Source organism: Pseudophryne corroboree, chromosome 1, assembly GCF_028390025.1.
Source record: "Pseudophryne corroboree isolate aPseCor3 chromosome 1, aPseCor3.hap2, whole genome shotgun sequence".
NCBI lineage: Eukaryota > Metazoa > Chordata > Amphibia > Anura > Myobatrachidae > Pseudophryne > Pseudophryne corroboree.
This window is the reverse complement of record NC_086444.1, coordinates 904872952-904933899: the sequence shown is the minus strand read 5'-3', so window position 1 is coordinate 904933899 and position 60948 is coordinate 904872952. Positions and strand designations below refer to the sequence as shown.

Sequence of the window (60948 nt, the reverse complement as noted above, 5' to 3'; positions counted from 1 at the left end):
GATTAGGTCTGAGGCTGCCACTAATCTGCAACTGAGATGAGCTGGAAGTTGTCTGTGCTGATGTCAGAGACCCTCCCCAGAAACGCATGGGCACACCTGCGTTTTTTCTGACACACCCAGAAAACGGCAGGTTTCCGCCCAGAAACGCGGCGTCCTGTCAGTCAAACAGCTGCTGCATTGTGTTTACGATCTCTACGTATTTTCTGTCGCTATTAACCCATGTGTGTGTGCGCAATGCGGACGCTACGCATGTGCAGTTGTTCGATAATCACTCCATTTGTGAATTCTCTAATTAGCGATCCATGCTGGATTAGGCCTTAAGGTCTGAAGAACAGTCCTGTGGGTAAAGGGCCACTGTTAATAAATACATGTCAATACAATGGGGCACATGTATTAAGCCTGAGAAGTGATAAAGGACTGATACAGAAGTGATAAGTAGAAGGTGATAACACACCAGCCAATCAGCTCCTAACTGTAACTTTTCAAACCCATAATGATTGGTTGCTGCGTTATCACCTTCCACTTATCACCTCTTTATCACTTCTCCAGGCTTAATACATCTGCCCCACAGTCACAAGTGACCAACTTTTATTGCCAATATTGAGAATTCTATGTGGCTGTATTTTATCCATTTGCCTTCGCTAACTAGGTGTCAAGTGCAGCTGTTGTTGTTTTTTTGATGCATGTATTGTTGGCAATGAGACAACTGGGACATGTAGGATGAAAGATAGATGGCAAACTGTAAATGGTGCTCTGTGTGACACTTACTGTGATTTGAATATACCCACGTCTTAGCTACTCATTTTTGCTCCTAGCAATGAAAGTGTTAATAGTCTAGAAAGTGGCTGATAAAAACAGCGAATTACAGATTACTGTACTTACCTCTGCTCTGTCAGCCCACAATTATTTTTGTACTCCTGAACCAACAAAAAACTGATGTACAATAAAGTTATACTTGTACACTAGCTTGTATCTTTAGCTGTGGATGCTATAAACATTACCCAAGAACAACACAGCCATGGAAATTAGGGCATTTAGCATCTAACTTCAAAGGCAAACTGGACATAGAGCCACCTCCAGAAGTTGTTCCAGGATTTCCTTTCAGGCTCATTGCAGACACTCTTTTCTTGGGATGTAGTCATAATGTTGATATTCACAATCTTGACGTTCATAATGTCGACACCAGAATGCCTACCTTGATGAAACTCGACATTAAGCATGTCAGCAGCTTCACAATTTTGAAATATGAAATGTCAGCAGTCTGCTTGGACCGGAGTGGGAGGGTTAAGCTACGGCATTGGAGGTTAGGGTTAAGCATTAGGGGGAGGGGATGGTTAGAGGTTAGCCATGCTTTCTCCGGGAAATCATATAGGATCCGCCAGAAGTCATTCTGACGTCACCACCAGACCCAGAATACACTGCTGGAGCCACCGCACCAAGTAAGTCACCACTAGACCACCAGGGGCTTCCGCTCGCCAAACACATCTCGTACAGAACATTACATACACAACACTCCCATAAGGCAAGGCGGTTGTGAGAAGCACCCAAGTTAACGAAAAGACAAATGCGGTCAAGTTCTGTCCGATAAGACAGATGTGTGCAAAAATGCATAAATCCACATCTGTGCATGCTCTGTATGCAAAAACTCACCAGTCTGGGCCCGTGCACAGAGATTTGTCCGACCTTTCTCTTCAAAGATGATGGCCCTGATGTCTCCAGAGCTCCCATTTGGGGGCCTGGATGGATGGAAGAGGGGGGTCCCAGACTGGTATCTTGCCTATGTCACCATGGGGTCTTAATCCGGCTCTGAATACCCATATTATATACTGATTGTTGATATTTAGAGAATTTACCCATTTTTCTATTGATGGCATTGTTTATTGTTTATTTTGCTATTGCGGAGACTCCGTGAACAAAAATTAAACTAAAAATATTATATTTATATTTCCTATTACTGGGATGTGGGTGTTTCAGAGTGTGGAGGGGGGGAAACAGCAGCCCTGGCCGTGACTAAAGCCATATGTGTCTTTACACCTGGCTATAACAAGTCGACAGTCATTAGGTCGGATATATTTACTAAAAATTTGCCATAAATCAATCTAAAATCTGCCAACATTGACAGGGTATTCCAGGGGTATACATTTAATATGCTGGCTGTCGGGATCCTGGCGTTCAGAATACAGATGCTGGAATCCCGACAGCTAGCAATGCCGGCAGCCAGAATACCGGCGATACAGGGCTGTTCCCACTCGTGGGAGTCCACGACACCCACAGTGGGAATAGAACCTGTGGCAAGCCACCGAGCCTGCTGCAGGGTGAGCACAGCGAGTCTGCAAGGGGACTCTTTGCGCTCACCCCGCTGCCGGCATACTGGCGCCGGAATACCGCTGTCGGTATGCTGACGGCCGGCATTCCGACCGCCGGTAAATCATACTGAATCCGTTCCAGGGGGCTTACGGTCATTAGGTCGACAAGACTTAGATCGACAGTCATTGGGTCGACCACTATTGGTCGACATGCACTATGTCGACATGGTCATTAGGTTGACATGAACAATGTCGACATGAGTTTTTCAAATTTTTTTCATTTTTTTAACTTTTTCATACTTTGCGATCCACGTGGCTACAATTGGGAACGGTAATCTGAGCGCAACAGTAGCGGAGCGAGGCACCTTGCCCGAAGCATGACGATATTTTTCCATGTCGACCTTGTGCATGTCGACCTAATGACCATGTCAACCTAATGCATGTCGATCAATAGTGGTCGACCTAATGACTGTCGACCTAAATCTTGTCAACCTAATGACCCATACCCTATCAGGGACAAAATTCCATATTTACTTAAAATTGATTTTTGCTCGATTTTTTTAAGTCCATAGTCTGCAGGCAGTTCCATTCTAAAGTCGCTGCACATAGATATAAAAATCGATAAAAATTTGATAAAAAATGGGCTACTAATACCTACTGGTGCCTCTGATGGTTTGCATATATCTTGGTGGGGTGCCTTTGATGGTTTGCGCACATCTCTGATGGTGGGGTGCTTGCGATGTGCATATATCTCTGATGGTGGGGTGCCTCAGATAGTTTGCATATATCTCCGATGGTGGGGTGCTTGCGCAGTGCCCCCTGAGCCGTTTGATTCATTGACGGACACTGTCACGATCGCAGCAGCGATTGTGCAAGCTGAGGATGTGCGAAAATATGAAAAAAAACAGCAGTCCTGAAAACTACTGAGACATCCACACAGGGCTGTCTTTTCGTATGGGCTCAATGGGCTCTTGCCCAAGGGCCCCAGGAGTATAAGGGCCCTAGGCTAATAGCTGAGGGTCCCCTCTTTCCAGGGGTACCAGATTTTTGAAAATCGGCCCTGGGGAACCAGAGACATCCGACTTCAAAGCAGTGGTCCCCATCCAAGCCTGTTAATTGCTCTTCCCAGCCTGATATCTCAGGGTCTGTCTGACTTAGAGTTTTTCTGAGGGTATACTCCAAAAGCTGGCACTCTACCCTTTCAGTGGACACTGGCAGCTTGTCTCTACTATGCCCAAAACCAGAGATATCAGCCTTCAAGCAGCTGGTCCCTGCTCCAGCTCCACGTGTTTAATATGCAGTTTTATATTTTTGTTGGTGGATTGCTCTGGCTCCTGAACTCTGATCCTCAAGTCCCCAGTACCTCCTGAAAGGGGGGATTCTCTAGTTTTTTTTTATCCCATTAAAGCTAAGAAATCTATTTCCAGGAACTGGAGATATCTGCAGTAAAGCAAGCTGCCCTGACCCCCGGAAAATTATGAATATTAAGCCCACTCCACTATCCACCCCTCCCGTGTATTAAACACCCCTTGCCACCCTGGAAGTCATGTACCAGGGCCCCTTCATTCAGCACAATGCCCCCTTCTACAGTTTAGTATTCTCCCTCCCATCCCATTTGTGCAGTAAAGGAGTAACTAGCAGAAATTACTGCTCCAGGTCCTACATGCTGAGCGAAAGATAGATCACCCCCTACTGCCCGCAGGACATCAAAGCTGCCGCTGATAGCACCCCCCACCCCTACCGCTGATGGGTGGGTAGGGGCCCTAGTGCATTGCTGTGCCCAGGGGCCTACACTGCTGTTAAGACGGCTCTGCATCCACCAGCCATGGCAAAGGCACAGCAACTACCTCCACATTCACGGCGCACACGCAGATCCTTCGATAATCATCAGCTCAAATAAATCAACGGCCTGCATTCAATGCCCACAAATGGTTCCTGTCAATCACTCTGCAAGAAGGTAAGCATTGCGGGCGGCATTTTTATTACTTCGGCGTATGCGCAGTGTGATGCATATGCATGCGCTATTTGCCGATAATCGCTCAATTGCAAAAACATCAGCATAGCGTCAGTCAATCCTTTCATAGGCATCATAATGAAGGTTTAGGCAACAGAATGTGTTCTAGAACTGAAAAACGTCTATAATTTATTAGTGTGTTGTTTGGTTACATTTTGTTTGATTTTACAAATCAACTGTTAGTAAATTTCTGATTCACATGGGGGGACAGCAGAAAACATCGATGTTTTTCTGGTGTTTTATTCTGGTCGATTAAGTCTCCAACATGCAATATCGACTAAATATCTGGAGCTGGAGCCTACAGTACACGGCAGCAACACATATACACACCGGCTACTACACCCATCATCAGCCAGTACGCCACCGGTACAGCGTACGGCCACGGTGACACAGTCACAGTCTATTCGCCGGTGACATCACGCACAGCTGGGGCTCCGCCTCTTGATCTCTTTTGTCCTTGTAGGCGACCGTCGTCTTTGTGACGTCTGCCCGCGCTACGCTGCGATTGGCTAATTTCAATAGTCGCGGGCTACTTGAACTAAGAACGCTGTGTTTTCTGCAGCGCGCACTGATTGTCACTGTACGGGAGATTTGAGCGGCGGTAGCACGGGCAGTATACTTGTGCAGGGCTGTGCATCGTGCTTATCCACTACCGGGCCGGGGGTCGTGCGCCCGAGCACACTCCCCTCACCCGGGTCCTTCACCGGTGTCTTTCCGCCACGCTCGCCAGGAGCAAGTGTCCGTGATGTCGCAGGCCGTGCTGCGGGATGAGAACCAGGAGAATGTGCAGCCGCGGAAGCATGTGGCCGGGCAGCCTGCCCTACAGGGAGGCCGCACCGTGCTGGGGGTGCTGCAGGAGAACCGGAGGCCCCGGGCACCGGCTAGAGGAGGCAAGCAGCAACCGCCGCCGGTAGGTACCTGACTGGGACTCTCCTGTGCATGGCTGCGGTACGGGAGTCACTGCTGCTTGGGTGGCCGCCGGTGCGGGCACAGCGCCCTCTGCGGACGGGGTAACGCCGGCCTGTGCGGGGGCGCCCTCCTCTGGCCACCGCTTCCGCCACTCCATCCCCCAATATGTGTCCGTGTAATGCGTCCTCCCCCGGTCACCTTATGCCCTCCTGGTCTAGCAGCTGTCACCCTGTCCGGGTGTCCGTGGCTGGCCTTACACCTGCCGCTCATACACCCGCTATATGCAGCATGCGGGGCCTGGCCGCCATTTCCTACAGCTGTCTGCAGTCTCTGGTTCCCATGTACATTCCAAGGCTATCCTGATGCTGTGTTCTTGTATTTAGGCTCATCCTGTGTAGCAGGCATGTGGCTGCAGTGCAGCTGGGTTACTTGCTGTGAAAATGTCTAAGATAAGTGGTTACACCAGAACTGGTCACTCTGTCAGAGTGTGCATATGACATGGAATTCTCATCTTGCCATTTGTATAACATTTTCTTATTAGGCATTGACTTACAGCCTATATCACAAATGGAAGCCTGGTATCCCTCTTCTCCCCCCCCCCCCCACCTCATGTTTTACAGCAGGTGGATGATATCTTGATGGTGGTCTTTATGTGGGTAATTCCTTTGTGGGGTACAGTGTCTGCCGCTCCAGGTTTTCCCCAGACCAGTCATTGGAGGAATGGGGAATTGCCCTGACAATCTGCTGGTGTATCTGTCCTATAAGAGGGATATGCATTTATCTTTGTAACTAGCTGTTCAACTAGTATGCAATAGAGCTTCCCTCCCAAAACTTGCTTAATATGCCTTTACATACTGTGATAAGCTGAGTATTTCTCTGTAAGAAATGCCTAACATTGCTTTTACCTTCTAGGTTCTGACGGCACATAATCCACTGGGCATTAACAATGAGAACTATGGCAGCATCCCAACTGGAAAAGCTGTGGGGAAACAGTCTGCTTTTACAATTCATGTTGATGAGCCAGACTGTGCAAGTCACAGGAGGCAACATGCCCCCAAAAAGCCTGCAATTGATGAGCACCTTAAACAGCTTAATGCAGTTGTCATTTCACTTGGACAGAGACAGCCACTGGCAGCTATAGATATTCCAGTGAATGCAAGTTTTGGTAAGCAAATAATTAAAATATATTTAAATTGCCTCCTGCATGCTACAAGTACATTAAAGGGGTTTAAATTCTAAAACACATCTGTACTGCTACAGCTGCCATCCCATGTTGTCTCTGAAAGCAGTACACACAGTATGCTGATACCAAACTGACTATTAAGGACCAGATTCGATTATCTGTACTACCACTCATTGGGGCAGATTCAATTGTTTTGGACGTTTAAAAATCCCATCTGAACGGGACTGTTTAGATGCCCAAACAATTGTCGCTTTTTGATTGTTTGGGTGCCCAGTTTCAACACATCTGTTTATTTTCTCGCACTTCAGGAGGCTGTGTGGAGAATGTGTCCTCTGAGGCTGCTGGGCACCCAAACAGAACAACTGACTTGCTGCATGCCCTCTAGTGACTGCTGCAGAGAGAACCTTTGAATCTGCCTCATTTAGGTAGTTACTGTAGCTGCATTCTACTTGCATCTTGTGTTGCTGCAATTTTTGCCTTAAATGTTTCCACTTTACCTCCATGTCCAGATCAAAGAACAGTTAAGTGCCTGTCAGACCGACACTTTATCTGACAGATTTGCAGCCATAAGATACAATATCTTGCAGCATATTCCTATGGTATTGTGTGGCTACATGGTAACTGGGTTCTCTAACCCCCGTGCCTGAGAACACATCTCCCTTTTCCCAAATGTTGGCTGCGGTAGTACGTAAACTTCAGTTTAAAAGTATGGCCACAGCAATGAGAAGGCTTAATTGGTACACATTAAAATATCAAGTAAATTAAAGCTTGGTCCACCTTCAAATTAGTTAATTGATCCCTGTCCTAACAATTTCCACTTTGTTATACTGTCCTCTTACTGTTGCTGGCTTTCACTGCCACCACTCTACAAAGAGCAGCTGGAGGGCACCGTATAGACCACCCCTGTTTTAGGGCAGTACCTCTAAGCTCTGCCTTCAGAAGGACATGGTAAGATAGTAATGTGTTTAGTACAATAAGACACTTACCTGCTAATACACTTATGTTTAAGTAGGGAAAGCCCTTATCTAGGCTGACCTGTGAAAAGGGCAAAAGATCTTTAAAATGTAATCTGGCACTGAGAAATCACCCTAGGCCTACCAGACCTTGCTGCAGAATAAAGCATGCAAAAAGATGCTATAGCTAGATGACCTTTTTACCCTCCTATACATTATAGGCACTCCTAAAAAGACCCGTCGGGCCATTTCGCAGATCAATAAAGAAAATCCAGTTATGTATGAGTTTCTGAATGGCATGGCACATCTCGTAGCATGCTGACCCCATAGCATATATTTGCATAGCTGTCTTCTATATTTAAGATTCCCCAATGGATATGTCAATTGTGGATGAAGAGGAAAAGCCAGTCCGTAGTAATGAAGCTCTGGACTATGCGGAGGAGATTCACACGTACCTCAGAGAAATGGAGGTAACACTTCAAAGTTTAGCTACTCAAATGGCCTAAAATGTCTCTAGGATCCTTATGGCAATGTACATAGAGCAGATGGAATAGGTGGTCTATTCAATTGTGTTGAAGGTTATAGCGACTACTGATCAGTCTGTCTAGCTGTACTAACTGTGCTGCCACCTAAGTAACTTCTGGTAACTCTGACGTAATGCTCTTAATTCTTGCTACAAAAGCATCAGTCACACATGCTGTAAATACTGCATGCAGCAAACATGTTACCGTTGTGTCTAGATATTAATGTGCCAGCTGTAAGTGTCCCAAGAAGAAATGATCCCTCATACTGCCAAAGGTCACATTGCATAGAGTTGTATATAAACAAGACTTGAACATACTATGGGGTATATTCAATTAAAGTCAGATCTATTCCAACATGTATTTGTCGGAATGGATCTGACAACCCCTGTTCAGTCCAATCTTAATTCGACTGTCTGTCCGACATCATGTTGATGTCAGGCTGGGATGGTCAAAAAGGGGGCCAAAAACGACACAAGCACGTGGATCGGCAGCTATTCTGCCGATCGACGTGCTTTTCGACAAGTCTAATTCATTGACTTGTCGAAAAATTTAGGAACCTATTGAATAGGTTGAATCAGGATTTGACCTTAAAGTCTCAAACTGCTGTCTTTTCAACAGACGGTAGTTTTCGACTTCAATTGAATATACCCCTAAGTAGCAATGTAATGTAAAACGACTGTCAACGCTCCTTGCCTAGAAAAGATTGATTTTGAATGAGACTGGTGAGATCTATTTTTATTTTTTTATTTCCCCCCCACAGATAAAGTGCAAACCAAAGGCTGGCTATATGCAAAAACAGCCTGACATAACAAGTAACATGCGTGCAATACTTGTTGACTGGCTAGTAGAAGTGGGTGAAGAGTACAAATTGCAAAATGAGACTCTGTATTTGGCTGTAAACTATATTGACAGATTTCTGTCTTCAATGTCTGTTCTCCGTGGAAAGCTTCAACTGGTTGGCACTGCTGCTATGCTCTTGGCCTCGTAAGTAATTTAAGTCCTCCTTTTGTTTATCTGCAGTAAGACTTATGTTCTGACAGCTATGATTTGTACTTTAGGAAGTTTGAAGAAATCTACCCACCAGAAGTTGCAGAATTTGTTTACATAACTGATGACACTTACAACAAGAAACAAGTCCTTAAAATGGAACACTTAGTGCTCAAAGTCTTATCTTTTGACCTTGCTGCACCAACAATCCTACAATACCTCAATCAATACTTCTGGCATCATCCTGTGACCCCTAAAATGGAAAGTTTGTGCATGGTAAGTCTTGCAGCTACAGCATGCTGAATGAAGCATGGGTGTCCTTTGCTCTAGCACTAACAGGTTTTATCCACTGTGCTTATGAATTTAAAAATATGCCTTCAGTTTACAAAGACTCAATGTATTTCATGATTTGTGTTGACTGCATGGGCTTTAACTTGAGTCTTATCCAATAAGATTCCCAGCATTTTGTAAGTGCTAACAAGCACTAAAATGAGAATATTGGACCAAGGGGTCTATGCTTTAGAGAGAAGTGGATGGAGACCAAGAACCAACCAGCTCCTGTAACATGGCAGTTAAGAGCTGATTGGCTGGTACTCTATCTCCATCCACTTTCTCTCCAGGGCTTGGTAGATAGGGGAGGCAATCATGAGACTGCCTGTCGGGATCCTGGCAGTCACAGTGCCAATGCCAGAATCCTAACAGGTGGGGAAATGCTGCTGGAATACTGGCACCACAGGCTTGTCTACAGCTGGGTGTCCATGACACAACAGGAGAATATAACCTGTAGTGAGCGCAGGGAGCCGCTGTACCTGCAACGCAGTGAGCCCGCAAGGGACTTTCTAGCGCTCACCCCACTGCCGGCGTACTGGTGGCTGGTATCTCGCTGTTGGGATCATGACAGCCAGGATGCTGGCCGCCGGTAAAATGTGTTTTGTAAATGGATTCCCTAAACTTGTAAGTTCCATATTTTTTATTCCCCCCTTATATTATAAGATTAGTTCAAATACTACTTTTGCAGTTTGTTATTGCTGATGAGCTTCTATATTTGCAGTATCTTGGAGAACTCTTCTTAATCGATGCACATCCCTTCCTACAATATCTGCCATCAATCATTGCTGGATCATCTTTTGTCATTGCAAACTACATCATTAATGAGGAAACATGGGTATGTCCTAATTGCCTAATATAAGTCTTCCTCCTTTGCTAAAATAAAAATGTCATACATTTGTCACAACAATGTCTTTGCCTCCAGTGTGGCTATAACCAGTGAGTCTTGAGGAACTTGCAAAATGTCTCAAAACATCTTACCACTCTGAATACCTTGCATTGCTGCCCAATATAATATTGAGCCACAGTTAATGGTTGGTGTACTAGGTATTGATGACTAAACAAGTAACCTCCTAGGGGTGGCCACTGCAAGATATTAAACTTTCCAGCAAATGAACAATCTGAGTGGAACATTTGTGTGATGTCGGTCTATACTGCCTGCTCGCATCTCGTATTGTAATGATGACGCTGGTAACACAAGGGGAGGATGTGTTTATAGCTGAACTTGGCTAAGTGCCAGTATTCTACGCTAATACTTCACCCATTTGGCACTTAACTTTACACTACAGACAACCTACAATTAATTCTCTATTGGCTTTTGCGGTGTAACTATACAAAATGTTCAGTAGCTAATTAATACCAAATGTGTTTCACGGACTTCTATATCTTGCAGCCGGATTCATTGGCCCAGTTCACAGGATACTCCTTGGAAAGCCTTAAACCTTGCATATTGGATCTTCATCAGACCTACTTCTCAGCAGCAACTCACCAGCAGCAGGCTGTGCGTGAGAAATACAAGACTGTAAAGTGAGTCATTCCTTTCCTAATATTACACTGTAGCTAGTCACTAAGGGGCATATTCATTATCCTTAATTTCTGCAGCGTACACTGTGTTCCACATGGAATATATCAGGGTGTAGTGTTGAATCTTGATTCAGAGGCACCAAAAGGCTAAAGCTTTGACTGTTCCCAGGATGCATTGCATGGCCTCTATAACCCTGCCTCCGGACAGGAGCTCAGTTTGTAAGTTGGTGTCTGCAGAGCAGGTCACTTAACAGGGATGGGGCTGTGCTAGGCAGCCCTGAAAAGAGCTTTTATTAGAAGATTCTTCAAGGGCTGCAGCATATGTGCTGGCTGGGTTCCTGGGTACTTGCGGCAGAGGTGCTCTGGTTTCCAGGTACACACCGCTGGCGCTCGCCAGGATCTTGTGGCTGCTTCTTTGGGAGGAGGTAAGAGCATCCCCCAGGTGGGACCTGCTGAAATCATGTTGCAGTCTTAGGAGACTGACCACGATGCTGGCGTGGACACTGGCCGTGCAGGGACCCCACTATAGCTCCCAGGGCAGGGAGCACAGGTCAGATTTGACAAATAATTTTAACAAGGCTCCACAGAGAACCAGCATAGGGGATAAGGCGCTTGACCTCCCCCAGCTCCAGGCGCCATCTACTGCTGGTGTTCCCACCCTGGAGCTGCTTCTCACTCTCCCTCGCTCCCTGACAGTTTTTGGTGCCATCTTTACACAAGTAGCTGCGGCTAATCTCCAGGACTGCAGGGCAATGTCTCTTCTGTAAATCTGCCTGCCTTATCAGTGCTGTGCATTTACAGTGACATAAGTATGCTACATGTCATTTTAGACAGTGTTAAGAACAATTGTACTTCTACATGAATATTATAAGTATTCTCAGATATACATCCAGTATCTGCTGTGCATTGATCTAGAGAGATCTCTATTGAGGTACACTGGGCTCCACAAGGATTAACATCGGGAGTGTAGAGTAGGATCTTGATCTGAGGCACCAACAGGCTGAAAGCTTTGACTGTTCCCAAGATGCACAGCGCCGCCTCCTCTATAACCCTGCCTCCGTGCACAGGTGCTCAGTTTGTAAGTTGGTGCCATGCAGTAAGCAGGCATACAACAGGAGGGCTGCCTTTTGCAGGCCATAGAAATAGCTTTATTTGAAGAAAAGAAGATTGACTTTTCAAAGGCTGCAGTGTGTAGTCTTTAAAGTCAGACTTTCTTTGCTGCAGCTTCATCACCCCCAGCGGCGCTGTATACTCCCGCACCCTGGTTGACGGGGTAACTACAGCGGAGGCTCCAGTGTCTTTCCACAGTCACACACACGCCGCTGCCCTCCAGGATCGCGGGGCCGCAAGTACGGGGGAGGTAAGGGTTCTCTTTGGCCGCACTTTACCACGATCTGTTGCGGCTGTGGGTGGCGTGCTGGCGTGGACACTGTTATTGGGCAGCCGCTCCACTAGCCACCAGGGCACAGGTGTGGGGTTTTTTACTCTATTCAAGCCCTGTTTTCAGAGCCCGCAGCCCCCAGTGGGGATGCCAGCAGGGGGAGAAGGCATAACCTGTAGCCCCAGTGCGCTATTTCTGTGTATGTTCCCGCCCTGGAGCTGCACATATCTCCCTCCACTCCCTGTCAGCAGCCATCACAAACGGAGCGGAGCTGTTCCTGGAACTGCTAGGGCAAATCCTCTGTAAAGCCACCTGATTGCCAGTGCTGTGCATATTACAGGACACTTAAGTATTCTACCTGTCGCTAGGACAGTGTTAAGAGTGCATACATTCAGGGTTGTGTGGTACAAACGCCCTGTGATATAACAGCACAGTAGATACTGGATGTATATCTATTGACACATATAGCCATACTGAATATTACTTTGTATTGCTAGTCCAGTGCAGTTTTATGGTGCATAATTTCTGCATGGTACACTTGTGACTGTGTGTACGTAGCTGCTTCGTGGCTGCCTTATCGGGTATTTCACTCGATGTGCTATTCCTATATTCCATAACCTGTGGGGGCTAAGTGTATCAGGTTTTATGTATAATATAGGATCTCCCCCCAACCAGATATACTTGTGTATTTTTCCTTGTGATTTATAGTCGCCCTATATATCTCTTGAACTCCTGGTTTGTACTGATTTTCACACTTCACTGGGAGTTCTTGCTAGGTATATCGCTGCTAAGAATTGTACCAGGTTGCACATTATTATGTCCGCTACACGAGGCAACGGAGCTGGGGCTTCTCCCACATTGCGCGCTGGCGATGCTGCAGATGTGTTGGAGGAAAATATGGCAGCTGAGAGTTCATATTCAGGGGGTTCCTTACCCCCCCCCCCAGTGGGTTTGTAGCACTGGGGGCATCAAATGACCCACCTTGGGCTACCTTTTAAACATGCTTGTAACTAGTTTTGGGACCACCTGTGCCAATGCAGCAGTTTGTGGTCCCTGCTATTAATCCACCGTGGGCAGATCAAATCTCCACTCGGTTATGGCAATTGAACCGGTCATTGACTAAATCTAAGTCGTCTTCTAAACTGGCCTTTACCTCCTCCCAATCCACTGCTATCCCAGACACATCCTCTGAGGAGGATGGTGCATAAACTGATCCAACAGACACTGACTCAGATGTTTCTGATGGGGAAGGGAAGTCATTGGTGGATGTCCCGGATTTGATTGAGGCAATTAGGCTCATTCTTCAGGTGTCTGATAATCCCTGAGGCTGTCTCTAAAAAGCCAGATTTAAACATAAGAAGGTGGTTAAACAAGTTTCGCCTCATTCTCAACACCTGGCTGACATACGTCAGGAATTCGGGAACAAAATTCACACCAAATAAGAGGCTGTTGGCTCACTATCCTCTCTCCGCTGAGCTATGTATAAATTGGGGGGGGGAACTCATCCACCTGTAGATTATCATGTGGCACGCATGGTGGTTTCCTCTGCTCTGCCAGTAACTACCGTCTCCTATCTGAAGGAACCGACAGACGTGTGGAGGGTTGTTTGAAAGCCATTTACACCCTCACAGGGGCTATGCATAGGCCAATTATTGCAGCGACATGGGCTGTTGAGGCGTGGGCTCAGGAGCTTGAGGCGAAGCTGGCTTCTAATGCTTCTGAGCATGCTCTACAATCTCTCGTATATTACCACGGCTTCTCTATACCTTGAGGCTGCCTCCGATGCAGGGGTGCTAGCGGCGAAGGCTGCTACTATGTCTGTCTTGGCCAGACTGTTGAGATCGTGGTCGGTGGATATGGATTCCAAGAAAACCCTGGAGGTGCTTCCTTTCAAGGGAGACCTTTTCTTTGGAGAAGACCTCAATAAAATTGTGGCTGATCTGGCTACTGCTAAAACAGCTTGCCTACCTAGTACGGCTCCTTCCGCACAGAAGGCTAAAAGTACTTTCCCTCTGCCCTTTTTGTCCTCCAGGAAAAGCAAAAGGTCGGGCGTACCCAAAGCAAGCTCATGCTTCCAGACTTGCAAAGGCCAGACCAAAGTGAGCCTGGGCTGCCCGTCAGCCTGCTTCTAAAACTGACAAGCCTGCCGCATGACTGGGTGGGCCTCCCTCTGGGGGATCCCAGGGTGGGGGGGGGCTAACTTCTAGGTTTTGCCCAAGAATGGTTGAAGACCACTTCAGATACCTGGGTAAGGTAAGTCGTCACTCAAGGTTACGCCGTACCTTTCAAGACAGATGTTCCTCCTGGACCCGGCAAAAGCAAACACTCTGCACTCGGTGGTACATTCCCTCCTGACTACAGGAGTGGTAGTACAGGTGCATCTAGCTCAGAGGCAAGGGGTACTATTCACCGCTGTTTCTAGTCCTGAAACCGAATGAGTCCTCACGGCCCATTCTCAATCTGAAGTCCTTGAACAAGCCTGTGCGGGTCTCCAAGTTTCGTATGGAAACTCTGCACTCTATTCTGGCCTTGGAGCTTGGGGATTATATGGTCTCCATGGACACAGGATGCCTACCTGCATATTCCAGTTGCAGTGTCATCCGTATCTGAGGTTCGCGGTGGGCAACCGTCATTACCAATTTCTCTGACGTCCTAGTGGATGCTGGGGACTCCGAAAGGACCATGGGGAATAGCGGCTCTGCAGGAGACTGGGCACAAAAGTAAAAGCTTTAGGACTACCTGGTGTGCATTGGCTCCTCCCCCTATGACCCTCCTCCAAGCCTCAGTTAGATTTTTGTGCCTGAACGAGAAGGGTGCTCACTAGGTGGCTCTCCTGAGCTGCTTAGTAAAAAAGTTTAAGTATAGGTTTTTTATTTTCAGTGAATCCTGCTGGCAACAGGTTCACTGCACCGAGGGACTAAGGGGAGAAGAAGCGAACTCACCTGCGTGCAGAGTGGATTGGGCTTCTTAGGCTACTGGACATTAGCTCCAGAGGGACGATCACAGGCCCAGCCATGGATGGGTCCCAGAGCCACGCCGCCGGCCCCCTTACAGAGCCAGAAGATTGAAGAGGTCCGGAAAATCGGCGGCAGAAGACGTCCTGTCTTCAATAAGGTAGCGCACAGCACCGCAGCTGTGCGCCATTGCTCTCAGCACACTTCACACTCCAGTCACTGAGGGTGCAGGGCGCTGGGGGGGGGCGCCCTGAGACGCAATAAAAACACCTTGGCAAAAAATACATATAGCTCCTGGGCTATATGGATGCATTTAACCCCTGCCAATTTTTCCTTAAAAAAGCGGGAGAAAGGCCGCCAAGGGGGCGGCGCCTATCTCCTCAGCACACTGGCGCCATTTTTCCTCACAGCTCCGTTGGAGGGAAGCTCCCTGACTCTCCCCTGCAGTCCTGCGCTACAGAAACGGGGTAAAACAAGAGAGGGGGGGCACTAATTGGCAGATAAATCTATACAGCAGCTATATAAGGGAAAAACACTTATATAAGGTCATCCGTGTGTGTGTGTGTGTGTGTGTGTATGTATGTATGTGTGTGTGTATGTATATGTGTGTATGTGTATATATGTATGTGTGTGTATATATATATATATATATATATATATATATATATATATATATATATATATATATATATATATATATATATATATATATATATATATATATATATATATATTTCATTCGCGCGCTCTGGTGTGTGTGTGTGCTGGCAAACTCTCCCTCCCCAAAGGGCTAGTGGGGTCCTGTCCTCTATCAGAGCATTCCCTGTGTGTGTGCTATGTCGGTACGTTGTGTCGACATGTATGAGGAGGAAAATGGTATGGAGGTGGAGCAATTGCCTGTAATAGTGATGTCACCCCCTAGGGAGTCGACACCTGACTGGATGGTCTTATGGAAGGAATTACGTGATAGTGTCAGCATCAGCACTTTACAAAAGACTGTTGACGACATGAGACAGCCGGCAAATCAGTTATTACCTGTACAGGCGTCTCAAACACCGTCAGCGGCTCTAAAGCGCCCGTTACCTCAGATGGTCGACACAGACCCAGACACTGACACTGACTCCAGTGTCGACGGTGAGGAAACGAACGTATTTTCCAGTAGGGCCACACGTTACATGATCACGGCAATGAAGGAGGTTTTGAACATTTCTGATACTACAAGTACCACAAAAAAGGGTATTATGTGGGGTGTGAAAACTACCCGTAGTTTTTCCTGAATCGGATGAATTAAATGAGGTGTGTGATGAAGCGTGGGTTTCCCCCGATAAAAAACTGCTAATTTCTAAAAAATTATTGGCATTATACCCTTTCCCGCCAGAGGTTAGGGCACGTTGGGAAACACCCCCTAGGGTAGATAAGGCGCTCACACGCTTATCAAATCAAGTGGCGTTACCGTCTCCTGATACGGCCGCCCTCAAGGAACCAGCTGATAGGAAGCTGGAAAATATCCTAAAAAGTATATACACACATACTGGTATTATACTGCGACCAGCAATCGCCTCAGCCTGGATGTGCAGTGCTGGGGTGGCTTGGTCGGATTCCCTGACTGAAAATATTGATACCCTGGATAGGGACAGTATATTATTGACTATAGAGCATTTAAAGGATGCATTTCTATATATGCGAGATGCACAGAGGGATATTTGCACTCTGGCATCAAGAGTAAGTGCGCTGTCCATTTCTGCCAGAAGAGGGTTATGGACGCGACAGTGGTCGGGTGATGCGGATTCCAAACGGCATATGGAAGTATTGCCGTATAAAGGGGAGGAGTTATTTGTGGTCGGTCTATCGGACCTGGTGGCAACAGCTGGGAAATCCACCTTTTTACCCCAGGTCACCTCTCAGCAGAAAAAGACACCGTCTTTTCAGGCTCAGTCCTTTCGTCCCCATAAGGGCAAGCGGGCAAAAGGCCACTCATATCTGCCCCGGGGCAGAGGAAGGGGAAAGACTGCAGCAGGCAGCCTCTTCCCAGGAACAGAAGCCCTCCCCCGCCTCTGCCAAGTCCTCAGCATGACGCTGGGGCCTTACAAGCGGACTCGGGCACGGTGGGGGCCCGTCTCAAGAATTTCAGTGGGCTCACTCGCAAGTGGACCCCTGGATCCTGCAGGTAGTATCTCTGGGGTACAAATTGGAATTCGAGACGTCTCCCCCTCGCCGGTTCCTGAAGTCTGCTTTACCAACGTCTCCCTCCGACAGGGAGGCGGTATTGGAAGCCATTCACAAGCTGTATTCCCAGCAGGTGATGATCAAGGTACCCCTCCTACAACAGGGAAAGGGGTATTATTCCACGCTGTTTGTGGTACCGAAGCCGGACGGCTCGGTGAGGCCTATTTTAAATCTGAAATCCTTGAACACTTACATACAAAGGTTCAAATTCAAGATGGAGTCACTCAGAGCAGTGATAGTGAACCTGGAAGAAGGGGACTATATGGTGTCTCTGGACATCAAGGATGCTTACCTCCATGTCCCAATTTGCCCTTCTCACCAAGGGTACCTCAGGTTTGTGTTACAGAACTGTCACTATCAGTTTCAGACGCTGCCGTTTGGATTGTCCACGGCACCCCGGGTCTTTACCAAGGTAATGGCCGAAATGATGATTCTTCTTCGAAGAAAAGGCGTATTAATTATCCCTTACTTGGACGATCTCCTGATAAGGGCAAGGTCCAGAGAACAGTTAGAGGTCGGAGTAGCACTATCTCAAGTAGTACTACGACAGCACGGGTGGATTCTAAATATTCCAAAATAGCAGCTGATTCCAACGACACGTCTGCTGTTCCTAGGGATGATTCTGGACACAGTCCAGAAAAAGGTGTTTCTCCCGGAGGAGAAAGCCAGGGAGTTATCCGACCTAGTCAGGAACCTCCTAAAACCAGGCCAAGTGTCAGTGCATCAATGCACAAGGGTCCTGGGGAAAAATGGTGGCTTCTTACGAAGCAATTCCATTCGGCAGATTCCACGCAAGAACTTTCCAGTGGGATCTGCTGGACAAATGGTCCGGATCGCATCTTCAAATGCATCAGCGGATAACCCTGTCTCCAAGGACAAGGGTGTCTCTCCTGTGGTGGTTACAGAGTGCTCATCTTCTAGAGGGCCGCAGATTCGGCATTCAGGACTGGGTCCTGGTGACCACGGATGCCAGCCTGAGAGGCTGGGGAGCAGTCACACAGGGAAAAAATTTCCAGCGCTTGTGGTCAAGCATGGAAACGTCACTTCACATAAATATCCTGGAACTAAGGGCCATTTACAATGCCCTAAGTCAGGCAAGGCCTCTGCTTCAGGGTCAGCCGGTGTTGATCCAGTTGGACAACATCATGGCAGTCGCCCAGGTAAACAGACAGGGCGGCACAAGAAGCAGGAGGGCAATGACGGAAGTTGCAAGGATTCTTCGCTGGGTGGAAAATCATGTGATAGCACTGTCAGCAGTGTTCATTCCGGGAGTGGACAACTGGGAAGCAGACTTCCTCAGCAGACACGACCTCCACCCGGGAGAGTGGGGACTTCACCCAGAAGTCTTCCACATGATTGTGAACCGTTGGGAAAAACCAAAGGTGGACATGATGGTGTCCCGCCTCAACAAAAAACTGGACAGATATTGCGCCAGGTCAAGGGACCCTCAGGCAATAGCTGTGGACACTCTGGTAACACCGTGGGTGTACCAGTCAGTGTATGTGTTCCCTCCTCTGCCTCTCATACCCAAGGTACTGAGAATCATAAGAAGGAGAGGAGTAAGGACTATACTCGTGGCTCCGGATTGGCCAAGAAGGACTTGGTACCCGGAACTTCAAGAGATGCTCACGGAAGACCCGTGGCCTCTACCTCTAAGAAAGGACCTGCTCCAGCAGGGACCCTGTCTGTTCCAAGACTTACCGCGGCTGCGTTTGACGGCATGGCGGTTGAACGCCGGATCCTGAAGGAAAAAGGCATTCCGGATGATGTCATCCCTACCCTGATCAAAGCCAGGAAGGATGTAACTGTGCAACATTATCACCGTATTTGGCGTAAATATGTTGCGTGGTGTGAGGCCAGGAAGGCCCCTACAGAGGAATTTCAACTGGGTCGTTTCCTGCAAACAGGACTGTCTATGGGCCTAAAATTAGGGTCCATTAAGGTTCAAATTTTGGCCCTGTCGATATTCTTCCAAAAAGAACTAGCTTCAGTTCCTGAAGTTCAGACGTTTGTCAAGGGGGTACTGCATATACAGCCTCCTTTTGTGCCTCCAGTGGCACCTTGGGATCTCAATGTAGTTTTGGGTTTCCTAAAATCACATTGGTTTGAACCACTCACCACTGTGGACTTAAAATATCTCACATGGATAGTGGTAATGCTGTTAGCCCTGGCTTCAGCCAGGCGTGTCTCAGAATTGGCGGCTTTATCCTATAAAAGCCCTTACCTAATTTTTCATACGGACAGGGCAGAATTGAGGACTCGTCCTCAATTTCTCCCTAAGGTGGTTTCAGCGTTTCACTTAAACCAGCCTATTGTGGTACCTGCGGCTACTAGGGACTTGGAGGATTCCAAGTTGCTGGACGTAGTCAGGGCCCTGAAAATATGTTTCCAGGACGGCTGGAGTCAGAAAATCTGACTCTCTGTTTATCCTGTATGCACCCAACAAGCTGGGTGCTCCTGCTTCTAAGCAGACTATTGCTCGTTGGATTTGTAGTACAATTCAACTTGCACATTCTGTGGCAGGCCTGCCACAGGCAAAATCTGTAAAAGCCCATTCCACACGAAAAGTGGGCTCATCTTGGGCGGCTGCCCGAGGGGTCTCGGCTTTACAACTTTGCCGAGCAGCTACTAGGTCAGGGGCAAACGCGTTTGCTAAATTCTACAAATTTGATACCCTGGCTGAGGAGGACCTGGAGTTCTCTCATTCGGTGCTGCAGAGTCATCCGCACTCTCCCGCCCGTTTGGGAGCTTTGGTATAATCCCCATGGTCCTTACGGAGTCCCAGCATCCACTAGGACGTCAGAGAAAATAAGATTTTACTTACCGATAAATCGATTGTCTGCAATACTTGTACATAGTTATTGTTACAAAAATCGGGTTATTATTGTTGTGAGCCATCTTTTCAGAGGCTCCTCTGTTATCATGCTGTTAACTGGGTTCAGATCACAGGTTGTACAGTGTGATTGGTGTGGCTGGTATGAGTCTTACCCGGGATTCAAAATCCTTCCTTATTGTGTACGCTCGTCCGGGCACAGTATCCTAACTGAGGCTTGGAGGAGGGTCATAGGGGGAGGAGCCAGTGCACACCAGGTAGTCCTAAAGCTTTTACTTTTGTGCCCAGTCTCCTGCGGAGCCGCTATTCCCCATGGTCCTTTCGGAGTCCCCAGCATCCACTACGGACTATGAGAAATAGAATTATCGGTAAGTAAATTCTTATTTTCAGGCGTTACCCTTTGGTTTGACAATAGCTCCCCGAGTTTTCACCAAAGTAAATGGCAGTCATGACTGCATCACTTCGTCTAGGTACAGTAGTATCCTGACCCCTTGACGGTGATTTGATCCTGGCAAATTTCCTAGAAATTCTCCTGTGTCTAGATCTGACTGTCCAGGTCATGACAGCCCCCAGGTGGCTTGTCAACTGGAAGAAATCATCCCTAGTTCCTGCTTGGAGCATCGTACACCTGGGAGTGTTATTGGACACTCGCAACCAGCCGTTGTTCTTGTCTCAGGAGAAAGTCCTGAAACTTCAGGACATGATCCGATGCTTCCTATCTCGTCCGCAAGTGTCGATTCATTTGGCAATGCAAGTGCTAGGTTTCATGGTATCTGCTTTCGACATGGAGTATGCTAAATTCCATTCTCGCCCTCTACAGAAGTTGATTCTGTCCAAGTGGGACGGCCTGCCTCACCGGATCAGATCTCGCATGATCTCCCTATCTCTGGAGGGCTGCCTGTCACTGAGCTGGTGGCTTCAGGACCAACGATTGAGCAGGGGCCGTCCCTTCTGGATATCCAACTGGGTCCTGTTGACGATGGATGCCAGTCTGATGTTGGGGAGCGGTGTTGTAACAAATCTTGGTCCACTGACCCTGGAGAGAAGGAGTCCTTACTCCCAATAAACATCCTGGAACTGCAGGCAGTGTTCAATGCATTGACATAGGCCCAGCATCTCATACAGAACAGACCTGTTCAAGTACAATCGGACAACGCCACCACAGTGGCGTACATCAATCAAGGTGGCACTCTAAGCTGAATGGCAATGAGGGAAGTATCAAGGATTCTTCAGTGGGCAGAACGCCATCTGCCAGCCATATCAGCAGTGTTCATTCCGGGCGTTCTGAACTGGGAAGCGGACTACCTCAGTCGTCTGGACGTACACGCCGGAGAATGGAGCCTACATCCAGAAGTATTTCAACTACTCGTGGACAAGTGGGGCCTTCCAGATGTGGACCTGATGGCGTCTTGACACAATCACAAGCGTCTGGTCTTCGGAGCAAGGACATGGGATCCTCAAGCAGTGTTCATGGATTCTGACAAGCCCATGGAACTTTCGGCTGCCGTATGTGTTCCCTCCGGTGTCACTCCTGCCCAGAGTAATAAGGAAGTTCAAACAAGGAGGAAACCTACTTCTGGTCACTCCAGCATGGTCCAGGTTCTCCAATCTACAGGGCCTCTCATTGGATCGTCCCCTTCTACTTCCACAACGACTGGACCTCCTCGTTCAGGTCCCTTGTGTTTACCAGGACTTTGCCTGCCTGGCTTTGACACCAGGGCTCTTGAACTGTCCTGAGGGCCAAGGGTTTTTCTGAGGTGGTTGTTCAAACTATGTTGAAGGCCTGTAAGCTGGCTTCTGCTTGGATCTACCATAGGGTCTGGAATGCTGACTTTACTTGGTGTGCGTCTCACAATCATGATAACTTTAGTATCTCTGCCTTGTCAGTTTGGTTTCCGAGAAAGATTGCTACCCTACCTTATGTCCATACATTCACTCAGGGTGTGTTGTGGATTCAGCCTCATGTGCCACCTGTGGCCCCTTGGGATCTGTCAGTGGTTTTGGAGGCCTTGCAAGAGTCTCCGTTTGAACCTCTTGCGTCTGCTGACCTTAAGTGGCTTTCCCTTAAGGTGCTATTTTTGCTGGCTATTGCTGCAGCTAAAAGGGTCTCGGACTTTGGTGCCTTATCCTGTAAGTCTCACCATTTTGATTTTTTTTTTCAGTGACCGGGCGGTTCTTCGAATGCGGCTAGGTTATTTTCCCAAGGTGGGGTCTTCCTTCCACCTTAACCAGGAGATTGTGGTTCCGGCCTCTAATTCTCCTGCGTTCACTACCAAAGAGTGGTCTTTGGATGTGGTACGGGCCGTCCCTTACCACATCTTTGGATGTGGTACGGGCCGTCCCTCTGTATCTATGTGTAGAGAACTTCCTCATTTGGTAATCCGATTCTCTTTTCGTGATTTGGTTTTCACAAACATGGCTGGCCTGCTTCCAAGCAGACACTGGCCAGATGGATTAGAATGGTGATTGCACATGCTTATGTACAGGCTGGTCGTCCGGTTCCTGCTACAATCAAAGCCCATTCTATTCAGTCGTTTGGACCTTCTTGGGCAGCCCACCATTGTGCGACCTTTGAACAATTGTGCAAGGCGGCTACGTGGTCCTCGGAACAGGTTCATTAGGTTCATGCCTTCGATACTTCCGCCTCCCAGGATGCTTCCTTTTGGACGCTGGGTTCTTGTGCCCGCTACAGTGCATCCCCTCCCATAAGGAACCGCTTTAGGACATCCCCAATGTTAATCCTTGTGGATCCCAGTGTACCCTGCAGCAGAAAACGAGATTTATGGTAAGAACTTACCGTTAAATCTTTCTGCAAGGTACACTGGGCTCCACAAGGCACCCACCCTGACACACTTCGCTTCTTTGGGTTGGTATGGAATAGCCGCTGCCCCCCACTCCTGTGTGTGTGTGTGTGTGTGTGTGTGTGTGTGGTTTAATTGGCTACGAGCGATTGTAGTCTCTGGTACCTGCTACTGCATTGGGCTTGTTAACGAAACTGAGCTCCTGCACACAGAGGCAGGGTTATAGAGGAGGAGGTGGTGCTGTGTATCTTGGGAACAGTCAAAGCTTTGAGCCTGTTAATGCCTCGGATCAAGCTCCTACTCTACACCACAATGTTAATCCTTGTGGAGCCCAGTGTACCTTGCAGAAAGATTTAACAATGTAAGTTCTTACCATAAATCTAGATATAGATATCTAATCTATATAGATATACTAGTCCAGTGCAGTTTTATTATCTAACTTCTGCATTGTAACTGTGTGCCTGTAGCAGCTGTGTGGATTTCCATTAAGTGTATTGCACTTAATGCTATCACTATTCTGTATCCTGGGGAGCTAGGTGTGTCAGTGTATGTATATTTTATATACAGTTTGTGTGTGTGTGGTTTTTTTTTACGGTCTTTCAGTCACCTCCATAACGCTTTTATTCTGTTTGTCTTGTATTTACTGTCGCATAGATCAGGGGGTTATTTGCAGGTATTTGTTTTTGTCTGGCTATATTGTACTGTAACGCTCTGAGGCTACATTCCCTATGTCTGCCACACTGGGAAATCCGTGGACACCTCTGCATCATGCAGTGCTTGCACCAAGGATTTACCCGAGGGGGAAGTTTTAGCTGTCAGCCATGTGGTCAATCGGGAACCACGTTGGGCAATGTTCTCAAGTATGCTGAATACACTTGTGATACATTTTACACCCCCCTGTGGGGCCTCCTGTGCCCATTGCATCCACGTTGTCCCTGTAGTTAATCCACCCTGGGCAGACACTGTCTTCCCAGATACAATTAAATCAATCTTTGGTTAGACAAGTCTACCCCACACCCCTCTGGGTTCAAGGGGTCATCTAAGCGGGCTGCTTCCTCCTCACAATCAACTAATATTTCAGGTAATTCTGGTGAGGATGGGGAATATACTGATAGTCGCTTCTCGTAAGGAACCTACAACTCTGGTTGATCCTGACCTAGTGGATGCTATTAAGCGGATTCCACAAATTGATGAGGTAGATCCCACTACTTCGTTTAAGAAAACCGATAAGTTCAAACGTTAGAAGGTTACTAAAGTACTTACCACATTCTGACCATTTAATCGACATGCATCAGGAATCCTGGTCGTTTCCCAGGAAAAATGTTTTTGTCTAAAAAAAAAAAGCTAGCTCGTTACTCTCTTCCTGCAGAGTTAAGTAACAAGTGGGAAACTCTGCTGCCGGTGGGCTCTCATATTGCCCTTCTTGTGGTGTCATCTACTCTGCCTGTCGCCTCACTGAAGGAACCGACTGATAAATGTGTGTGGAGGGATGCCTGTAGTGGATTTACTACCTTACCGATGCTGTACATAGACCCACTAGATGGACTGCTAAAGGAATTGAAGCATGGGCTCAGGCATTAGAGGATGAGCTGCTTCAGGATATTTCTAACACGACCAGACAATCTCTCATATTACTACTGCCTCCCACTATATTCAGGCGGTGTCCCCTGAGGCAGGAGTAATGGCGGCCAAGGTGTCTACTACGTCTATACTGGCTCGCCAAATTCTGTGGACCTAGACTCCAGAAATACCTTGGAGGTGCTCCCTTTTAACTGAGACCTCCTATTTGGGGAGGATCTGAATAAGATTGTGACTGACTTGGCGATTTGCTAAGACTGCTTTTCTCCCAAGTACTAATCCTTCTGTGCCGAAGGCAGAGTACCACTTTTTTTTTTTTTTTCCCCTCCAGGGAAAGCAAAGGGTCAGGCGTACCCGCGACAAGCTCGTACTTCCAAAACCATTAAGCCTAAACATTCCTGGGCCACCTGTCGGCCTGCTTCCAAACTAGACAACCCTGCTACATGACAGAAGTCTGTCTCCCACCCTGGGATCTTCCAGGGGGAGGCCTGCCCTATGGCTTGCTCAGGTGTGTTACAGACCACTTCAGACGCCTGGGTAAAGGAAGTCGTTGCTCACGGATATGTCATCTTTTAAGAGACATTCTCTACCCCCCCCTCGCCATTTCTACACCGACTTATCTCTTAGGATACGTTGAAAGTGTGAACTTCAAGGAGGAGATTTGCATTCCCCACCACGGCAAGCGTACAGAGCCAGAAGTGAGTGGTGAGTAGGTGACCGGTGTCCCAGTTAGCGGGTCGCCGGCTGTAATGGCGGCACAAGGGGTAGGAGTGCAGCGCTGACAGGCAGTGGCTACAGAGGCTTACAGGGTGCTGTGTTCCATTGTGAGGGGTGAGCTGAAGCCACAACACATGCCCACACTGGCAGCAATTCTACAGGGGTTTTAACCCACTGTAGAATAGAAATTACCTCAGCCAGTATAAATGGACCACACACCATTAAGGCAGTGGGGCCTCACTATGAGCAGATCCAGCAGCTCACCAGCGCCGCTTTCCCTCTGAAGCTATCCACAGGCAGACTGGCAGGGAAGCGCAGCTCCTCCACAGGGGGTCATAGCAGGGGGGGGGGGGGGGGGTTGGGAGGGGGCAGTACTTGGTATACTAAACCCCTCATTTAGTATACCCAGCTGCGTCGTACTTAGTTTGCGACCCAGCTAAACTTGTACTTTAGCTGTAGGAGCACTGTGTGGCTGTCTCTTTTATATGGTCTCCCTAGAGGGCTCTGTGTGAGTTAACTGTGTTACCTTAATTTCCTGTGTGTATTCTTTCACATTTACAGTGTGAGTGTATCATGCACAGCAGAGGTGGTTTTTCTCAATCTGGGGGATCACTGCCGTGTACTCAGGTTAGTATACATTCTCAGGCTAGTGGATCTGAACCAGTATGGTTAGATTCATTAAAGTATGATTTCAAATATTTCTAATTATCCCAAAATGAGAAGGAGACGCAATACTTATCTGATGACCTGGTGAGTAGAGAATCTGTGGTCATTCCAGCGTCTCAGACCCCTACCATTTGTCCACAGAAGCGTACTCTGGCCCAAATCATGCAGGCTGATACTGATTATTATGTATCTGACCCGGAGGAGGGCGAGGTGGACTCGGGAGGGGAAGATGCAGCTTTGTCACAGGGTATACAGGCCCTGATAGAAGCTATTAGATGTCCTGCACATCCCTGATAAGGTATCAGAGGATGAGGTGGAATCTTATTTTAATGTGAGAAGGAAATCCTCTACTACTTTCCCTGCATCTAAGGAATTTCCTTATTTGAAGCAACTTGGGTAAGTCCTAATAAGATTCAGGTCCCAAAACAGTTACTTTGATCCTTCCCGTTTCTTCAGGATGACCCGAAAAATGGGAAAACCCACCGGTAGTTGACGCATCTATTTCTAGGCTATGTAAGCTAGTTTTACCTGTCCCTGGGGTCAGCTTCCTTGAAGGATGCTGCAGACCGCCAGATTGAGACCACTCTCAAATCTCTGTACACTGCTGCAGGGGTGGTCCAGAGACCCACTATAGCTTGTGCATGGATCTCTAGGGCCATTGCTAAATGGTCAGGTAATCTAATTGACTGTTTAGATTCCTTATCCGGGGGGGAGATAATTTTACTCCTACAGCATATACAGGATTCTGCTAATTTTATGGTGGAGGCCGTAAAGGAAATTGGTTTATTCAATGCACACACCACTGCCATGGCAGTGTCTGTACGCAGGGGCTTGAGGCTACACCAGTGGACTGCAGATTCCACTCTCCTAAGCCTTCAGCATGACTGTGGACCGCACTGCTTGGAAGGCAGGTGGGAGCCTATTTAAGATTCTTTAGTCACATATGGGCAATGTCATGCCAGGATCCCTGGGTCAAAGAGCTTGTAGCCCAGGGCTGCAGACTAGAGTTTCAGGGACTCCCACCTCAGATTCTTCAGATCAGGCTTACCAGCTTCTCAAGAAGCAAGTATGACTTTTCAGGAAGCAATTCAGAAACTGGTATGGACTCTGGTCATTGTTACAGTTCCGCTTCAGCTGCAAAACCAGGGTTGATGTTCCAAACTGTTTGTAGTTCTGAAACCGGACGGTTCAGTAAGGCCCATTTTAAATCTCATGTCGCTGAAACCGTACTTACAGGTGTTCAAGATGCAGTGTTCTCAGGTTTGGAGGAGGGGGAATTCTTGGTGTCTCTGGATATCAAGGATGCGTACCTTCATATTCCGATTTGGTCGCCTCATCAGGCTTATCTAAGGTTTGCATTACAGGACTCACTACCAGTTCCAGGCCCTGCCATTTGGCCTCTCTATGGCACCGAGAGTGTTCACCAAGATAATGGCAGATATTTCTCTTTTGCAAACAGGGAGTGAACATAATACCATACCTGGACGATCTGCTGCTAAAAGCACCATCCAGGGAGAGGTTGTTTAACATTGCCCCCTCAACATGGGTGGATTTTGAACCTACCAAAATCTCATCTGGAACTAACACTGAGGCTTCCGTTCCCGAGGATGATATTGGATACGGAGGCGCAGAAGGTGTTTCTTCCGTTGGAAAAAGCATTGGTGATCCAGTCGATGGTGCAGGATGTGCCAAGACCGACCCGGACATCGGTGCATTTATGCATTCGTCTTCTAGGAAAGATGGTAGCAGCTTGCAAGGCGCTGCAGTACGGAAGGTTTCACACAAGGCCCTTCTAGCTGGATCTGTTGGACAAATGGTCCACATCGCATCTTCACATGCACCAGAAAGCCAGGATTTGTCTTCTGTGGTGGCTTCAGACTTCTCATCTGGCTGGAGGTTTGGGATTCAAAATTGGATTCTGCTAACCACAGACTCAAGCCCCAGAGGTTTGGGAACAGTTCCATGGAAAATGGTCAAGTCAGGAAGCCATTCTTCCAATCAACATTCTGGAGATGAGGGCCATATACAACACCCTTCTACAGGCATCGCATCGTAAAGATCAAACCATTCAGGTTCAGTCTGACAATGTGATGGCAGTAATGTACATAAACAGACAAGGCGGAACGAAGAGAAGGGCAGCAATGTCGGAGGTAACAAGGAGTCTCCTCTAGGAAGAAAGACATGCTGTGGCATTGTCCCTGATCTTCATTCCGGGAGTAGAGAACTAGGAAGCAGACTTCCTTAGCAGACACAGCCTTCACCCAGAGGTGTTCGGGTGCTTGACACGTCAGTGGGGCATGCCACAAATTGACATGATGGTCTTGTCTCAAGAAGTTAAAGCGGTATTGTTCAAGGTCAATGGACCCGCAAGCAGTGGTGGTGGACGCTCTGGTGACTCCATGGGTCTACCAGATTGTGTATGCATACGCGCTGAGAAAATACAATAGATAGAAAATCAAACTTTTTGTGTCTGTCTGTTCTTATGGAAGATGGTTCTTCCTAGATTCCAACCATTTAATCCTTCCACTCACATTTAGTGCGGTACATGGAAAAAATGGAACAATACAATGGTGTAGTATATCAAACTGTTTTACACTTACACTTCACCCAAGTGATTTGGGGTTTATGGTATTAGGGCTAGATTCGCGATGGACCTCCCCTGTCTCCTTAAGATAGTAGGTGTGAACAATGAGTCCATTAAGTGGGGCTGTGCTGTTTCCTTCCTCGTATTAAGCTTGGACTCAATGTATTAAATTCCGAAATGCAGTAGACTGAGCATACCCCACATCACAATGACTACTGGTGTTCAAGATATATGTTTCTTTTGGAGGTTTTTAGGAATAACCACATACCCCAACTTACCGTTCAGAACATGTTCTTAATCACGTAAAGGTATCTTTCGGTATCCATAAGACCAAATGATGTCTAAACTTATACAGTTTATTACATAAAGCAGTATCCAAACATTTAAAAAAAAAAAAAAAAAAAAAAAAAAAAAAAAATTCCAAAAGGAATGTATAGTAACAAAAAATAGGAGCAGTAATGCACGATCTCACCAAAAGGACCACTGGTGTAGAACACCTGATCAGTCGGGTTCTGGAATTCCTTCTTAGCCAGGGGTCCAAACTGGGAGACTGTCACAAGTTACAGATGCTCCTCTCTGCTGCCAGTGCATTTTAATCTCTAAAAACATATGTCAAGGCTTGCAGAGTGGGAGCCCATGTGCTGATATTTAGAACAATATGCACCATAATACGGGAAGTAAGGTCACACCAGATTAGTCTCGCGTTCACAGCATAGATATTTTTTTCAAACATGCAACCCGGCTGAGGGTGTTAATATAATCCCCCGGAGAGAAGTGTCTAATACGGAGTCTCATATCTTTAGAAACTGTTAGTTGGGTGGTAAAACCACACTGCCGGAAACAGAAGTGCGGCGCGGTGACCTGCATGCGTTCCACTCAACTTCCGTAAGTATAGATCATATGACAGGGCAGAAGTGCATAGCAGTGAACCACATGCGTTCTACCCTATGTCCGGCGGTGTATGCTGGATATGTTACCAGACCAGGTACTGTTTTATTTTTAGTTGGAACGCATTTGCGTTCCACCGGTAAACAACCAGGAAATTTAGTCTTATTTCTGCTTCTATATGGAGCAAATTGGCGTTCCACTGATCAAAACAAGTATATGGTTATAATAAAATGGCATGGAATGTTTTCACACACCTTCCACAGGGTGAGGGTTTGAACCCCCTAAATCATCCTTCAGCCAAGTTGCATATTACATAAATCAAACAGACACATTGAATAAAATAAAAACAAACTCCACTATGGTACATCTTCCTTGAACTATATATAATCGGTGTTCTTCCTTATTTGGAACCAGGCTTGTAGATTTTCACATATCTAAATGTCCATTGAGATCTTAATAGTAACTCAACAGAATATTCGTAGCTAAAAGAAATTGAAAATCAATAAATTGAAAACCCTGATGGTATAGTTTTTCCACTACTCCCACTGGTCCCAAGGATTCTCAGAAGAAAAGGTTCAAGCAATTGTCATTGCTCCGGACTGGCCAAGAAGGGCCTAGTATGCAGATCTACTGGAGATGCTCCTAGAGGACTCGTGGCCTCTACCTCTGCGAGGACCTTCTCCAGCAGGGGCCATTCGTCTATCAAGACTTACCACGGCTACGTTTGCCGTCATGGAGGTTGAGCGTCAAATTGTAGCCTGGAAAGGGCTCCCAGGTAGGGTTGTTCCAAGCCAGAAACGTCTAAACGTTACCACCGTATTTGTGTGTGTGTGGGGTGGGGGGGGTGGATGAGGAGGAGAGATATGTCTCCGTGTGAGTACAGGAATTTTCCTACGGTGGAATTTCAACTGGGACTTTTTTTTTCTGCAGTCAGGTGTGGATGTGGGCCTACATTTGGGCTCCATAAGTCCAGATTTCGGCCTTATCCATTTTCTTCCAGGAACAATTGGCTTCTCTCCCTGAGGGTCAGACCATTTTGAAGGGGGTTCTGCACATCCAACCACCCTTTGTGCCTCCCACGGCACCTTTTGGGATCTCAACGTGGTATTGCAGTTCCTGCAATTGGAATGGTTTGAGCCATTACAGGATGTTGATGTCAAGTCATGCTGCTGGCCTTGGCTTCTGCGAGGCATGTGTCAGAGCTGGGGTCGTTGTCTCACAAAGGCCCCTATTTGATTTTTCCTGAAGATGGGGCTGAACTCAACTTCTTCCAAAGGAGGGGGTCTGTGTTTCATATCAACTAACCTACTGTGGTTCCGGTGGTCACCGACACCTCTGCTACTTCAAAGTCCTTGGATATTGTGAGGGCTTTGAAGATTTTATGTGAAGAGGACCGCTCGTCGCAGAAAATCTGACTTGCTGTTTGTTCTCTATGATCCCAATAAAATTGGGTGTCCTGCTTCAAAGAGGACAATTGTACACTTGATCAGGCTCTCTATCCAGCGTGCTTATTCCACGGCAGGTTTGTGGTGTCCAAAATCTGTACAGGCCCACTCTACTAGATCGGTGGGTTCTTTTTGGGCGGCTCTGCCGAGCAGCTACTTGGTCAGGTTCTAACACGTTTGCTAAGTTCTACAAGTTTGATACTTTGACCAAACTGAAGGTCCTCAGAGGACAATCTGTTCTGCAGGAACCTCCGCACTCTCCCACCTGGTTTGGGAGCTTTGGTACATCCCCCATGGTACTAATGTGGACCCCAGTATCCTCTAGGACATAAGAGAATATAGGATTTTAATTACCTACTGGTAAAGCACTTTCTTGTAGTTGGTAGAGGATACTGGGCGTCCGCCCAGTGCTTCGTTTCTTCCTGCACTATTAATTGGTGAAGTATTATTGGTTCAGCGGTTGCTGTTCCTGGTTTAAAGTTTGGTTAGCTTGGCTTTCCTCTTTGAGAGGCTATTAAAGGATAGCGGTGAGATTACAAACCAGCACAAAGTATGTCCGTCTCCTCGGGCACAGTTTCCGAGACTGAGTCGTAGGAGGGGCATATAGAGGAGGCAGCCCTCACTATCAATCTTAAAGTGCCCATGGCTCCTAGTGGACCTGTCTATACCCCATGGTACTAATGTGGTACCAGTATCCTCTACAGACTACGGGAAAAGGATTTATCGGTAGGTAATCCTATTTTATGGTAGTTACCATAGTTAAATCTTTCTGTGGGGTACACTGGGTTCCACAGGGCGCCCACCCTGATGCAATTAGCTTCTTTGGGTTTGTATGGCATTAGCCGCTGGTCCCTTCTCCTGATGTGAGAATGTGGTTCTATGTGACTAACATCTGCCTTCTCTTTTAAATGCTACTGCATTGAGCTGGTTAATGAAACTGAGCTCCAGTGTCCTGAGGTGGGGTTATAGAGAAGGCCCATGCAATGCATCCTGGGAACAGTCAAAGCTTTAGCCTGTTTGTGCCTCTGGATCAAGATCCAACTCTACACCCTGATGTATTCCCTGTGGAACAGTGTACCTCGCAGAAAGATATAACTATATGGTAAGTCTACAATCTCATTTTGTCACATTCTACACTTCCCAGGGAGTGTAGAAATTGTGAAAGTGGGGGAGATGTGTGGGGACACTGACAATAGGCTGTGGGAGAAGAGGGGAGCAATCACTGGGCAGACCCTACAGGGAGGATGCAGACAAAGGGGTGAAAATGTGGGGAGGGAGAGCAGGTAGTGGAGCTGCTCTCCCTCCCCCATGATGAATATGCTCCCTAAAACTTTACATTTTTAAAATTCACCAGTTACAGTAATGGGCATTTAAAGATGCTTCAGTTTGATTACCTCACATGGGGTAAGTTTCTATCCAACAGGACTATAGACAATGCAAGTTGGAATTGTAAATGTGTTCTCCATGTAGACCCAGCAGCACAAATCTGCAAATTGGTGGCTTCATCCATCTGCATTCAGTTTCCATTAGTGGAGATGGTACTTGGTCATGGCTAGTTAGGTGTACACTTCATATGGGATTACTTGCGTCTTGCATGGTTATTCAAAACATTTGACTTGGTGACACGAGGGCTGAAGACCTGATGAGATTATTTTGCCACATGGATAACTACAGAACTCCCAAGTTTAAAGCGCTTGTGATATTTTATTTTTTATGGACAATCAAAAGAATGAGTGCTTTAGTCTGGGAATTTAGATGGCGAGAGAGGTGGTTTTTTTTTTTTAATTATTTTTATTGTACAACTTGAGGCACATTTGATTTTGTTTTGCCCTGCTTCTGGGACAATGAGATGTTAATGCGCGCCCCCCCCCTGTTTTATCCCTACAGGTATCATGGTGTATCAACAATTGATCCTCCTGAGTCACTGTCTATATTTTCATAACAAAGATGGACTTTTCTAATGTATATTGAAGAAAGCACATGATGTACAGTTATATTTTACTACAATGGAAGACTTTGTTTTTGTAACTCAATCGGGTATCCATAAACTGATCTAAACGACAGAATTATGAAGCAAAGTTAGTTTTTATGTTCTTACATTTTGTAAATTTTATGTATTTGTAATCTTGTTTTTAGATTTCTTATCAGAGCTCTTTTATAAAGCTGTTTGCAGACTGCACTAACAAAGCAGTTAGCATTTGTTTAACTAAATTCATCACTGTTTCTGACAATAAATGTTAACTAAACAGCAAAATTGTGTAGAATTTTCTTTTAATAGTCCATAAATGCCATACCACCTTGGGTGAAAATATCTTAACAGTAGTACTCTGCTGACTCCAAATGCTTCCTGCTTAATAGAGGGAAACTGACCAATGCCATTCACCTTCAGAAAGTAATTTTCTGAGTACACTGACTTTTCTTAGTATTGCACTATATAACTGACAATTCTGCTTTTTGGCTATTTTGAGTGTGTAATAGCTGTCCTGCCATATCTCTGCCTCCCTGTATGTAACCACTTGCCTGGCATGGTCAAATCAGATGCAACTGCACCAGGCTGGACTTCCCTGACATGGTCAGCCTGGCAGCATCTCCCCACCCACTTTGTGGAGGGAGGGGGCAGGGGTTAAACTCCTTTCCCCAGCAACTGCTAATGTCTGCAGCCGCTGGGGGAAATGTAAAGGGGAAAAAACCTCTCCTCCTGAAGAGCTCAAGGGACTGCAGAGAATTTGAAGTCTCTGGTCCATCGCTGTTCCGACAATCTGTGGTGGTGTGGGGTTTTTTTGGACAATTTTAACGGTTAACCTTTTATATAATTCTAAACTTTTCTAAAGCCATTTTTGGTGAAAATGTTAGTTAAGTGGTTAAACATTAAGCCAAATGGCGACTAGCATTTTGCAGGCCCCGGCTCCTCGGTATACAAATTCAAAGGAGGAACTACATTGAATGAAAAATGCTGCAAGATATCCTCTAAAACCTGGCTCAACAACCTGAGTTACAGTACTCTTGGCTAATTTGTGTGGCTATAAGGGTTAATGATTAAGTATGGCAAAAAAGGAACTGACTGAATGTAAATTATTTGAATAGATGTAACAAAGATTGCAATATTCTACAATGAAGGTGCTTTTACGGCTGAATAGTAAATGGATTAGCACTGAAGGGTTGTAAGAACTATACCTAGGCCTGATTTTGTTGCATGAACACTGCATACTTTTAGGTGCTGAAGCATTTCCTTTAACAATGAAATGTAATACCCATTGTCTGATTAAAAAGCCAGATTACACATGGGCTTTTGTACACAGAAGCAACTGGTCTTAGATCCTTTCCAGGCAAGCAGCTGGACTTGGCTTAACAGTTTTCTTATATAGCGCAGCAAATTCCATTGCACTTTACAACTAGATTAGACAATGATGAGACAACTGGAGGTTTGGGATTCAAAATTGGATTCTGCTAACCAGACGCAAGCCTCAGAGGTTGGGGAGCAGTCACCCAGGGGGACGTCAAGTCGGGAAGCCATTCTTCCAATCAACATTCTGGAGATGAGGGCCATATACAACGCCCTTCTACAGGCATCGCATCGTCAAGATCAAACCATTCAGGTTCAGTCTGACAATGTGATGGCAGTAATGTACATAAACCGACAAGGCGGAAAGAAGAGCAGGGCAGCAATGTCTGAGGTAACGAGTCTCCTCTGGGAAGAAAGACATGCTGTGGCATTGCCTCCAGTCTTCATTCTGGGAGTAGATAACTGGGAAGCAGACTTCCTCATACACGGCTTTCACCCAGAGGTGTTCGGGTGCTTGACACGTCAGTGGGGCATGCCACAAATCGACATGATGGTGTCTCTTCTCAAGAAGTTAAAGCAGTATTGTTCAAGGTCAATGGACCCGCAAGCAGTGGTGGTGGACGCTCTGGTGACTCCATGGGTCTACCAGATTGTGTGTGCATGCATACGCGCTGAGAAAATACAATAGATAGAAAATCAAACTTTTTGTGCCTGATTGTTCTTATGGAAGATGGTTCTTCCTAGATTCCAACCATTTAATCCTTCCACTCACATTTAGTGCGGTACATGGAAAAAATGGAACAATACAATTGTGTAGTATATCAAACTGTTTTACACTTACACTTTACCCAAGTGATTTGGGGTTTATGGTATTAGGGCTAGATTCGCGATGGACCTCCCCCGTCTCCTTAAGATAGTAGGTGTGAACAATGAGTCCATTAAGTGGGGCTGTGCTGTTTCCTTCCTCGTATTAAGCTTGGACTCAATGTATTAAATTCCGAAATGCAGTAGACTGAGCATACCCCACAACACAATGACTACTGGTGTTCAAGATATATAAAGGTTTCTTTTGGAGGTTTTTAGGAATAACCGCATACCCCAACTTACCGTTCAGAACGTGTTCTTAATCACAAAAGTATCTTTCGGTATCCACAAGACCAAATGATGTCTAAACTTATACAGTTTATTCCATAAAAAAGCAGTTTCCAAACATATTTAAAAAAAAATCCAACTATGGATCAGGCCAGAAAGGTGGTCATGTCAAAGCATTACCACCGAATTTGGAAGAAATATATTTCTTGGTGTGAGTAGAAAATATTCTACTGTGGAATTTCAACTTGGCAGTTTCCTGCTGTTCTTGCAGGCAGGCGTGGATATAGGCGTACGATTAGGCTCCATCAAAGTTCAAATATCTGCCTTGTCCATATTCTTCCAGAAGCAGTTGGCTGTGATTCTGGAAGTACAGACGTTCTTAAAAAGGTGTCATTCGCATTCAACCACCCTTTGTCCCTCCCACTGCTCTGTGGGATCTCAACTTGGTCCTTTCTCCAGTCGGACTGATTTGAACCTTTACACAGGGTGGATTTGAAATATCTTACTTGGAAGAGTGCCATGTTGCTGGCATTGGCCTCTGCGAGATGTGTGTTGGAATTGGGGGCCTTATCCTTTAAGAGCCCTTACTTGATATTCCACAAGGATAGGGCGGAGCTTAGGATTCGCACACAATTTTTGCCGAAACTGGTGTCAGATATCACCGAAACCACTATCTGTTGATTTATGTGAAAAGCAGACACGCTGGTTGCTCCAAAGTTCCTGGACGTGGTTCGGGCTTTGAGGATTTATGCAAGAGGACAGCTCGTCACAAAAAGACTGACTCGCTGTTTGTCCTTTACGACGCTACCAAGATTGGATGTCCTGCTTCCAAGCAGTTCATTGCTTATTCTTCGGAAGCATTGTCACTGCCGAGTTCTATTTATGCCCACTCCACTAGGTCGGTGGGTTCTTCCTGGGCGGCTGCCTGTGGTGTCTCAGCCTTACAGTTGTGCCGAGCAGCTACTTGCTCTGGTTCGAACACGTTTGTGTAGTTCTATAAGTTCAATACCTTGGCCGGTGAGGACCTTCAGTTTAGTCAATCGGTTTTGCAGGGATCTCGGCACTCTCCAACCTGTTCTGGGAGCTTTGGGACTTCCCCATGGTACTAATACCATCCCAATATCCCCTAGGATGTTAGAGAAAATAATAGGATTTTAATACCTACCGGTAAATCCTTTACTCCTAGTCCGTAGAGGATTCTGGGGACTCTATACCCCCCTGGTCCTTTTAGACGGGATCCACAGGAGACGTGGGCACACTAAAAGACTTTGACTGGGTGTGAGCTGGCCCCTCCCTCTATGCCCCTCCTCCAGACCTCCGTTATAGGAACTGTGCCCAGGGGAGACGGACATTTCGAGGAAAAGGATTTTTGTTAAACTAAGGGTGAGATACATACCAGCTCACACCACAAACACACCGTACAACTGGATTAGCAGGAATACCAGATAACAGTATGAACTAAAAACAGCAACAAGCTGAACATAACCGATACACAACCTTTGTGTAACCGAAACTAACAATACAACTGCAAGTAACTGTACACACTGGGATGGGCGCCCAGCATCATCTACGGACTAGGAGAAAAGGATTTACCGGTAGGTATTAAAATCCTATTTTCTCTTACGTCCTAGAGGATGCTGGGGACTCCAAAAGGACCATGTGGTCTATACTAAAGCTCGAGACCGGGCGGGAGAGTGCAGACTCTGCAGCACCGATTGAGCAAACGTGAGGTCCTCCTCAGCCAGGGTATCAAACTTCTAGAACCTAGCAAAAGTGTTTGAACCCGACCACGTAGCTGCTCGGCAAAGTTGAAGTGCCGAGACCCCTCGGGCAGCCGCCCAAGACGAGCCCACCTTCCAGGTAGAATGGGCCTTTACTGACTTCGGCAATGGCAACGCAGCCGAAGAGTGAACATGCTGAATCGTATTACAAATCCAGCGTGCAATAGTCTGCTTGGAAGCAGGATTTCCAATCTTGTTGGAAGCATACAGAACAAACAGTGTTTCCGTTTTCCTAACGAGCTGTTCTGGCGACATAAATTTTGAAAGCTCTTACGACATCAAGAGACTTTGGAACTGCGACAGCCTCTGTAGCCACAGGTAACACAATAGGTTGATTTATGTGAAACGAAGAAACCACCTTCGGCAGAAATTGACGAGTCCTCAATTCCGCTCTATCCACATGAAAAATCAAATATGGGCTCTTGTGAGACAAAGCCGCCAATTCTGACACTCGTTTGGCAGACACAAAGGCCAAAAGCATGACCACTTTCCAAGTGAAACTTTAACTCAACCTTTCGCAAAGGTTCAAACCAGTGAGACATAAGAAACTGTAACACCACTTCAAGATCCCACGGTGGCACAAACGGAGGATGGATATGCAGCACTCCCTTCACGAAAGTCTGAACCTCAGGAAGGGCGACCAATTCTTTTTGAAAGAAAATAGATAAAGCCGAAATCTGCACTTTGATGGAACCCAATTTCAGGCCTGCATCCATGCCTGCCTGCAAAAAATGGAGGAAACGACCCAAGTGAAACTTCTCCGCAGGAGTTGCTTTGGTTTCACACCACGACACATATCTCCAAATACGGTGATAATGTTTTGCTGTGACCTCCTTTCTAGCCTTAAGGAGAGTGGGGATGACTTCCCCGGGAATACCTTTCCGAGCTAGGATTTTGCGTTCAACCTCCACGCTGTCAAATGCAGCCGCGGTAAGTCCGGAAACACGCATGGCCCCTGCAGTAACAGGTCCTCTCTTAGAGGAAGCGGCCAAGGATCTTCGAGTAATTCCTGAAGATCCGGATACCAGGCCCTCCGTGGCCAATCTGTAACTGAGTATTGCCTGAACCCTTGTTCGTCCTATAATTTTCAACACTCTTGGAATGAGAGGAAACACATACACCGACTGAAACACCCACGGAGTTACCACGGCGTCCACTGCACTGGCTTGGGGGTCCCTCGACCTGGAACAATACCTCAGAAGCTTCTTGTTGAGGCGAGACGCCATCATGTCTATGAGGAATTCCCCAACGCCTTGTCACTTCTGCAAATACCTCTTGATGAAGGGCCCACTCTCCTGGATGGAGATCGTGTCTGCTGAGGAAATCTACTTCCCAGTTGTCCACGCCCGGAAAGGAAGACTGCTGACAGAGCGCTCACGTGCTGTTCCGCCCAGCGGAGAACTCTTGTGGCCTCCGCCATTGCTGCCCTGCTGTTTGTTCCGCCCTGGTTTACGTACGCCACCGCTGTTATGTTGTCCGACTGGATCAGGACAGGGAGACCTTGAAGGTTTTTCGCTTGCAGGAGGCCGTTGTAAATGGCTCTTAACTCGAACATTTATGTGGAGACCAGATTCCTGGCTTGACCATTTTCCCTGGAAACTTCTTCCTTGTGTGACTGCACCCTAGCCTCGGAGACTTGCATCTGTGGTCAGTAGGACCCAATCCTGGATTCCGAATAGGTGTCCCTCTAGAAGGTGAGAACCTTGCAGCCACCACAGTAGAGAAATTCTGGTCCTGGAAGATAGACTTATTTTCCGGTGCATGTGCAGATGATACCTGGACCATTTGTTCAACAGATCCCACTGAAACACCTGGGCATGAAACCTGCCAAACGGAATGGTTTTGTAAGCCGCAACAATCTTCCTTAGCACTCGAGTGCATTGATGAATCGACACTCTTGCCGGTCTCAGAATCTCCTTGACCGTGGTCTTGATTTCGAGCTTTTTCCGCCGGAAGAAACACCCTCCGTAGTTCCGTGTCTAGAATCATGCCCAAGAAGGGCAGCCGAGTTGTCGGAATCAAGTGAGACTTTGGCAAATTTAGAATCCAACCATGATGTTGCAGAACAGCCAGGGAGAGTTCCACATTTCTTAGCAACTGCTCTTTTGATCTCGCCTTTATCAGGAGATCGTCCAAGTACGGGATAATTGTGACCCCCTGCTTGCGTAGGAGTACCATCATTTCCGCTATCACCTTGGTGAAGACCCTCGGGGCCGTGGAAAGCCCAAATGGCAACGTCTGAAATTGGGAATGACAATCCTGCACCGCAAATATTAGAAAGGCCTGATGAGTAGGATATATCGGGACGTGTAAGTAGGCATCCTTTGTCGACTGACACCATAAAATCCCCCCCCCCCCTTCTAGGCTGGAGATCACAGCTTGAAGAGATTCCATCTTGAACTTGAAAGTTTTTAAGTATGGATTGAGGGATTTTAGATTCGGAATCGGTCTGACCGAGCGAGGAGGAGGAGCCCCAGCTTCATGCGGTGGACGTGGTAGAGGCGGGGGAGGACTTTTGGTCCTGGGCGCCAGACACAGCAGGCGACTTTTTTTCCCCTTCCTCTACCCTTTGAAGCGAGGAAGGACGAGCCCTTTCCTTTTTTGTATTAGGCCAAAAGGACTGCACTGATAATGGGGCGCCTTTTTCTGTTGTGTGGGAACAAAAGGAAGAAAAGATGACTTACCCGCAGTAGCGGTAGACACCAGGTCAGCAAGGCCGTCACCAAACAAGACACTACCTTTAAAAGGGAGAGCTTCCATAACTTTCTTGGAGTCGGTATCAGCATTCCATTGATTAATCCACAGCGCCCTCTTGGCTGAGACCGCCAAGGCATTGGCCCTTGATCCCAAGAGGCCAATATCCCTCGCCGCATCCTTTAGGTAATCTGCAGTGTCCTTGATATAACCAAGAGTCAAAAGAATGTTATCCTTATCAAGGGTATCCATGTCAGAAGCTAAATTATCAGCCCACTTAGCAATAGCACTACTCACCGACGCCACAGCAGGCCTGAGTAGTGCACCAGTAGTAACGAAAATGGCTTTCAATGTCGTCTCCTGCTTGCGATCGGCCGGGTCCTTGAGGGCAGCCGTGTCGGGAGACGGAAGCGCCACCTTTTTGGACAGTCGGGACAGAGCCTTGTCCACACTGGGAGACGACTCCCATTTCTCCCTGTCGTCAGAAGGGAAAGGATATGCCATAAAAATTCTCTTGGGAATCTGCCACCTTTTGTCAGGTGACTCCCAAGCCTTTTCACAAAGAGCGTTCAGTTCATGAGAGGGGGGAAAAGTCACCTCAGGCTTTTTTCCCTTATACAAACAAACCCTCTTATCTGGAACAGGAGGCTCTTCAGAAATATGTAAAACATCTTTAATAGCCACAATCTTGTATTGAATACTCTTAACCACTTTTGGATGTAAACTGGCCTCATTGAAGTTGCCACTGGAATCTGGAGTCTGTGTCGGTATCTGCCATCTGGGTAAATTAACGTTTTTGTGACCCTGAGGGGGTCTGTACCTGAGACAAAGTGTCCTCCATGGATTTTCTCCATGTTTGTGTCTGAGAATCAGATTTATCTAGTCTCTTAGACAATAATGCCATGTTTGCATTCAATGTACTCAACATATTTACCCAATCAGCAGTCGGCTGAGCCGACAGTCATTCCCAAATCTTTCTCCGCGCCCCCAGTAACTTCCTCCGGGGAGGAACACTCAGCCTCACATGTCGACACGCAGTACCGACACACTCACATCGGCCAAAAGGGGACAGACCCACAGGGAAGCCTGTAGAGAGAACACAGAGGGAGTATGCCAGGTCACACCCCAGCGCCCATATACTTCTAAATAAATAATATATGGTGGCTGTGCTGTAAATAATAAGATTTTACTTACCGATAAATCTATTTCTCGTAGTCCGTAGTGGATGCTGGGACTCCGTAAGGACCATGGGGATATAGCGGCTCCGCAGGAGACAGGGCACAAAATAAAAGCTTAAGGATCAGGTGGTGTGCACTGGCTCCTCCCCCTATGACCCTCCTCCAAGCCTCAGTTAGGATACTGTGCCCGGACGAGCGTACATAATAAGGAAGGATATTGAATCCCGGGTAAGACTCATACCAGCCACACCGTACAACTTGTGATCTGAACCCAGTTAACAGTATGATAAACGCAAAGGAGCCTCTGAAAAGATGGCTCACAACAATAATAACCCGAATTTTTTGTAACAATAACTATATACAAGTATTGCAGACAATCCGCACTAGGGATGGGCGCCCAGCATCCACTACGGACTACGAGAAATAGATTTATCGGTAAGTAAAATCTTATTTTCTCTGACGTCCTAGTGGATGCTGGGACTCCGTAAGGACCATGGGGATTATACCAAAGCTCCCAAACGGGCGGGAGAGTGCGGATGACTCTGCAGCACCGAATGAGAGAACTCCAGGTCCTCCTCAGCCAGGGTATCAAATTTGTAGAATTTAGCAAACGTGTTTGCCCCTGACCAAGTAGCTGCTCGGCAAAGTTGTAAAGCCGAGACCCCTCGGGCAGCCGCCCAAGATGAGCCCACCTTCCTTGTGGAATGGGCTTTTACTGATTTTGGCTGTGGCAATCCTGCCACAGAATGTGCAAGCTGAATTGTACTACAAATCCAACGAGCAATCGTCTGCTTAGAAGCAGGAGCACCCAGCTTGTTGGGTGCATACAGGATAAACAGCGAGTCAGATTTTCTGACTCCAGCCGTCCTGGAAACATATATTTTCAAGGCCCTGACAACGTCAAGCAACTTAGGGTCCTCTAAGTCCCTGGTAGCCGCAGGTACCACAATAGGTTGGTTCATGTGAAATGCAGAAACCACCTTAGGTAGAAATTGAGGACGAGTCCTCAATTCCGCCCTGTCAGAATGAAATATCAAGTAAGGGCTTTTATATGATAAAGCCGCCAATTCTGACACACGCCTGGCTGAAGCCAAGGCTAACAGCATCGACACCTTCCATGTGAGATATTTTAAGTCCACAGTGGAAAGTGGTTCAAACCAATGTGACTTTAGAAAACTCAACACCACATTGAGATCCCAAGGTGCCACTGGAGGCACAAAAGGAGGCTGTATGTGCAGCACCCCTTTTACAAATGTCTGAACTTCAGGTACTGAAGCCAGTTCTTTCTGGAAGAAAATCGACAGGGCCGAAATTTGAACCTTAATGGACCCTAATTTTAGGCCCATAGACAGTCCTGTTTGCAGGAAATGAAGGAAACGACCCAGTTGAAATTCCTCTGTAGGGGCCTTCTTGGCCTCACACCACGCAACATATTTACGCCAAATGCGGTGATGTTTTGCGGTTACGTCCTTCCTGGCTTTGACCAGAGTAGGGATGACTTCTTCTGGAATGCCTTTTTCCCTCAGGATCCGGCGTTCAACCGCCATGCCGTCAAACGCAGCCGCGGTAAGTCTTGGAACAGACAAGGCCCCTGCAGTAGCAGGTCCTTTCTTAGAGGTAGAGGCCACGGTTCGTCCGTGAGCATCTCTTGAAGTTCCGGGTACCAAGTCCGTCTTGGCCAATCCGGAACCACGAGTATAGTTCTTACTCCTCTCCTTCTTATGATTCTCAGTACTTTTGGTATGAGAGGCAGAGGAGGGAACACATACACTGACTGGTACACCCACGGCGTTACCAGAGCGTCCACTGCTATTGCCTGAGGGTCCCTTGACCTGGCGCAATATCTGTCCAGTTTTTTGTTTAGACGTGACGCCATCATGTCCACCTTTGGTTTTTCCCAACGGTTTACAATCAGGTGGAAGACTTCTGGGTGAAGTCCCCACTCTCCCGGGTGAAGGTCGTGTCCGCTGAGGAAGTCTGCTTCCCAGTTGTCCACTCCCGGAATGAATACTGCTGACAGTGCTATCACATGATTTTCCGCCCAGCGAAGAATCCTTGCAGCTTCTGCCATTGCCCTCCTGCTTCTCGTGCCGCCCTGTCTGTTTACGTGGGCGACTGACGTGATGTTGTCCGATTGGATCAACACCGCCTGACCCTGAAGCAGAGGTTTTGCTTGACTTAGGGCATTGTAAATGGCCCTTAGTTCCAGAATGTTTGTTTATATGAAGAGACGTTTCCAAGCTTGACCACAGGCCCTGGAAATTCCTTCCCTGTGTGACTGCTCCCCAGCCTCTCAGGCTGGCATCCGTGGTTACCAGGATCCAATCCTGAATGCCAAATCTGCGGCCCTCTAGTAGATGAGCACTCTGCAGCCACCACAGGAGAGACACCCTTGTCCTTGGCGACAGGGTTATCCGCTGATGCATCTGCAGATGCGATCCGGACCATTTGTCCAGTAGATCCCACTGAAATGTTCTTGCATGGAATCTTCCGAATGGAATCGCTTCGTAAGAAGCCACCATTTTCCCCAGGACCCTCGTGCACTGAGACCTGTCCTGGTTTTAGGAGGTTCCTGACTAGCTCGGATAACTCCCTGGCCTTCTCCTCCGGGAGAAACACCTTCTTCTGGACTGTGTCCAGAATCATTCCTAGGAACAGTAGACGTGTCGTTGGAATCAGCTGCGATTTTGGAATATTTAGAATCCACCCGTGCTGACGTAACACTACCTGAGATAGTGCTACTCCGACTTCTAACTGTTCCCTGGATCTTGCCCTTATCAGGAGATCGTCCAAGTAAGGGATAATTGAAATGCCTTTTCTTCGTAGAAGAATCATCATTTCGGCCATTACCTTGGTAAAGACCCGAGGTGCCGTGGACAATCCAAACGGCAGCGTCTGAAACTGATAATGACAGTTTAGTACTACAAACCTGAGGTACCCTTGGTGAGAAGGGTATATCGGGACGTGGAGATAAGCATCTTTGATGTCCAGAGACACCATATAGTCCCCTTCTTCCAGGTTCGCTATCACTGCTCTGAGTGCCTCGGGGGGGGGGGGGGGGGGGGGGGGTGTGTTTGTGTGCGCGAGCGAGCATGGAGCGCTGCACCTCCGTTACTGAAGTCTTTTGTTCTTCTAATACTCACCCGGGTACTTACTTCTGGCTTCTGTGAGGGGGGTGACTGCGTGGCTCCGGGAAAAAGCAGCTAGGCGCACCATGTGATCGAACCCTCTGGAGTTAATGGTGTCCAGTAGCCTAAGAAGCAGAGCCCTTATCTCAGAAGAAGTAGGTCTGACTTCTCTCCCCTCAGTACAACGAAGCAGGGAGCCTGCACCCAGCAGGTCTCCCTGAAAATAAAAAAGCCTAATATTAAGTCTTTCCAGAGAAACTCAGTAGAGTTCCCCTAGTGTGTGTCCAGTCTCTCCTGGGCACAGAATCCAACTGAGATCTGGAGGAGGGGCATAGAGGGAGGAGCCAGCTCACACCCAGTCAGTCTTTTAGTGTGCCCATGTCTCCTGCGGATCCCATCTATACCCCCATGGTCCTTTTGGAGTCCCCAGCATCCTCTAGGACGTAAGAGAAAGGAATTTAATACCTACCAGTAATTCCTTTTCTCGTAGTCCATAGGGGATACTGGGCGCCCGCCTCAGTGCTGTGTGTTCCTGCTTACATTGTTGTAAGTTCCTTGGTTGGGTCTGCTGTTTGCTGTCCCTGTTCTGGTTCGCTTTGCTATCCTTTGTTATTGTTGTGTGTTGGTACGTTGCTTAACTGCTATTCTTGTCTATTTTCCATCTTTCAAAGTATGTCCATGTCCTTGGGCACAGTTTTCCTAGACTGAATCTGCAGGAGGGGCATAGAGGGGAGGAGCCAGCACACACTGAAGATTTCTTAAAGTGCCAGGCTCCAATGGAACCAATCTATACCCCATAGTACTAATACTATCCCTAAATCCCCTACGAGAAAAGGAATTACCAGTAGATATTAAAATTCCTATTTTTTTTAATGGTTAAATTATCAAGCAACAAATGTAAGCTTTGAGTGACAAAAAAACTTGTTAACTCATTCAACTGAGCTCTATCTAGAGAAGGGCAATGAGCTCCTTTGCCAGGAAAACATATAAAGTGGATATTTTGGATCTAGCGGTAGAGCAAATGTTTACATTGCTCAAGCCTGCTTCTCCCATAGACTTTACATAGGAACTTTGATGCTTTGCAATGCCTGAACCATTGCATCAACCCCTTTTTTTTTTTTTTTTTACTTTGACACACACACTGTACATGGTAAGAACTCTATTTTGATACCTCAACCATATTTTTACGTTCAGCTGTTCTCAAAATAGGTGTCACAGTCAAAAAAAGAAAATCTCAGAATTAATAGGTACCGCATAGGCTTCACTGCTGCCTAGTAGAAAGCTCTCTGGTATGATGCATGATTTACTTCATGCTGCATTTTAGAAGGGTTCTGAATAAATGACTGACACTCATGCAGATATTAGTATTGGTCACCATATCCCTTGTAAGGTTTTTTTTTTTTCTATGTTCCTATAAACAGCCCTATAATGGAATTACCCCTCCTTTGATAGCCATCTCTACTTACTCAACATTTGATTACTGTTGCATAAAGCCTCATGAACTAGATGAGGCAATGCACTGTAGAAGCAGATTCCCCTTATTCATTGCTTAGCGCGCACACCAATGTTTTATAGATCCTTCTAAACAGGGAAGAGCAGTACAGGTTTCTGGCTGCTGACACATGCAGTGCTATATACCAGTGGTTCTCGAACTCTGTTCTCTGGCCCCTACACAGTTCACGTTTTCCAAGTCACCTAACAGGTTCACAGGTATATTTATTACTCATGGACACAAAAAAGTAAAAAAGTTCTACAGCTGGAGTTAATTATTTTACTTGTGATTCTGCAAGACTTAGAACACACGATTTGTTTAGGGTGCTGAGGACCAAGTTTATTATAGACCAGTGGTTCCCAAACTCAGTACCCAAGGCAGTTAGGGACCCTTGAGGACTAAGGGGCAGATGTATTAAGCCTGGAGAAGTGATTGGCTGGTGCGTTATCACCTTCCACTTATCACTTCTCTAGGCTTAGTACATCTGCCCCAATGTTTTGGAACTTCTGCTATAGCCAAAAGGATTGACCCTCCAATCCAGTCACAGGATTGCATTAAAAGCAAGATTCTGGGGGCGTGGCCACGGCGGCAAAAAGCTAGGAAGCAGGAGCTCCCCAGACCGAAATCCTGTTCCTATCCTTGGGCCCCTTCTGAGGCCGCTCCCCGCCTGCTCTCCCCTTCGGTCGCTCTGGGGAAGCGGCGGGCGTCACCCGTGGGCCTCCGTCTGTGCTTTTAGCCCGTGCCGGCTGCCGCCCCAACTTCCGGCCTAGGCCGCCAGCACATCCCCGGCCTCTATTAGTGGAGCGCCGCAGTGCTGCCTCGGGCGCGAACCCGCAGTGAAATACCTCACTTGCAGCTGCCTAGGGAGAGCGGGACTCCCCCCCCCCCCCCTCCCGCTGACAGTGACGGGTAGGGTCAGCCTCATTAAAAATGATAGTTTTGCCCAAACTATTGTACGTCCTTTCGCAATCCCCTGTGTACATCTTCCCGGCCTTCTTTAGGAAATTGAATAGTATATTAACGTCCCTGATCTGGGCCAATAAAAGGCCTCGAATAAAGCTGCTTACACTCACTAGACTTAAAGCGGATGGTGGTCTGGCACTGCCCCACTTTCAATTATATTTCTCTATCGTCCTAGTGGATGCTGGGGTTCCTGAAAGGACCATGGGGAATAGCGGCTCCGCAGGAGACGGGGCACAAAAAGTAAAGCTTTCCGATCAGGTGGTGTGCACTGGCTCCTCCCCCTATGACCCTCCTCCAAGCCTCAGTTAGATTTTGTGCCCGGCCGAGAAGGGTACAATCTAGGTGGCTCTCCTAAAGAGCTGCTTAGAGAAAGTTTAGCTTAGGTTTTTTATTTTACAGTGAGTCCTGCTGGCAACAGGATCACTGCAACGAGGGACTTAGGGGAGAAGAAGTGAACTCACCTGCGTGCAGGATGGATTGGCTTCTTGGCTACTGGACATCAGCTCCAGAGGGACGATCACAGGTACAGCCTGGATGGTCACCGGAGCCTCGCCGCCGGCCCCCTTGCAGATGCTGAAACATGAAGAGGTCCAGAATCGGCGGCAGAAGACTCCTCAGTCTTCTAAAGGTAGCGCACAGCACTGCAGCTGTGCGCCATTTTCCTCTCAGCACACTTCACACGGCAGTCACTGAGGGTGCAGGGCGCTGGGAGGGGAGCGCCCTGGGAGGCAAATGAAAACCTATTTGGCTAAAAAATACCTCACATATAGCCTCCGGGGGCTATATGGAGATATTTAACCCCTGCCAGAATACACTAAAGAGCGGGAGACGAGCCCGCCGAAAAAGGGGCGGGGCCTATCTCCTCAGCACACAGCGCCATTTTCCTTACACAGCTCCGCTGGTCAGGACGGCTCCCAGGTCTCTACCCTGCACTGCACTACAGAAACAGGGTAAAACAAGAGAGGGGGGGCAAAATAGTGGCAAAAATTATATTATAAAAGCAGCTATACAGGGAGCACTTATTATAAGGCTATCCCTGTCATATATAGCGCTTTTGGTGTGTGCTGGCAAACTCTCCCTCTGTCTCCCCAAAGGGCTAGTGGGGTCCTGTCTTCGTTAAGAGCATTCCCTGTGTGTCTGCTGTGTGTCGGTACGTGTGTGTCGACATGTATGAGGACGATATTGGTGTGGAGGCGGAGCAATTGCCAAATATGGGGATGTCACCTCCTAGGGGGTCGACACCAGAATGGATGCCTTTATTTATGGAATTACGGGATAGTGTCAACACGCTAAAGCAGTCGTTTGACGACATGAGACGGCCGGACAATCAGTTAGTGCCTGTCCAGGCGCCTCAAACACCGTCAGGGGCTGTAAAACGCCCTTTGCCTCAGTCGGTCGACACAGACCCAGACACAGGCACTGATTCCAGTGGCGACGGTGACGAATCAACCGTATTTTCCAGTAGGGCCACACGTTATATGATTTTGGCAATGAAGGAGGCGTTACATTTAGCTGATACTACAGGTACCACTAAACAGGGTATTATGTGGGGTGTGAAAAAACTACCTATAGTTTTTCCTGAATCAGAAGAACTAAATGATGTATGTGATGAAGCGTGGGTTGCCCCCGATAAAAAGATGCTAATTTCAAAGAAGTTATTGGCTTTATACCCTTTCCCGCCAGAGGTTAGGGCGCGCTGGGAAACACCTCCTAGGGTGGACAAGGCGCTCACACGCTTATCTAAACAAGTGGCGTTACCCTCTCCTGAGACGGCCGCACTTAAAGATCCAGCAGATAGGAGGATGGAAAATATCCAAAAAAGTATATACACACATACAGGTGTTATACTACGACCAGCTATAGCGACAGCCTGGATGTGCAGTGCTGGAGTAGCTTGGTCAGAGTCCCTGATTGAAAATATTGATACCCTGGATAGGGACAATGTTTTACTGTCTTTAGAGCAAATAAAGGATGCATTTCTTTATATGCGTGATGCACAGAGGGATATCTGCACACTGGCATCACGGGTAAGTGCTATGTCCATTTCGGCCAGAAGAAGTTTATGGACGCGACAGTGGTCAGGCGATGCGGACTCAAAACGGCATATGGAAGTTTTGCCGTATAAAGGGGAGGAGTTATTTGGAGTCGGTCTATCAGATTTGGTGGCCACGGCTACAGCCGGGAAATCCACCTTTTTACCTCAAGCTACTCCCCAACAGAAAAAGACACCGACTTTTCAACGCAGCCCTTTCGTTCCTTTAAAAACAAGAGAGCAAAGGGATATTCATATCTGCCACGAGGCAGAGGAAGGGGGAAGAGACACCAACAGGCAGCTCCTTCCCAGGAACAGAAGCCCTCCCCCGCTTCTACAAAAGCCTCAGCATGACGCTGGGGCTTCTCAAGCGGACTCGGGGGCGGTGGGCGGTCGTCTCAAGAATTTCAGCGTGCAGTGGGCTCACTCGCAGGTAGATCCCTGGATCCTGCAGATAATATCTCAGGGGTACAGGTTGGAACTAGAGACAGATCCGCCTCGCCGTTTCCTGAAGTCTGCTTTACCAACGTCCCCCTCCGAAAGGGAGACGGTTTTGGAAGCCATTCACAAGCTGTACTCTCAGCAGGTGATAGTCAAGGTACCTCTTCTACAACAAGGAAAGGGGTATTATTCCACTCTATTTGTGGTACCGAAGCCGGACGGCTCGGTAAGACCTATTCTAAATCTGAAGTCCTTGAACCTGTACATAAAGAAGTTCAAGTTCAAAATGGAGTCACTCAGAGCAGTGATAGCGAACCTGGAAGAAGGGGACTTTATGGTGTCCTTGGACATCAAGGATGCGTACCTCCACGTTCCAATTTACCCCTCACACCAGGGGTACCTCAGGTTCGTTGTACAAAACTGTCACTATCAGTTTCAGACGCTGCCGTTCGGATTGTCCACGGCACCTCGGGTCTTTACAAAGGTAATGGCCGAGATGATGATTCTTCTTCGAAGAAAAGGCGTATTAATTATCCCATACTTGGACGATCTCCTAATAAGGGCAAGGTCCAGAGAACAGCTAGAGATGGGATTAGCACTGTCTCAAGAAGTGCTAAAACAGCACGGCTGGATTCTGAATATTCCAAAATCCCAGTTAATGCCGACAACTCGTCTGCTGTTCCTAGGGATGATTCTGGACACGGTTCAGAAAAAGGTTTTTCTCCCGGAGGAAAAAGCCAAGGAGTTATCCGAGCTTGTCAGGAACCTCCTAAAACCAGGAAAGGTGTCTGTACATCAATGCACAAGAGTCCTGGGAAAAATGGTGGCTTCTTACGAAGCAATTCCATTCGGCAGATTCCATGCACGAATTTTCCAGAGGGATCTGTTGGACAAATGGTCAGGGTCGCATCTTCAGATGCACCAGCGGATAACCCTGTCTCCAAGGACAAGGGTATCTCTTCTGTGGTGGTTGCAGAGTGCTCATCTATTGGAGGGCCGCAGATTCGGCATACAGGATTGGATCCTGGTGACCACGGACGCTAGCCTGAGAGGCTGGGGAGCAGTCGCACAAGGAAGAAACTTCCAGGGAGTGTGGACGAGCCTGGAAACGTCTCTTCACATAAACATTCTGGAACTAAGAGCAATCTACAATGCTCTAAGCCAGGCAGAACCTCTGCTTCAAGGAAAACCGGTGTTGATCCAGTCGGACAACATCACGGCAGTCGCCCATGTAAACAGACAGGGCGGCACAAGAAGCAGGAGTGCAATGGCAGAAGCTGCAAGGATTCTTCGCTGGGCAGAGAATCATGTGATAGCACTGTCAGCAGTGTTCATCCCGGGAGTGGACAACTGGGAAGCAGACTTCCTCAGCAGACACGACCTTCACCCGGGAGAGTGGGGACTTCATCCGGAAGTCTTCCACATGCTGGTAACCCGTTGGGAAAGACCAATGGTGGACATGATGGCGTCTCGCCTCAACAAAAAACTGGACAGGTATTGCGCCAGGTCAAGAGATCCGCAGGCAATAGCTGTGGACGCGCTGGTAACGCCTTGGGTGTACCAGTCGGTGTATGTGTTTCCTCCTCTGCCTCTCATACCAAAAGTATTGAGAATTATACGGCAAAGAGGCGTAAGAACGATACTAGTGGTTCCGGATTGGCCAAGAAGGACTTGGTACCCGGAACTTCAAGAGATGATCACGGAAGATCCGTGGCCTCTACCTCTAAGGAGGGACTTGCTTCAGCAGGGTCCCTGTCTGTTTCAAGACTTACCGCGGCTGCGTTTGACGGCATGGCGGTTGAACGCCGGATCCTAAAGGAAAAAGGCATGCCGGAAGAAGTCATTCCTACTTTGATTAAAGCAAGGAAGGAAGTAACCGTGCAACACTATCACCGCATTTGGCGAAGATATGTTGCGTGGTGCGAGGATCGGAGTGCTCCGACGGAGGAATTTCAACTGGGTCGATTCCTACATTTCCTGCAATCAGGATTGTCTATGGGTCTCAAATTGGGATCTATTAAGGTTCAAATTTCGGCCCTGTCGATTTTCTTTCAAAAAGAATTGGCTTCAGTTCCTGAAGTCCAGACTTTTGTTAAGGGAGTGCTGCATATACAGCCTCCTGTGGTGCCTCCAGTGGCACCGTGGGATCTCAATGTGGTTTTGGAATTTCTAAAATCTCATTGGTTTGAACCACTAAAAAAGGTGGATTTAAAATATCTCACATGGAAAGTGACCATGTTACTAGCCCTGGCTTCGGCCAGGAGAGTGTCAGAACTGGCAGCTTTATCTTACAAAAGCCCATATCTGATTTTCCATTCGGACAGGGCAGAACTGCGGACTCGTCCGCATTTTCTCCCTAAGGTGGTGTCAGCATTTCATCTGAACCAGCCTATTGTAGTGCCTGCGGCTACAAGTGACTTGGAGGACTCCAAGTTACTGGACGTTGTCAGAGCATTAAAAATATATATTGCAAGGACAGCTGGAGTCAGAAAATCTGACTCGTTGTTTATATTGTATGCACCCAACAAGATGGGTGCTCCTGCGTCTAAGCAGACGATTGCTCGTTGGATCTGTAGCACAATCCAACTTGCACATTCTGTGGCAGGCCTGCCACAGCCTAAATCTGTAAAGGCCCACTCCACAAGGAAGGTGGGCTCATCTTGGGCGGCTGCCCGAGGGGTCTCGGCATTACAACTTTGCCGAGCAGCTACGTGGTCAGGGGAGAACACGTTTGTAAAATTTTACAAATTTGATACTCTGGCTAAGGAGGACCTGGAGTTCTCTCATTCGGTGCTGCAGAGTCATCCGCACTCTCCCGCCCGTTTGGGAGCTTTGGTATAATCCCCATGGTCCTTTCAGGAACCCCAGCATCCACTAGGACGATAGAGAAAATAAGAATTTACTTACCGATAATTCTATTTCTCGGAGTCCGTAGTGGATGCTGGGCGCCCATCCCAAGTGCGGATTATCTGCAATAATTGTACATAGTTATTGTTAACTAATGCGGGTTATTGTTTAGGAAGCCATCTTTCAGAGGCTCCTCTGTTATCATACTGTTAACTGGGTTTGATCACAAGTTGTACGGTGTGATTGGTGTGGCTGGTATGAGTCTTACCCGGGATTCAAAATTCCTCCCTTATTGTGTACGCTCGTCCGGGCACAGTACCTAACTGAGGCTTGGAGGAGGGTCATAGGGGGAGGAGCCAGTGCACACCACCTGATCGGAAAGCTTTACTTTTTGTGCCCCGTCTCCTGCGGAGCCGCTATTCCCCATGGTCCTTTCAGGAACCCCAGCATCCACTACGGACTCCGAGAAATAGAATTATCGGTAAGTAAATTCTTATTTATTATGCGGCCTAGCTGTCTCATATTGGCACGTGGCTCCAGAGAGGGGACGATGGTGGTTTATACTGGGCCTCTCTCAGATGTTACTACCCAGACCTTTCCCCGGCGCAGATTTTGGTGGGGAGGAATGCTTCCCGGTTCTCTCCCCCTATTGTTTTTCAGGCCATGAAGATCTGGCTGGCTTTGAAGGGTCTGCTCGGGTATGATGGTATGGACTCGGATACTCCCCTCTGGCACTCTGCTTCGTTCCCTGAGCTGGGGTCTCTGGAGAAGGGGGTGGTGTGGGCACCGTACTCCATAGTTTCCATATCCCAGCTTTATAGCAATGAAGTCATTTCAGCAATTAAAGGAGGAATTTGGTCTACCAGGCTCATACTTGTATAGATTTCTACAACTCCGACACGCCTTGCAATCACAGTTCGGGGAATCCCCCCCGGTGCTCCTCCCCTTCCCCATAAAGACCTTTTTAAAGTCACTGGGACGAATTAAGGTGGTGATCTCCTTCACTTACTCGTACCTCCTTAAAACAATTCACGCAGACCCGCTCTCGAGTCTTCGTGAACGCTGGGAGTGTGATTTGGGCCCCATAGACGTGGGAGACTGGGAGGTTGCACTGGGAAGCTCGAGTTCGGTCACTAAGTCACTACGGTTCCAACAAATACAACTCTTCATTCTACACAGAACATATATGATGCCAAACAGGCTGGCCAGGTTTGGGGCTGGCAGTGATGCTTGTCCTAAATGCGGGGCCGCTGAAGGATCCTTCTGGCACCTTGTGTGGGAATGTCCCTCCGTGCAGGCGTTCTGGGCTGGGCTGGGGTTGGGTTGATTCTGGAACACACCAGGATATCAGGAGGCATGCTGACTCAGATTCTGTATTTTGGGATTGGGGGGGGGGGGGGGATAGATTCCGGGTTTAGGGGGGAGGAAATGTATGCTCGCAATATCTGCGCCCTTGCCAAGGTGTATATTGCTCGAACGTAGATGGCTTCACATTCCCCTACGATGTTAGCATTCAGGGCCCTGGTGAACGACACTACATTAAAGAATCGCGCTATATATATATATATATATATATATATATATATATTTCTCTATCGTCCTAGTGGATGCTGGGGTTCCTGAAAGGACCATGGGGAATAGCGGCTCCGCAGGAGACAGGGCACAAAAAGTAAAGCTTTACGATCAGGTGGTGTGTACTGGCTCCTCCCCCTATGACCCTCCTCCAAGCCTCAGTTAGATTTTTGTGCCCGGCCGAGAAGGGTGCAATCTAGGTGGCTCTCCTAAAGAGCTGCTTAGAAAAGTTTAGCTTAGGTTTTTTATTTTACAGTGAGTCCTGCTGGCAACAGGATCACTGCAACGAGGGACTTAGGGGAGAAGAAGTGAACTCACCTGCGTGCAGGATGGATTGGCTTCTTGGCTACTGGACATCAGCTCCAGAGGGACGATCACAGGTACAGCCTGGATGGTCACCGGAGCCTTGCCGCCGGCCCCCTTGCAGATGCTGAAGTAAGAAGAGGTCCAGAATCGGCGGCAGAAGACTCCTCAGTCTTCTAAAGGTAGCGCACAGCACTGCAGCTGTGCGCCATTTTCCTCTCAGCACACTTCACACGGCAGTCACTGAGGGTGCAGGGCGCTGGGAGGGGGGCGCCCTGGGAGGCAAATGAAAACCTATTTTGGCTAAAAATACCTCACATATAGCCTCCGGAGGCTATATGGAGATATTTAACCCCTGCCAGAATCCGTTAAGAGCGGGAGACGAGGCCGCCGAAAAAGGGGCGGGGCCTATCTCCTCAGCACACAGCGCCATTTTCCCTCACAGAAAGGCTGGAGGGAAGGCTCCCAGGCTCTCCCCTGCACTGCACTACAGAAACAGGGTTAAAACAGAGAGGGGGGGCACTAATTTGGCGTTAGAAATATATAATAAAGATGCTATAAGGGAAAACACTTATATAAGGTTGTCCCTATATAATTATAGCGTTTTTGGTGTGTGCTGGCAAACTCTCCCTCTGTCTCTCCAAAGGGCTAGTGGGTCCTGTCCTCTATCAGAGCATTCCCTGTGTGTGTGCTGTGTGTCGGTACGTGTGTGTCGACATGTATGAGGACGATGTTGGTGAGGAGGCGGAGCAATTGCCTGTAATGGTGATGTCACTCTCTAGGGAGTCGACACCGGAATGGATGGCTTATTTAGGGAATTACGTGATAATGTCAACACGCTGCAAGGTCGGTTGACGACATGAGACGGCCGACAAACAATTAGTACCGGTCCAGACGTCTCAAAAACACCGTCAGGGGTTTTAAAACAGGGACACTGAATCCAGTGTCGACGGTGAATAAACAAACGTATTCCTTATTAGGGCCACACGTTAAAGGCAATGAAGGAGGTGTTACATATTTCTGATACTACAAGTACCACAAAAGAGGGTATTATGTGGGATGTGAAAAAACTACCGTAGTTTTTCCTGAATCAGATAAATTAAATAAAGTGTGTGATGATGCGTGGGTTCCCCCCGATAGAAAATTAGGGGCGGTATTACCCTTTCCCGCCAGAAGTTAGGGCGCGTTGGGAAACACCCCTTAGGGTGGCTAAGGCGCTCACACGCTTATCAAAACAAGTGGCGGTACCGTCTATAGATAGGGCCGTCCTCAAGGACCAGCTGACAGGAGGCTGGAAAATATCATAAAAAGTATATACACACATACTGGTGTTATACTGCGACCAGCGATCGCCTCAGCCTGGATGTGCAGAGCTGGGGTGGCTTGGTCGGATTCCCTGACTAAAAATATTGATACCCTTGACAGGGACAGTATTTTATTGACTATAGAGCATTTAAAGGATGCATTTCTATATATGCGAGATGCACAGAGGGATATTTGCACTCTGGCATCAAGAGTAAATGCGATGTCCATATCTGCCAGAAGATGTTATGGACACGACAGTGGTCAGGTGATGCAGATTCCAAACGGCACAAAGGTGTATTGCCGTATAAAGGAAGAGGAGTTATTTGGGGTCGGTCCATCGGACCTGGTGGCCACGGCAACTGCTGGAAAATCCACCGTTTTTACCCTAAGTCACATCTCTGCAGAAAAAGACACCGTCTTTTCAGCCTCAGTCCTTTCGTCCCTATAAGATCATATCTGCCCAGGGATAGAGGAAAGGGAAGAAGACTGCAGCAGGCAGCCCATTCCCAGGAACAGAAGCGTTCCACCGCTTCTGACAAGTTCTCAGCATGGCGCTGAGACCGTACAGGACCCCTGGATCCTACAAGTAGTATCCCAGGGGTACAGATTGGAATGTCGAGACGTTTCCCCTTCGCAGGCTCCTGAAGTCTGCTTTACCAAGGTCTCCCTCCGACAAGGAGGCAGTATGGGAAAAAATTCACAAGCTGTATTCCCAGCAGGTGATAATTAAATTACCTCTCCTACTACAAGAAAAGGGGTATTATTCCACACTATATTGTGGTACTGAAGCCAGAAGGCTAGGTGAGACTTATTCTAAAAAATTTTTGAACACTTACAAAGGTTCAAATCAAGATGGAGTCACTCAGAGCAGTGATAACGAACCAGGAAGAAGGGGACTATATAGTGTCCCGGGACATCAGGGATGCTTACCTCTATGTCCCAAATTTGCCCTTCTCACTAAGGGTACCTCAGGTTCGTGGTGCAGAACTGTCACTATCAGTTTCAGACGCTGCCGTTTGGATTGTCCACGGCACCCCGGGTCTTTACCAAGGTAATGGCCGAAATGATGATTCTTCTTCGAAGAAAAGGCGTCTTAATTATCCCTTACTTGGACGATCTCCTGATAAGGGCATAGTCCAGGGAACAGTTGGAGGTCGGAGTAGCACTATCTCGGATACTGCTACAACAGCACGGGTGGATTCTAAATATTCCAAAATCGCAGCTGATCCCGACGACACGTCTGCTGTGCCTAGGGATGATTCTGGACACAGTCCAAAAAAAAAAAAAAAGGTGTTTCTCCCGGAAGAGAAAGCCAGGGAGTTATCCGAGCTAGTCAGGAACCTCCTAAAAACAGTGCATCATTGCACAAGGGTCCTGGTAAAAATGGTGGCTTCCTACGAAGCAATTCCATTCGGCAGATTTCACGCAAGAACTTTTCAGTGGGATCTGCTGGACAAATGGTCCGGATCGCATCTTCAGATGCATCAGCGGATAACCCTATATCCAAGGACAAGGGTGTCTCTCCTGTGGTGGTTATAGAGTGCTCATCTTCTAGAGGGCCGCAGATTCGGCATTCAGGATTGGATGCTGGTGACCACGGAGCCCAGCCCGAGAGGCTGGGGAGCAGTCACACAAGGAAAAAATTTCCAGGGAGTGTGATCAAGTCTGGAGACTTTTCTCCACATAAATATACTGGAGCTAAGGGTAAATTTATAATGCTCTAAGCTTAGCAAGACCTCTGTTTCAAGGTCAGCCGGTATTGATCCAGTGGGAAAAACATCACGGCAGTCGCCCACGTAAACAGACAGGGCGACACAAGAAGCAGGAGGGCAATGGCAAAAACTGCAAGGACTTTTCGCTGGGCGGAAAATCATGTGATAGCACTGTCAGCAGTGTTTCATCCCGGGAATGGAAACTGGGAAGCAGACTTCCTCAGCAGGCACGACCTCCACCCGGGAGAGTGGAAACTTCATCGGGAAGTTTTTTCCACATGATTGTAAACCGTTGGGAAATACCAAAGGTGGACATGATGGCGTCCCGTCTGAACAAAAAACGGGACAGGTATTGCGCCAGGTCAAGAGACCCTCAGGCAATAGCTGTGGACGTTCTGGTAACACCGTGGGTGTACCAGTCGGTGTATGTGTTCCCTCCTCTGCTTCTCATACCTAAGGTGCTGAGAATTATAAGACGTAGAGGAGTAAGAACTATACTCATGGCTCCGGATTGGCCAAGAAGGACTTGGTACCCGGAACTTCAAGAGATGCTTACAGAGGTCTTATGGCCTCTGCTGCTAAGAAGGGATTTGCTTCAGCAAGTACCATGTCTGTTCCAAGACTTACCGCAACTGCGTTTGTCGGCATGGCGGTGGAACGCCGGATCCTAAGGGAAAAAGGCATTCCGGAAGAGGTCATTCCTACCCTGGTCAAAGCCAGAAAGGAGGTGACCGCACAACATTATCACCACATGTGGCGAAAATATGTTGCGTGGTGTGAGGCCAGGATGGCCCCACAAAGAAATTTCAACTCGGTCGTTTCCTGCATTTCCTGCAAACAGGAGTGTCTATGGGCCGCAAATTGGGGTCCATTAAGGTTCAAATTTCGGCCCTGTCGATTTTCTTCCAGAAAGAATTGGCTTCAGTTCCTGAAGTCCAGAAGTTTGTCAAGGGAGTATTGCATATACAACCCCCTTTTGTGCCTCCAGTGGCACTGTGGGATCTCAACGTAGTTCTGGGATTCCTCAAATCACATTGGTTTAAAACCAGTCAAATCTGTGGATTTGAAGCATCTCACATGAAAAGTGACCATGCTCTTGGCCCTGGCCTGGACCAGGCGAGTGTCAAATTGGTGGTTTTTTCTCAAAAAAGCCCATATCTGTTTGTCCATTCGGACAGGGCAGAGCTGCGGACTCGTCCCCAGTTCTCTCCCTAAGGTGGTGTCAGTGTTTCACCTGAACCAGCTTATTGTGGTGCCTTGCACCTACTAGGGACTTGGAGGACTCCAAGTTGCTAGATGTTGTCAGGGCCCTGAAAATATGTTCCAGGACGGCTGGAGTCAGGAAAACTGACTTGCTGTTATCCTGTATGCACCCAACAAACTGGGTGCTCTTGCTTCTAAGCAGACTATTGCTAGTTGGATGTGTAATACAATTCAGCTTGCACATTCTGTGGCAGGCCTGCCACAGCCAAAATATGTAAATGCCCATTCCACAAGGACGGTGGGCTCATCTTGGGCGGCTGCCCGAGGGGTCTCGGCTTTACAACTTTGCCGAGCGGTTATTTAGTCAGGGGCAAACACGTTTGTAAAATCCTACAAATTTGATACCCTGGCTAAGGAGGACCTGGAGTTCTCTCATTCGGTGCTGCAGAGTCATCCGCACTCTCCCGCCCGTTTGGGAGCTTTGGTATTATCCCCATGGTCCTTTCAGGAACCCCAGCATCCACTAGGACGATAGAGAAAATAAGAATTTACTTACCGATAATTCTATTTCTCGGAGTCCGTAGTGGATGCTGGGCGCCCATCCCAAGTGCGGATTGTCTGCAATACTTGTACATAGTTACAAAAATCGGGTTATTATTGTTGTGAGCCATCTTTTCAGAGGCTCCGCTGTTATCATACTGTTAACTGGGTTCAGATCACAGGTTGTACAGTGTGATTGGTGTGGCTGGTATGAGTCTTACCCGGGATTCAAAATCCTTCCTTATTGTGTACGCTCGTCCGGGCACAGTACCTAACTGAGGCTTGGAGGAGGGTCATAGGGGGAGGAGCCAGTACACACCACCTGATCGTAAAGCTTTACTTTTTGTGCCCTGTCTCCTGCGGAGCCGCTATTCCCCATGGTCCTTTCAGGAACCCCAGCATCCACTACGGACTCCGAGAAATAGAATTATCGGTAAGTAAATTCTTATTATATATATATATATATATATATATATATATATATATATATATATATATATATATATATATATATATATAAATGCCCTTTCCAAATATGAGAAAATATGGTCCCCTTACATTAACTCTGTATACTCCTCCCTTGCCCTTACGATATGGGGTGCACCGCACCCTAGTGGCGGTGCGTTCTTCGTGCCTTGTGATGCCGAGCCGATATATTTTATCTTATAAATTATATTGCTGATGCACCTCACCTCGCATAGTTGTGTCGATTTAGGAGTTCCCCCCCCCCCCCCCAAATTTTTTTTCCTTTCTCTTTGTTGTGCAGGAATTGTTTAATGTCTTTTCTGCTTTTATTTTTGTTTGGTTTTATTTTGGGGTATTGTAGGCCATACTTAGGCCTACCAGTTGGGTTGCAATTAAATTTATTCGGGGAGAAAATTGAAAATGTTGTTTGATGAAGAAGATATGATTACAGAGGTCAGATAACACTTTCATTGCAGGTCTGGTGGAAATTACACTTATATTTATCAGGCATGGTTACTGTACACGTTTGCTGATCGGGAAGATAAAGTGTTAAGTATACTGCATAATGCCGACTGTGTTTCCCATTTCTCTATCGTCCTAGTGGATGCTGGGGTTCCTGAAAGGACCATGGGGAATAGCGGCTCCGCAGGAGACAGGGCACAAAATGTAAAGCTTTTCCGATCAGGTGGTGTGCACTGGCTCCTCCCCCTATGACCCTCCTCCAGACTCCAGTTAGATTTTTGTGCCCGGCCGAGAAGGGTGCAATCTAGGTGGCTCTCCTAAAGAGCTGCTTAGAGAAAGTTTAGCTAGGTTTTTTATGTTACAGTGATTCCTGCTGGCAACAGGATCACTGCAGCGAGGGACTGAGGGGAGAAGGAGTCAACTCACCTGCGTGCAGGATGGATTGGCTTCTTGGCTACTGGACATCAAGCTCCAGAGGGACGATCACAGGTACAGCCTGGATGGTCACCGGAGCCGCGCCGCCGGCCCCCTTGCAGATGCTGAAGACAGAAGAGGTCCAGAATCGGCGGCTGAAGACTCCTGCAGTCTTCTAAAGGTAGCGCACAGCACTGCAGCTGTGCGCCATTTTCCTCTCAGCACACTTCACACGGCAGTCACTGAGGGTGCAGGGCGCTGGGAGGGGGGCGCCCTGGGAGGCAAATGAGTACCTATAAAGGCTAAAAATACCTCACATATAGCCCTAGAGGCTATATGGAGATATTTAACCCCTGCCTGATTTCTCAAAATAGCGGGAGACGAGCCCGCCGGAAAAGGGGCGGGGCCTATCTCCTCAGCACACGGCGCCATTTCCTCTCACAGCTCCGCTGGTCAGGACGGCTCCCAGGTCTCTCCCCTGCACTGCACTACAGAAACAGGGTAAAACAGAGAGGGGGGGCAAATTTATGGCGATATTTTTATATAACAAAGCAGCTATAGGGGAGCACTTATTATAAGGCTATCCCTGATATATATATAGCGCTTTTGGTGTGTGCTGGCAAACTCTCCCTCTGTCTCCCCAAAGGGCTAGTGGGTCCTGTCTTCATTAGGAGCATTCCCTGTGTGTCTGCTGTGTGTCGGTACGTGTGTGTCGACATGTATGAGGACGATATTGGTGTGGAGGCGGAGCAATTGCCAAATATGGGGATGTCACCTCCTAGGGGGTCGACACCAGAATGGATGCCTTTATTTATGGAACTACGGGATAGTGTCAACACGCTAAAGCAGTCGTTTGACGACATGAGACGGCCGGACAATCAATTAGTGCCTGTCCAGGCGACTCAAACACCGTCAGGGGCTGTGAAACGCCCTTTGCCTCAGTCGGTCGACACAGACCCAGACACAGGCGATGACTCCAGTGGTGACGGTGACGAATCAACCGTATTTTCCAGTAGGGCCACACGTTATATGATTTTGGCAATGAAGGAGGCGTTACATTTAGCTGATACTACAGGTACCACTAAACAGGGTATTATGTGGGGTATGAAAAAACTACCTATAGTTTTTCCTGAATCAGAAGAACTAAATGACGTGTGTAATGAAGCGTGGGTTGCCCCTGATAAAAAGCTGATAATTTCAAAGAAATTATTGGCATTATACCCTTTCCCGCCAGAGGTTAG

At 47.5% G+C, this 60948-nt stretch overlaps 1 protein-coding gene across 1 annotated transcript; it reads left to right on the top strand.

The window, feature by feature from the left end:
• The first annotated feature begins 4852 nt into the window (after positions 1–4852).
• Positions 4853–33054, top strand: CCNA2 (cyclin A2). The gene is made up of 8 exons (XM_063920250.1): positions 4853–5230; positions 6142–6394; positions 7729–7835; positions 8650–8873; positions 8948–9152; positions 9928–10041; positions 10597–10730; positions 32688–33054. The coding sequence occupies exons 1-8, from the start codon at positions 5066–5068 to the stop codon at positions 32740–32742; spliced, it is 1257 nt and encodes a 418-aa protein (XP_063776320.1). The 5' UTR covers positions 4853–5065; the 3' UTR covers positions 32743–33054.
• The last annotated feature ends 27894 nt before the right edge of the window (positions 33055–60948 follow it).

Bases quoted from the DNA above. Each gene is read 5' to 3' on its own strand.
- CCNA2 (XM_063920250.1), top strand. From the start codon at position 5,066: ATGTCGCAGGCCGTGCTGCGGGATGAGAACCAGGAGAATGTGCAGCCG. The intron at 5,231-6,141 runs GTAGGTACCTGA...TTTACCTTCTAG, and splicing joins GCAAGCAGCAACCGCCGCCG to GTTCTGACGGCACATAATCC. The intron at 6,395-7,728 runs GTAAGCAAATAA...TCTATATTTAAG, and splicing joins TCCAGTGAATGCAAGTTTTG to ATTCCCCAATGGATATGTCA.